The sequence below is a fragment of the Oncorhynchus masou genome, unplaced genomic scaffold (assembly GCF_036934945.1).
Source record: "Oncorhynchus masou masou isolate Uvic2021 unplaced genomic scaffold, UVic_Omas_1.1 unplaced_scaffold_2340, whole genome shotgun sequence".
In the NCBI taxonomy this organism is placed as follows: Eukaryota; Metazoa; Chordata; class Actinopteri; order Salmoniformes; family Salmonidae; genus Oncorhynchus; species Oncorhynchus masou.
The window spans coordinates 7,791-71,700 of record NW_027008802.1 but is presented as its reverse complement, the minus strand read 5'-3'; the positions used below and the strand labels follow the sequence as shown (position 1 = coordinate 71,700).

Below are 63,910 nucleotides of genomic sequence, written 5' to 3'. Positions count from 1 at the left end.
CCAGTAGGAGGCACTTTTTCCTCTGGTGTAAAAGAACATCCCAATACCCCAGGGCAGTGATTGGGGACATTGCCCTGTGTAGGGTGCTGTCTTTCAGATAGGATGTTAAGTGGGTGTCCTGACTCTCTGTGGTCACTAAAGATCCCATGACACTTATCATAAGAGTAGGGGTGTTAACCCTGGTGTCCTGGCTAAATTCCCAGTCTGGTCCTCATACCATCACGGTCACCTAATCATCCTCATCTTACAATTGGCTCATTCACCCCCTCTCCCCTGTAACTATTCCCCAGGTCGTTGCTGTAAATGAGAACGTGTTCTCAGTCAACTTACCTGGTAAAATAAAATATTTTTTTAGTACAGAGTTATCAGAATCACCGTTATTCGTCAACACACTTGCATGTACCAGGAAATTAACCTGGTGTGTAATGGTGCTGACAACGCGTTACAATAAACAGTGTGTCTCTCTCTCTCTCATTTTCCTTTACCCTTCTGCAGCTTCTCCAAGGGCAAGCGCAGCATCCTGCGTCGCTCCTCCGTGTCCACTCCTTCCAGCCCCCATGTTTCACATCCCGTCGCCCCCCTCCGACCCAAAGCCACATAACTAAAGCCGTAGTTAAGATCTCAGCCGCCGAGCGACAGTCTGCAGAGCTCCAGATGAACCGCAACGCAGAGCGCTCTCCAGGCCGCGCCGCCGTTAAGATAGTCATTGCTGCTGCCACGCACTTCGGCCCCAGACTGAGCTCCGTGAGACACTCCCTGACTGTGCGGCTCTCCCGGGCTGAGAAACAGCATGACCCAGGAGTCTGTCCGTAGGGCCTCCAGGAGATCCTTCCAGAAGAAGAAGGCTCGGCTGGGCAGCTCCACCTGCAGCAGTAACGTCAGTGGGCTTGGTGAGTGATGAAATATGACCTGACGTTGTGAGGGACTCGTAGATCTCCGAAAGGAGAATGAGTGACTCGTAGATCTCCGAAAGGAGAATGAGGGACTCGTAGACCTCCGAAAGGAGAATGAGGGACTCGTAGACCTCCGAAAGGAGAATGAGGGACTCGTAGACCTCCGAAAGGAGAATGAGGGACTCGTAGACCTCCGAAAGGAGAATGAGGGACTCGTAGACCTCCGAAAGGAGAATGAGGGACTCGCAGATCTCCGAAAGGAGAATGAGGGACTCGTAGACCTCCGAAAGGAGAATTAGTGACTCGTAGACCTCCGAAAGGAGAGGAAAGGAGAGTACTCGTAGACATCTGGTCACTTGATGTGTTAAGCTGTTTCTGCAACAAAGCTTCATTGTAAAGCCTGGTCCCAAGCTAATCTCAAATCGGTGTACAACATAACACACATTATAACAGTACATGTTTAAAGTAACAACTACATTTCTATTGAAAAAAAAATGATTCCGTGGTTGCCAGACCACGCTGCAACATATCGCAACCAAGCAAAAACCCGTAACCCAATTATTTTGTAAGATCACATATTAAATGAATATCTCCCCACTTTCTCTTGTAAGAGAGTTGCCATGGTGATTAGTAACTCTAACCTTATTTGGGACCCGGAGAGTTGTGTTGGGCTTTGGCTTAGCGGGCTAACGGACTCTACGACTGATATGGGTTTGAGTCTTGGCCGTCATACAAACACAAACACTTATTTTGTTCTATCATTTGCCACGAGACGACACCATTCTGTCTACTTCTGGCCCTTCTTTGGACACTGTGTTAACAACCCTCCAGACAAACTTCAATGCCATACAACTCTCCTTCCGTGGCCTCCAATTGCTCTTTAATACAAGTAAAACTAAATGCATGCTCTTCAACCGATCACTACCCGCTCCTACCCGCCTGTCCAACATCACTACTCTGGACGGCTCTGACTTAGAATACGTGGACAACTACAAATACTTAGGTGTCTGGTTAGACTGTAAACTCTCCTTCCAGACCCATATCAAACATCTCCAATCCAAAGTTAAATCTAGAATTGGCTTCCTATTTTGCAACAAAGCATCCTTCACTCATGCTGCCAAACATACCCTTGTAAAACTGACCATCCTACCAATCCTCGACTTTGGCAATGTCATTTACAAAATAGCCTCCAATACCCTACTCAACAAATTGGATGCAGTCAATCACAGTGCAATCCGTTTTGTCACCAAAGCCCCATATACTACCCACCATTGCGACCTGTACACTCTCGTTGGCTGGCCCTCGCTTCATACTCGTCGCCAAACCCACTGGCTCCATGTCATCTACAAGACCCTGCTAGGTAAAGTCCCCCCTTATCTCAGCTCGCTGGTCACCATAGCATCTCCCACCTGTAGCACACGCTCCAGCAGGTATATCTCTCTCGTCACCCCCAAAACCAATTATTTCTTTGGCCGCCTCTCCTTCCAGTTCTCTGCTGCCAATGACTGGAACGAACTACAAAAATCTCTGAAACTGGAAACACTTATCTCCCTCACTAGCTTTAAGCACCAACTGTCACAGCAGCTCACAGATTACTGCACCTGTACATAGCCCACCTATAATTTAGCCCAAACAACTACCTCTTTCCCTACTGTATTTAATTTATTTATTTTGCTCCTTTACACCCCATTAATTTTATTTCTACTTTGCACATTCTTCCATTGCAAATCTACCATTCCAGTGTTTTACTTGCTATATTGTATTTACTTTGCCACCATGGCCTTTTTTTGCCTTTACCTCCCTTATCTCACCTCATTTGCTCACATCGTATATAGACTTGTTTATACGGTATTATTGACTGTATGTTTGTTTTACTCCATGTGTAACTCTGTGTCGTTGTATGTGTCGAACTGCTTTGCTTTATCTTGGCCAGGGCGCAATTGTAAATGAGAACTTGTTCTCAACTTGCCTACCTGGTTAAATAAAGGCGAAATAAAATGAATAAATAAATAAATAAAACGTGTGTGTCCTTCAATCTATTCTGAAAGGAAAAGGGTCTATTCTATCCTTGTGACCAGAGGAGCTATCAGAATGGTGGGCTGAGTTCTTCAACAAGTATAGCTACATGTATTTATTTTACTAGGCAAGCCAGTTAAGACTGAGATGCAGTGCCTTAGACCACTGTGCCACTCGGGAGCCCCATGCTAACCATCGATAACTTAAATAGTTGAAACTAATGAATTTATACACTTTCTATACAGCAGTATGTGGACACCTTCAAATGAGTGGATTTGGCTATTTCAGCGAAATGGCAGGCCACACAAGCTCACAGAATGGGACCGCCGAGTGTTGAAGCGGGTAGCGTGTACAAATCATCTGTCCTCGGTTGCAACACTCAGTACCTAGTTCCAAACTGTCTCTGGAATCAACGTCAGCACAAGAACTGCTCGCCGGGAGCTTCATGAAATGGGTTTCCATGACCGAGCAGCCGCACACAAGCCTTAGATCACCATGCACAATGCCAAGCGTCGGCTGCAGTGGTGTAAAGCTCGGCTGGAGTGATCTAGGTTTGGCGGATGTCAGAAGAACGCTACCTGCCCCAATGCATAGTGCCAACTGTAAAGTTTGTTGGAGGAGGAATAATGGTCTGGGGCTGTTTGTCATGGTTTGGGCTAGTGCCCTTAGTTCCAGTGAAGGGAAATCTTAATGTTACAGCATAAAATGACACTCTAGACAATTCTGTGCTTCCAACTTTGTGGCAACAGGCAGCAGTTTGGGGAAGACCCTTTCCTGTTTCAGCATGACAATGCCCCCCCCCCTCCGTGCACAAAGTGGGATCCATACAGAAATGGTTTGTCAAGATCGGTGTGGAAGAACTTGACTGGCCTGCACAGAGTCCTGACCTCAACCCCATCGAACGCCTTTGGGATGAACTGGAATGGCGACTGCGTGCCTAATCGCCCGATTTCATTGCCCGATTTCACTAACGCTCTTGTGGCTGAATGGAAGCAAGTCCCCACAGCAATGTTCCCACATCTAGTGGAAAGCCTTCCCAGAATAGTGGAGGCTGTTATAGCAGCAATGTTCCCACATCTAGTGGAAAGCCTTCCTAGAAGAGTGGAGGCTGTTATAGCAGCAATGTTCCCACATCTAGTGGAAAGCCTTCCCAGAATAGTGGAGGCTGTTATAGCAGCAAAGGAGGGAGACCAACTCCATATTTAATGCCCATGATTTTGGAATGAGATGTTGACGAGCAGGTGTCCACATACTTTTGGTCGTGTAGTGTAATTGTGATTCAAACCGCTCCATCGCCACCTGGGGGTAGCAATGCGCATTGCAGGTCAGCAGGAGGCGTGAGGCGTTTGTAATATTAACCGGTTCACTGTGGATGAAGAGAACAATGACACAAACTGTACAGGAGGGTGAACTTCGAACTGTGCTGTTTTTTTTCTGTCCACTGCAACTTTCGGTCGAATGACATAACATGTTACTAAGATTAAGAACATTTTGTACAGTATTTTGTACAGTATTTTGCCATTAATTGATTACCAAGTTTGGACAATACATGGTGAGTTGCTTCTTCTACCTTCTGCATTCCATTGTCAAAAGTTTGCCGAGCAGTCCATATACTCTGTATAGCCAGTCAATCTGTAAACTTGTCTGGATAAATAACCCATCCTAAACGAATAGGCTTACATGACATAAAAGCGCAATTTGATAAGTATGCCCATTGTTTAGCGGGAATATTTATATTTATATGAAAGAAAATAACACAGTTTCATTTGGCCAGGAGAGGGGCGAGTTGAAGTCTCCTGTGGGAGTGGAGTTTCATTTGGCCAGGAGAGAGGCGAGTTGAAGTCCCCGGTGGGAGTGGAGTTTCATTTGGCCAGGAGAGGGGCGAGTTGAAGTCCCCGGCAGGAGTGGAGTGAACTGGTCAGTTGATTAAAATTAGGCCTAGGACCTCATTGATTCTGTAATTTGAATGTCCACCAAAGTATTTTCTATTCAATTCAATTATAATAATTATATTCTAATCTATTATCATTTATTCTATTAATGTTACATATCTTTTTTATGTTTTCCCAGGTAGGCATCAGGTAAACAAATTGTGGAACCAAGGAAAGTGTGTTTCAGACTACTCAAGTGAGGGGTCCTCCTACAACACCAGACACAAGAGATAGAGTAAAAGATAGAAGAAGGTGGAAGAACTCTTCCCTTAATCACGATTTCACAGAAGCCACAACCTTCACAGTAACTGAAGTGACCGGTTAAACTGCAGTTGGATTAGTGACTCTGCCTGGAAAACATGGATGCGTTTGAGGGTCTCCACAGTGTCCGGCTGTCCTCCTCTCCACCCCTTGCCTCTGTCACCAATCCGGGGTATGAGGTTCTGGTGTCAGTCAGATCTGGTATCCAGGTATACTCCAACACCACGTTCTATGGTAAACCCAGTGTTCTAGAGCAGGCTCAGAAGAGAGGGAGAGCCAAATATCACTCCCACCGAGAGGAGACTAAAGAAGAGAGGTGTGAGGTTGGAAGGTAAAAGACACCATTATGGGTTTGATTTGTTATTGTCCTTCACAGCTGTAGGTTGGTTCCAAGCCTGTAGTTTTTAGGATTGTCTTCATATAACCATATAACGAATCTTAATTTTGTACCACATAAAAGTCATATTTCAGATATACGGTGAACGCGAATATTCTGTTTGACAATAATGTGTTCTAACAACACCCTGGGGAAATATTTGGTCATGTTTCTTTTTAAACTGGAAACGGGTTGGGACGGGAGGATGCCTGTCATCATGTGACTTGCGGCAGATTGACTGCACATCTCGTCCCTTTTCACAATCGGAATGAGCAGGAATGACAATAGACTATTTTACAACGCATCGCGAACAACGTCGTATACAGCGACTCAAAACTTGAGGAACAAAATAACATTCGACTAACTTTTCCCAGTTTGATATCTCGATGAAACATTGTAGCCCACGGCGTTTCGTCAGCATTATTTAATAGTAGCATTGTTTTTGAAACGATTGCATCCTTCTAAATGGAATAATATCGTCAGCAAGTAAACGGTTACTGTAACAATTTATGGAGTTCATGGAAACATAAACTGATGCCATCGAGGTCACGGCGACGGTACGAGGGGAATCTTCTAGCCGGGTGGTGAGAGGGTAAGGGCGGAGAGCTGGAATGGGAAACCCGGTGAATGTGTGCTGTTCCGATTGACATAATGGCATTAGGACAAATTCAGCCTCGCATGTTGTTGCGATTCTTAAACGACGATGTGATGTTTTATAATGTTATTGTTGTCAATTATATTTTCAGCATAATCATTGATAACGATGTTGTGTACTTCTAGACAAACGTGATCAGCACAAATATGCAGACGTTGGATTCATGTTATGAATCACATTATGATACGACCAGGATATACAACGGCTGTCAGCCAATTCACGGCTCGAACCACCCAGTTTATAATAGAGATATATTGTATATCATATGTTCTGATTCCGAGTCACCTTACCCCTATACATATCTATCTAGCTCTATGGATCCAATATCCTTGGAAATATGCTACTGGAACTGACCCTGTTTACTTAAGTGTGTTCTTCTTATTTGTATATCTTGTGTGTTTTTGTTATACCTTGTTTCTTCTTCCTAGTATTACATTGTTATCGATTACTGCATGTTAGGGGTTAAAGTTAGCAAGAACAGCATTTCCCTGTTACTTGTGCACGTGACATTAAAATTTGAGATTAACACGATGTACAAAACATTAACACCTTCCTAATACTTTAGTCAAATAGTATATCTGTTTGGGCTTCTTGCGGTCAGTTTGCAGTCTACAAAGTATTTGTAATTAGGTCCAGGCACCCTGACCGTCGCTCAAAAAATCAAAACCAAACAAACAAATCGTCCAGGGCCTGAATCGAGTTGTTGATCGTGGACACAGACTCTCTGAATCGAGTTGTTGATCGTGGACACAGACTATCTGAATCGAGTTGTTGATCGTGGACACAGACTCTCTGAATCGAGTTGTTGATCGTGGACACAGACTCTCTGAATCGAGTTGTTGATCGTGGACACAGACTCTCTGAATCGAGTTGTTGATCGTGGACACAGACTCTCTGAATCGAGTTGTTGATCGTGGACACAGACTCTCTGAATCGAGTTGTTGATCGTGGACACAGACTCTCTGAATCGAGTTGTTGATCGTGGACACAGACTCTCTGAATCGAGTTGTTGATCGTGGACACAGACTCTCTGAATCGAGTTGTTGATCGTGGACACAGACTCTCTGAATCGAGTTGTTGATCGTGGACACAGACTCTCTGAATCGAGTTGTTGATCGTGGACACAGACTCTCTGAATCGAGTTGTTGATCGTGGACACAGACTCTCTGAATCGAGTTGTTGATCGTGGACACAGACTATCTGAATTGCTCTTGCACTGATTCTATTCACAACAACACGTCTATATAAACGCACACGACACTGATACCCTACACCCCCCCCCCGCCCCCCATTGCACACGCATATCGAGACAACACACGTGCACGCACACACACTTTCACATTCATCATTTGCTGCTGCTACTATGATCTTTATTTTTTTCTGTTATTATTGTTATTATACATCCTGATGTCACTTTACCCTGCCTTCATGTACATATCTACCTCTAATACCTTATTATTATCTATCCTGATGTCACTTTACCCTGCCTTCATGTACATATCTACCTCTAATACCTTATTATTATCTATCCTGATGTCACTTTACCCTGCCTTCATGTACATATCTACCTCTAATACCTTATTATTATCTATCCTGATGTCACTTTACCCTGCCTTCATGTACATATCTACCTCTAATACCTTATTATTATCTATCCTGATGTCACTTTACCCTGCCTTCATGTACATATCTACCTCTAATACCTTATTATTATCTATCCTGATGCCTAGTCACTTTACCCTGCCTTCATGTACATATCTACCTCAAATACCTTATTATTATCTATCCTGATGTCACTTTACCCTGCCTTCATGTACATATCTACCTCAAATACCTTATTATAATCTATCCTGATGCCTAGTCACTTTACCCTGCCTTCATGTACATATCTACCTCAAATAGCTTATTATTATCTATCCTGATGTCTAGTCACTTTACCCTGCCTTCATGTACATATCTACCTCAAATACCTTATTATTATCTATCCTGATGCCTAGTCACTTTACCCTGCCTTCATGTACATATCTACCTCAAATACCTTATTATTATCTATCCTGATGTCTAGTCACTTTACCCTGCCTTCATGTACATATCTCCCTCAAATACCGTATCTATCTGATGCCTAGTCACTTTACCCTGCCTTCATGTACATATCTACCTCAAATACCTTATTATTATCTATCCTGATGTCACTTTACCCTGCCTTCATGTACATATCTACCTCAAATACCTTATTATTATCTATCCTGATGTCTAGTCACTTTACCCTGCCTTCATGTACATATCTACCTCAAATACCTTATTATTATCTATCCTGATGCCTAGTCACTTTACCCTGCCTTCATGTACATATCTACCTCAAATACCTTATTATTATCTATCCTGATGTCTAGTCACTTTACCCTGCCTTCATGTATACATCTACCTCAAATACCTTATTATTATCTATCCTGATGCCTAGTCACTTTACCCTGCCTTCATGTACATATCTACCTCAAATACCTTATTATTATCTATCCTGATGTCTAGTCACTTTACCCTGCTTTCATGTACATATCTACCTCTAATACCTCATTATTATCTATCCTGATGTCTAGTCACTTTACCCTGCTTTCATGTACATATCTACCTCTAATACCTCATTATTATCTATCCTGATGTCTAGTCACTTTACCTTCATGTACATATCTACCTCAAATACCTTATTATTATCTATCCTGATGCCTAGTCACTTTACCCTGCCTTCATGTACATATCTACCTCAAATACCTTATTATTATCTATCCTGATGCCTAGTCACTTTACCCTGCCTTCATGTACATATCTACCTCAAATACCTTATTATTATCTATCCTGATGCCTAGTCACTTTACCCTGCCTTCATGTACATATCTTCCTCAAATACCTTATTATTATCTATCCTGATGTCTAGTCACTTTACCCTGCCTTCATGTACATATCTCCCTCAAATACCGTATCTATCTGATGCCTAGTCACTTTACCCTGCCTTCATGTACATATCTACCTCAAATACCTTATTATTATCTATCCTGATGTCACTTTACCCTGCCTTCATGTACATATCTACCTCAAATACCTTATTATTATCTATCCTGATGTCTAGTCACTTTACCCTGCCTTCATGTACATATCTACCTCAAATACCTTATTATTATCTATCCTGATGCCTAGTCACTTTACCCTGCCTTCATGTACATATCTACCTCAAATACCTTATTATTATCTATCCTGATGTCTAGTCACTTTACCCTGCTTTCATGTACATATCTACCTCTAATACCTCATTATTATCTATCCTGATGTCTAGTCACTTTACCCTGCTTTCATGTACATATCTACCTCTAATACCTCATTATTATCTATCCTGATGTCTAGTCACTTTACCCTGCTTTCATGTACATATCTACCTCAAATACCTTATTATAATCTATCCTGATGTCTAGTCACTTTACCCTGCCTTCATGTACATATCTACCTCTAATACCTTATTATAATCTATCCTGATGTCTAGTCACTTTACCCTGCCTTCATGTACATATCTACCTCAAATACCTTATTATCTATTCTGATGTCTAGTCACTTTACCCTGCCTTCATGTACATATCTTCCTCAAATACCTTATTATTATCTATCCTGATGCCTAGTCACTTTACCCTGCCTTCATGTACATATCTACCTCAAATACCTTATTATTATCTATCCTGATGCCTAGTCACTTTACCCTGCCTTCATGTACATATCTACCTCTAATACCTCATTATTATCTATCCTGATGCCTTCATGTACATGTCTACCTCAAATACCTTATTATTATCTATCCTGATGTCACTTTACCTTCATGTACATATCTACCTCTAATACCTTATTATCTATCCTGATGACTAGTCACTTTACCCTGCCTTCATGTATACATCTACCTCAAATACCTTATTATTATCTATCCTGATGTCTAGTCACTTTACTCTGCCTTCATGTACATATCTACCTCAAATACCTTATTATTATCTATCCTGATGTCTAGTCACTTTACCCTGCCTTCATGTATACATCTACCTCTAATACCTCATTATTATCTATCCTGATGCCTTCATGTACATGTCTACGGTGCATTTTGAAAGTATTCAGACCCTTTGACTTTTTCTACATTTTTGTTACCATTACAGCCTTATTCTACACGCAATACCCAATAATGACAAAGCAAAAACACAGGAAATATCACATTTACATAAGTATTCAGACCGTTTACTCAGCACTTTGTTGAAGCACCTTTGGCAGTGACTACCGCCTGGAGTCTTCTTGGGTGTGATGTTACAAGCTTGGCACACCTGTATTTGGGGTTTCTCTCATTCTTCCCTGCAGATCCTCTCAAGCTCTGTCAGGTTGGATGGGGAGCGTCGCTGCACAGCTATTTTCAGGTTTCTCCAGAGATGTTCGATCAGGTTCAAGTCCGTGCTCTGCCTGGGCCAGTCAAGGACATTCAGAGACTTGTCCCGAAGCCACTCCTTTTCTTGGCTGTGTGTTTTAGGGTCGTTGTCCTGTTGGAAGGTGAACCTTCGCCCCAGTCTGAGGTCCTGATCGCTCTGGAGCAGGTTTTCATCAAGGATCTCGCTGTACTTTGCTCTGTTCATCTTTCCCCCGATCCTGACTAGTCTCCCAGTCCCTGCCACTGAAAAACGTCCCACAACATGATGCTGCCACCACCATGCTTCACTGTAGAGATGGTGCCAGGTTTCATCCAGACGTGACGCTTGGCATTCAGGCCAAAGACTTCAATCTTGGTTTCATCAGACCAGAGAATCTTGTTTCTTACGGTCACAGGTTCCTTTAGGTGCCTTTTTGGCAAACTCCAAGCGGGCTGTCACGTGCCTTTTACTGAGGAGTTGCATCTGTCTGGCCACACTACCAAAAAGGCCTGATTGGTGGAGTGCTGCAGAGATGGTTGTCCTTCTGGAAGGTTCTCCCATCGCCACAGAGGAACTCTGGGTCTGAATACTTTCCCGAATCTCAAATAACTACCTCTGCACATTGATCTGGTACTGGTACTCCCTGTATATAGCCCCACATTGATCTGGTACACCCTGTATATAGCCCCACATTGATCTGGTACTGGTACTCCCTGTATATAGCTCCACATTGATCTGGTACTGGTACACCCTGTATATAGCTCCACATTGATCTGGTACTGGTACTCCCTGTATATAGCCCCACATTGATCTGGTACTGGTACTTCCTGTCTATAGCTCCACATTGATCTGGTACCACCTGTATATAGCTCCACATTGATTTGGTACTCCCTGTATATAGCCCCACATTGATCTGGTACTGGTACTCCCTGTATATAGCTCCACATTGATATGGTTCTCCATGTATAGAGCTCCACATTGATCTGGTACTCCCTGTATATAGCTCCACATTGATCTGGTACTCCCTGTATATAGCCCCACATTGATCTGGTACTCCCTGTATATAGCTCCACATTGATCTGGTACTCCCTGTATATAGCTCCACAATGATCTGGTACTCCCTATATATAGCTCCACATTGATCTGGTACTCCCTGTATATAGCTCCACAATGATCTGGTACTCCCTGTATATAGCCCCACATTGATATGGTACTCCCTGTATATAGCTCCACATTGATCTGGTACTGGTACTCCCTGTATAGAGCTCCACATTGATCTGGTACTCCCTGTATATAGCCCCACATTGATCTTGTACTCCCTGTATATAGCTCCACATTGATTTGGTACTCCCTGTATATAGCCCCACATTGATCTGGTACTGGTACTCCCTGTATATAGCTCCACATTGATATGGTTCTCCATGTATAGAGCTCCACATTGATCTGGTACTCCCTGTATAGAGCTCCACATTGATCTGGTACTCCCTGTATATAGCCCCACATTGATCTGGTACTCCCTGTATATAGCTCCACATTGATCTGGTACTCCCTGTATATAGCTCCACAATGATCTGGTACTCCCTATATATAGCTCCACATTGATCTGGTACTCCCTGTATATAGCTCCACAATGATCTGGTACTCCCTGTATATAGCCCCACATTGATATGGTACTCCCTGTATATAGCTCCACATTGATCTGGTACTGGTACTCCCTGTATAGAGCTCCACATTGATCTGGTACTCCCTGTATATAGCCCCACATTGATCTTGTACTCCCTGTATATAGCTCCACATTGATCTGGTACTCCCTGTATATAGCTCCACATTGATCTGGTACTCCCTGTATATAGCTCCACATTGATCTGGTACTGGTACTCCCTGTATATAGCTCCACATTGATCTGGTACTGGTACTCCCTGTATATAGCTCCACATTGATCTGGTACTCCCTGTATATAGCTCCACATTGATCTGGTACTGGTACTCCCTGTATATAGCTCCACAATGATCTGGTACTCCCTGTATATAGCTCCACAATGATCTGGTACTCCCTGTATATAGCTCCACATTGATCTGGTACTCCCTGTATATAGCTCCACATTGATCTGGTACTCCCTGTATATAGCTCCACATTGATCTGGTACTCCCTGTATATAGCTCCACATTGATCTGGTACTCCCTGTATTTAGCTTCATTCAGTCTACACCCGTTGTATTCCATGTCACAAACAACATTCAATTTGACAACCAAGTCCTTATTATATTCCTTTTTTTAAACTACTTATCTAAGTCAGTTAAAAATAAAATCTTATTTATAATGACGGCCAAACCCTAACCACGCTGGGTCAATTGTGTTTTAAAAATTTATTTAACTAGGCAAGTCAGTTAAGAACAAATTCTTATTTTCAATGACGGCCTAGGAACAGTGGGTCAATTGCCTTGTTCAGGGGCAGAACGACAGATTTGTACCTTGTCAGCTCGGGGATTTGTTCTTGCTCGTCCAACGCTCTAACCACTAGGCTAGATGAGATGCAGTGTCTTAGACTGCTGCGCCACTCGGGAGCCCCCCCATTTCACTACCTAATTTTCTCTATCTCAAGCAAGCAGCTGAAGGGGCTCGTTAGCTTACATGTTCATGTAGCCATTGCACTTAACAGACACGTTTTTAAATCTCATCTTTTGATGTTTTCTAAAGGTTGGTAGACCTGGAGCCAGGTCCAATCCCCAGGGTGGAGGGTGACCCCAGGCCCACCAGGCCCCAGGAGCAGGGTACCCAGGCCAGGGGCAGAGAGGGCAGCAGACTGGAGCGTGCTGCCCAGCTGGAGGGTGACCCCAGGCCCACCAGGCCCCAGGAGCAGGGTACCCAGGCCAGGGGCAGAGAGGGCAGCAGACTGGAGCGTGCTGCCCAGCTGGAGGGTGACCCCAGGCCCACCAGGCCCCAGGAGCAGGGTACCCAGGCCAGGGGCAGAGAGGGCAGCAGACTGGAGCGTGCTGCCCAGCTGGAGGGTGACCCCAGGCCCACCAGGCCCCAGGAGCAGGGTACCCAGGCCAGGGGCAGAGAGGGCAGCAGACTGGAGCGTGCTGCCCAGCTGGAGGGTGCCCGGGGCGGGGAGCATGAAGACAATGTGTCCCGCCTCCGGAGCTCTTCCCTGGAGATCAGAGAGAAGGGATCAGAGATCCTCAGAGAGCAGCTAGATGCTGCACAGAAGGTGTCTGAGGCCCATCTTGTTATTCAGTACACCTCTTCTATTCTGACCCAGTTCTCCTCTACACCTCTTCTATTCTGACCCAGTTCTCCTCTACACCTCTTCTATTCTGACCCAGTTCTCCTCTACACCTCTTCTATTCTGACCCAGTTCTACCCTACAACTCTTCTATTCTGACCCAGTTCTCCTCTACACCTCTTCTATTCTGACCCAGTTCTCCTCTACACCTCTTCTATTCTGACCCAGTTCTCCTCTACACCTCTTCTATTCTGACCCAGTTCTCCTCTACACCTCTTCTATTCTGACCCAGTTCTCCTCTACACCTCTTCTATTCTGACCCAGTTCTACCCTACAACTCTTCTATTCTGACCCAGTTCTACCCTACAACTCTTCTATCCTGACCCAGTTCTACTCTACACCTCTTCTATTCTGACCCAGTTCTACCCTACACCTCTTCTATCCTGACCCAGTTCTACCCTACAACTCTTCTATCCTGACCCAGTTCTACCCTACAACTCCTCTATCCCCTCCCAGGAGCTGAAGCTGAAGGATAAGGAGTGCGAGCGCCTGTCACAGATCCGGGATCAACTAGAGCAGGAGCTGGAGGAGCTAACTGCCAGTCTGTTTGAGGTAGGAAGGAATGACTACGAGGCCTGGTACAACCTACAGCTAGCTGAACTAGTGAAGGACTGACTACGAGGCCTGCTACAACCTACAGCTAGCTGAACTAGTGAAGGACTGACTACGAGGCCTGCTACAACTTACAGCTAGCTGAACTAGTGAAGGACTGACTACGAGGCCTGCTACAACCTACAGCTAGCTGAACTGGTGAAGGACTGACTACGAGGCCTGCTACAACCTACAGCTAGCTGAACTAGTGAAGGACTGACTACGAGGCCTGCTACAACTTACAGCTAGCTGAACTAGTGAAGGACTGACTACAAGGCCCGCTACAACCTACAGCTAGCTGAACTGGAGAAGGACTGACTACGAGGCCTGCTACAACTTACAGCTAGCTGAACTGGTGAAGGACTGACTACGAGGCCTGCTACAACCTACAGCTAGCTGAACTAGTGAAGGACTGATTTTGAGGCCTGCTTCAACTTACAGCTAGCTGAACTAGTGAAGGACTGACTACGAGGCCTGCTACAACTTACAGCTAGCTGAACTAGTGAAGGACTGACTACGAGGCCTGCTACAACCTACAGCAAGCTGAACTGAAGGACTGACTACGAGGCCTGCTATAACCTACAGCTAGCTGAACTAGTGAAGGACTGACTACGAGGCCTGCTACAACTTACAGCTAGCTGAACTGGCGATGGTGTAAGTACACCTGGACTTAGAAAGGTGTGAACATTGCATGTTAACTATGTCCTTTTTTTTTGCTGTTTCCCAAGGAAGCTCACAGGATGGTGCGTGAAGCCAACGTGAAACAAGCAACAGCAGAGAAACAGCTGAAGGAGGCTCAGGGAAAGGTCTGTTTATGTCTCCTGTTTAAACTAAAGACTTTATCCTTCAGGGTCAGAGAGGTGTGTGTGTGTGTGTGTGTGTGTGTGTCGGGATGGGTACAATCCATAACTACTGTCAATAACTTGTGTTCTTGTATCTCCCCAGAGTGATGTTCTGCAGGCGGAGGTGTCAGCCTTGAAGACCATGGTCCTGACCTCCACCCCGTCTTCCCCTAACCGCCGGGCCCACCCTCAGCTCCTCTCCCCGGGCACTAGGTCCAGGGGTGCCAGCCCCCACCATGGAGGGGGACACGCACGCAACAAGAGTGCCAGTGGTGCCCTCCCATTGGCCCCTGGTGGGCACTCAGACCTGCCCTCTGACCTGCAACCAGTCAGAGAGGACAAAGAGGTAGGGCCAGCTGCCTTCAGAGTACAGACCAGCTGTGTCTGAATACCCATAATGCTGTTCTAAGTAGTAGGCTTTTTGTGTTTTTGCAAAAAAGACATTTTATAGCATGTGCGTTTTTATTATTGTCTGCTTTAAATGCCAGGATGTCATACTCATTTCGGCTTTTCATCTAGTAGAATTCACTGGACACTATTGATGAAAATAATGGTCTTGGGAACCAACTCTACTACTGCTTCCTACTATAACTCTGCTTCCTACTATAACTCTGCTTCCTACTATAACTCTGCTTCCTACTATAACTCTGCTTCCTACTATAACTCTGCTACTGCTTCCTACTATAACTCTGCTTCCTACTATAACTCTGCTTCCTACTATAACTCTGCTACTGCTTCCTACTATAACTCTGCTACTGCTTCCTACTATAACTCTGCTTCCTACTATAACTCTGCTTCCTACTATAACTCTGCTTCCTACTATAACTCTGCTACTGCTTCCTACTATAACTCTGCTACTGCTTCCTACTATAACTCTGCTTCCTACTATAACTCTGCTTCCTACTATAACTCTGCTACTGCTTCCTACTATAACTATGCTTCCTACTATAACCATGCTTCCTACTATAACTCTGCTACTGCTTCCTACTATAACTCTGCTACTGCTTCCTACTAAAACTCTACTACAACTTCCTACTAAAACTCTGCTACTGCTTCCTACTATAACTATGCTTCCTACTATAACTCTACTACTGGTTCCTACTATAACTATGCTTCCTACTATAACTCTGCTACTGCTTCCTACTATAACTCTGCTACTGCTTATAACTCTGCTACTGCTTCCTACTATAACTCTGCTACTGCTTCCTACTAAAACTCTGCTACTGCTTCCTACTAAAACTCTGCTACCGCTTCCTACTATAACTCTGCTACTGCTTCCTACTAAAACTCTGCTTCCTACTAAAACTCTACTACTGGTTCCTACTATAACTATGCTTCCTACTATAACTCTGCTACTGCTTATAACTCTGCTACTGCTTCCTACTAAAACTCTGCTTCCTACTAAAACTCTACTACTGGTTCCTACTATAACTATGCTTCCTACTATAACTCTACTACTGGTTCCTACTATAACTATGCTTCCTACTAAAACTCTGCTACCGCTTCCTACTATAACTCTGCTACTGCTTCCTACTATAACTCTGCTTCCTACTAAAACTCTGCTACCGCTTCCTACTATAACTCTGATTCCTACTATAACTCTGCTACTGCTTCCTACTAAAACTCTACTACTGGTTCCTACTATAACTATGCTTCCTACTATAACTCTGCTACTGCTTCCTACTAAAACTCTGCTACCGCTTCCTACTAAAACTCTACTACTGCTTCCTACTAAAACTCTACTACTGCTTCCTACTAAAACTCTACTACTGCTTCCTACTAAAACTCTGCTTCCTACTATAACTCTGCTTCCTACTATAACTCTGCTACTGCTTCCTACTATAACTCTGCTACTGCTTCCTACTAAAACTCTGCTACTGCTTCCTACTATAACTCTGCTACTGCTTCCTACTATAACTCTGATTCCTACTATAACTCTACTACTGATTCCTACTATAACTCTGCTACTGCTTCCTACTATAACTCTGATTCCTACTATAACTCTACTACTGATTCCTACTATAACTCTGCTATTGCTTCCTACTATAACTCTGCTTCCTACTATAACTCTGCTACTGCTTCCTACTATAACTCTGCTTCCTACTATAACTCTGCTTCCTACTATAACTCTGCTTCCTACTATAACTCTGATTCCTACTATAACTCTGCTACTGATTCCTACTATAACTCTGCTATTGCTTCCTACTATAACTCTGCTTCCTACTATAACTCTGCTTCCTACTATAACTCTGCTACTGCTTCCTACTATAACTCTGCTTCCTACTATAACTCTGCTACTGCTTCCTACTATAACTCTGCTTCCTACTATAACTCTGCTTCCTACTATAACTCTGCTTCCTACTATAACTCTGCTTCCTACTATAACTCTGCTTCCTACTATAACTCTGCTTCCTACTATAACTCTGCTACTGCTTCCTACTATAACACTGCTTCCTACTATAACTCTGCTACTGCTTCCTACTATAACTCTGCTTCCTACTATAACTCTGCTTCCTACTATAACTCTGCTTCCTACTATAACTCTGCTACTGCTTCCTACTATAACTCTGATTCCTACTATAACTCTGCTACTGCTTCCTACTATAACTCTGATTCCTACTATAACTCTACTACTGATTCCTACTATAACTCTGCTACTGCTTCCTACTATAACTCTGCTTCCTACTATAACTCTGCTTCCTACTATAACTCTGATTCCTACTATAACTCTACTACTGATTCCTACTATAACTCTGCTATTGCTTCCTACTATAACTCTGCTTCCTACTATAACTATACTGCTGCTTCCTACTATAACTCTGCTTCCTACTACAACTCTGCTACTGCTTCCTACTATAACTCTGATTCCTACTATAACTCTGCTACTGCTTCTTACTATAACTCTGCTACTGCTTCCTACTATAACTCTGATTCCTACAATAACTCTGCTACTGCTTCCTACTATAACTCTGCTTCCTACTATAACTCTGCTACTGCTTCCTACTATAACTCTGATTCCTACTATAACTCTGCTACTGCTTCCTACTATAACTCTGCTACTGCTTCCTACTATAACTCTGCTTCCTACTTTAACTATACTGCTGCTTCCTACTATAACTCTGCTTCCTACTATAACTCTGATTCCTACTATAACTCTACTACTGATTCCTACTATAACTCTACTACTGATTCCTACTATAACTCTGCTATTGCTTCCTACTATAACTCTGCTTCCTACTATAACTCTACTACTGATTCCTACTATAACTCTGCTATTGCTTCCTACTATAACTCTGCTTCCTACTATAACTCTACTACTGATTCCTACTATAACTCTGCTTCCTACTATAACTCTGCTTCCTACTATAACTCTACTACTGATTCCTACTAACTCTGCTATTGCTTCCTACTATAACTCTACTACTGATTCCTACTATAACTCTACTACTGATTCCTACTATAACTCTTGTCAATGTATTTCTCTCCTCTCTTCCCTTTCTATTTTCATCTTCCTCTTCCTTACATCATGTGATCCTCTTCCTTCTTCCTGTTTTCTCTTGATCGTCATCTTACCCTGCCATCTTCTTCTTTCTCTTTCAATCTCTCCCTCCCTCCATCGCTCTCTCTCCCATCCTTCATTTCTTTCTCTCTCTCCCTCTATTTCTCCCTCCCTCCCTCTCTCCCTCTCATCTCTCTTTTTCTCTCTCCCTTCCTCCCTCCATCTCACCTTCTCTCCATCTCACCTTCTCTCCATTCCTCCCTCCCTCCATCTCACCTTCTCTCCTTCCCTCCATCTCACCTTCTCTCTCTTCCTCCCTCCCTCCATCTCACCTTCTCTCCCTCCCTCCATCTCACCTTCTCTCCCTTCCTCCCTCCCTCCCTCCATCTCACCTTCTCTCCCTCCCTCCATCTCACCTTCTCTCCCTCCCTCCATCTCACCTTCTCTCCATTCCTCCATCTCACCTTCTCTCCATTCCTCCCTCCCTCCATCTCACCTTCTTTCCCTCCCTCCATCTCACCTTCTCTCCCTTCCTCCCTCCCTCTCTCCATCTCTCTTTCTCTCTCTCTCCCTCTCTCCTTTCTCAGCCTACTGTTCCTGCGCTCCTCTTGCTGATTCTATGTCTGGTTCCGGGTCACTCTGTCTCTGTGACCTCTGGGCAGAGCAGGGGGAGAGGCCACGGTCTCTCAGCCGCCAGGTAACCACAAACCTCTGGTTCCTCAAGGTTTCCTTCTTGTTGTTTCTTTGCCACTGTGATTCTGCTTGGTCTTTGCGCCTTGGATGGGGTGACCGTAAAACGCTTTGGGACAACTGAAATCATAAAATACTTTATAACGGCGCCTATACACTGAGTATATTGAGTATACAAAACATTATGAACACCGTCCTAATATTGAGTTGCACCTCTCCTCCCCTTTTACCCTGTGAACAGCCTCCATTAGTCAGGGCATGGACTCTACAAGGTGTCGAAAGCATTCCACAGAGATGCTGGCCCATATTGACGCCAATGCTTCTTCCCACAGTTGTGTCAAGTTGGCTGGATGTCCTTTGGGTGGTGAACCATGGGTGGTGGGTGGTGAAACTGTGAAGTATGGAAAAACCCAGCAGCGTTGAAGTTTTTGACACAAACCGGTGCACCTCCATCTTTTGTCTTGCCCGTTCACCCTCTGAATGGCACACACACACAATCCATGTCTCAATTGTCTCAAGGCTTAAAAATCCCTTCTTGAACCTGTCTCCTCCACTTCATCTACACTGATTTGAAGTGGATACAGCAAGTGACATCAAATCAAGGGATCATAGCTTTAACCTGGATACTCGATATCATGGGAAGCTTTGTATATGGAGACATTTCTGTAGTCATTATTATGATGTATGATCAGGATGTAAATTATGGTTCATGGGGTCAGTTTTATTTTATTTTATTTATTTATTCGGCCGACTAGAGTAGATCAACTTTGTTTTCCTACCAGGGGGAAATGAATTTGTTCATGTGCTTAAAAAAGACAAAGTACAGTAATGTTACACAACAAAAAACCCACAGAATAATACACAATAAAATGTACATGTGAGTGAATGTCTACGGAGTAATGTTATCTAGATAATTTTTATATGGACCTAAGTGACTAAGGGACTGACTCTTTGTCCTCTCTATGGAGTAATGTTATCTAGATAATATTTATATGGACCTAAGTGAATGTCTCTGTCCTCTCTATGGAGTAATGTTATCTAGATAATATTTATATGGACCTAAGTGACTAAGGGAATGTCTCTTTGTCCTCTCTATGGAGTAATGTTATCTAGATAATATTTATATGGACCTAAGTGAATGTCTCTGTCCTCTCTATGGAGTAATGTTATCTAGATAATATTTATATGGACCTAAGTGACTAAGGGACTGACTCTTTGTCCTCTCTGGAGTAATGTTATCTAGATAATATTTATATGGACCTAAGTGACTAAGGGAATGTCTCTTTGTCCTCTCTGGAGTAATGTTATCTAGATAATATTTATATGGACCTAAGTGACTAAGGGAATGTCTCTTTGTCCTCTCTGGAGTAATGTTATCTGGATAATATTTATATGGACCTAAGTGACTAAGGGAATGTCTCTTTGTTCTCTCTGGAGTAATGTTATCTGGATAATATTTATATGGACCTAAGTGACTAAGGGAATGTCTCTTTGTCCTCTCTGGAGTAATGTTATCTAGATAATATTTATATGGACCTAAGTGACTAAGGGAATGTCTCTTTGTTCTCTCTGGAGTAATGTTATCTAGATAATATTTATATGGACCTAAGTGACTAAGGGAATGTCTCTTTGTTCTCTCTAGAGTTATCTGGGTCATTTTTAAATGGACATAAGTGACTATGTAAGGGACTGAGTGTAACGAGTTCAGGGTGAAGAAAAGGTGAACAGTAGACTGTAAAGCCAACAACATCAATCCGGTCATTACAAGGATTCAGGGAGAACATCTCCAGAGCAGAAGCAAAGAAAATGTCTATCTTTTCTGAGAAGGCCCTTTTTTATACAGGTAAATACCAAAATACAGGAAACCCTTGGGTAAATGAGGGAATCAAATGTATATTGAAAGCGATTGCTTCCACACAGTTGTGGTTTCTGAGTTTAATGAAGCAATTAACGTCCCATCATGCTCAGGGTCATGTTAACGTCCCATCATGCTTAGTCATGTATAAAAATGCCCAGTTGCCCATTATGGCTAGAAGAAGAGATCTCAGTGACTGACAGAGGGCTCTCAGAGGAACATAGAGGATGTATCAGTCACCAGATCTCAGTGACTGACAGAGGGCTCTCAGAGGAACATAGAGGATGTATCAGTCACCAGATCTCAGTGACTGACAGAGGGCTCTCAGAGGAACATAGAGGATGTGTCTCAGTCACCAGATCTCAGTGACTGACAGAGGGCTCTCAGAGGAACATAGAGGGTGTGTCTCAGTCACCAGATCTCAGTGACTGACTCAGAGGAACATAGAGGATGTGTCACACAGATCTCAGTGACTGAAAGAGGGCACTCAGAGGAACATAGAGGGTGTGTCTCAGTCACCAGATCTCAGTGACTGACAGAGGGCTCTCAAAGGAACATAGAGGATGTGTCTCAGTCACCAGATCTCAGTGACTGACAGAGGGCACTCAAAGGAACATAGAGGATGTGTCTCAGTCACCAGATCTCAGTGACTGACAGAAGGCTCTCAAAGGAACATAGAGGATGTGTCTCAGTCACCAGATCTCAGTGACTGACAGAGGGCTCTCAGAGGAACATAGAGGATGTGTCTCAGTCATCAGATCTCAGTGACTGACAGAGGGCTCTCAGAGGAACATAGAGGATGTGTCTCAGTCATCAGATCTCAGTGACTGACAGAGGGCTCTCAAAGGAACATAGAGGATGTGTCTCAGTCACCAGATCAACACAATTGAACATTGTATGTGGTATTTCCTTTATTTTGGTAGTTACCTCTATATTAAAACACCAGCCCGAAGAGTCTTATAGGAAGTGACATCATCAGATTCTACAGAATCACACACAGTGTCAGATTCATTATCAGCGTGTCCTTGAATTCAGTCCAGTGTCAAACTTTAACCATAACATTCAACCCTGGTACTGACAGTTAAACCGGTTTAAACCGGTTAAAAGTAATGACATCGGTACCTAATTACACAACAGATAATTATAGACTAACAAGTAACAACTACATTAAATATGGTACTTAAACAAATGTTTCCCTTTCCCCCAAGGGAAGGCATCTGTCTTGCGTCTTCCCGCACCTAGTTGTTACCAAACCGATAACTAACCTGCTAATATTGTTGTACTTATATTGTTGCACTGCTAAGTCTTAGGCCCAGTTAACTAGTCTTCAAACTGATTTTAAGATGTGCGTCTACTGTCAGTGTGAAATCAGCGAATGTGCCTAGATGTTAAATGTATGGACCCAGGAGACAGATACCTTACCTTTTAAGTCCAGGGTCAGCTCCCTCTTGACCTCTTGGATCGACCAGTCCAAGCAAATTGTTATTTGTTGAGATGGTGACATAACATAAATATGTACTAAACGCCATGCCCAAACTCGAAAACAAACGGAAAGGCTCGTGGCCACGAAACGAACCAGCAGCCTCACGGCTCTGCCAACTGGGACACTGACCGACCATCACCTGATGCGCTTATCAAGCAGGCTCAGCATCTGGACAAGGTTGCTGCTGCCCCCTGGGGGTAGAATGTGGAAGTGGTAGTGAGCTGTCGTGTGCTGTCAACATGAAACTATTTACAGTGCTGTGAAAAAGTATTTGCCCCCCTTTGCATATTTTTGATACTGAATGTTATCAAATATTCAACCAAAACCTACTATTAGATAAAGGGAAACTGAGTTTACAAAAAAATTTAATGGATAATTTCATTTAGTTAACAAAGTTATGTCACACCCTGATCTGTTTCACCTGTCTGTGATTGTCTCCACCCTCCTCCAGGTGTCTTCCCTGTGTAAATCCCTTGTGTATTTATACCTGTGTTCTCTGTTTGTCTGGTGCTAGTTCGTCTTGTTTGTTCAAGTCTACCAGCGTTTTGTGTCTCAGCTCTTGCTTTTTCCAGTCTCTTTTCTCGTCCTCCTGGTTTTGACCCCTATCCGTCCTGACTCCGAGCCCGCCTGCCTGACCACTTTGCCTGCGCCTGACCCTGAGCCTGCAACTGAGCAGGGCTGGGCTGTCGCCAGCAGAACGGCAACATCGGATCAGCACAAGGAGCTGTCTGTATTGGGGGACTTTTGGTCATTTTGTGTCCTCGTGCCTGGTAAAAACCAGGCTCACTGGTAGGAGCGAGTACTCTAGTGGGCCATATGGGGAACTTTTCTGCTTCCCTTACTCAAACCCATTTTCATGTCATTATGCTGTGGGGAAACCAGTCCAAATCTCTCCTGGTCCTCATTGACTCTGGGTCCGATGAAAGCTTTTTGGACACCACACTGGCTTCCGAGCTGAACATCCCCACTCAGCCCCTCTCCATTCCCGTGGATGTTAGAGCGCTGGACGGGCGCTCTATAGATCGGGTTACCTATAACACCACTCCCATCTACCTACGTGTGTCAGGGAATCACAGCGAGACCATTCAGTTCCTGCTCATCAAGTCCCCCCAGATCCCCATGGTGTTGGGATTCTCCTGGCTCCAGCCACACAACCTACTCATCAACTGGTCTACAGGTGCCATCATGGGCTGGAGTCCGTTCTGCCACGCCCATTGTCTGAAGTCTGCGCAACCTGTTGTTGGGACCTCGGTGGTTCCGGATCTCTCCGCCATCCCCACGTAGTACCAGGTGTTCAGCAAGGACTCCCTAGCTACTGGATTTATCCATCCCTCTTCCTCTCCCGCTGGTGCAGGATTCTTCTTCGTGGAGAAGAAGGACAAGACCCTGCACCCGTGCATTGACTACCGGGGACTCCATGACATCACTGTAAAGAACTGTTCTCCACTACCAGTCATTTCCTCTGCCTTCAAGCCACTCCAGTCGGAGCAAATCAACCAGGACCTCGAGACCACTCTGCGCTGCCTGGTCTCCGCCAGCCCCACTGCCACGGGCCTATCACCATTTGAGTGTTCCCTGGGGTATCAGTCCCCGCTCTTCCCTGAGCAGGAAGAGGAGGTTGGCATACCCTTCTGCCAGGATGTTTGTCCGCTGCTGTCGTCATATCTGGAGGAGAATGCCCGGGATCTGCCCCACCAAGACCACCTTCAGGTATCTGCCCCACAAGGGCAGAAGGCCTTCAGACCCTGGCTCCCCAGTATCGTCTCGGGCAGAAGGTATGGCTATCCACCCGGGATCTGCCCCACCTACCCGGGCAGAAAGAATGGCTATCCACCCGGGATCTGCCCCACCTACCCGGGCAGAAAGAATGGCTACCCACCCGGGATCTGCCCCACCTACCCGGGCAGAAGGTATGGCTATCCCCCGGGATCTGCCCCACCTACTCGGGCAGAAAGAATGGCTGTCCACCCGGGATCTGCCCCTTCGGGTGGAATCCCGCAAACTCTCCCCCCGGTTTATCGGCCCGTTTCCCATCTCCAAGATCATTAGACCCTCTGCTTCTGATGCCCCGTACCCTTCGCATACATCCCACCTTTCATGTGTCCAGGGTCAAACCCATGTCTCTCAGCCCTTTATCTCCCGTTTCCAGGTTACTGACCCCTGCCTGCCTTGACCTGTCTATTGCCTGCCCCTGTTGGAATATTAAACTGTTGTTTATTCGACAGAACTCAGATTCAGACCACATCTTCATACCTGATAAGTTATGCAACACCCAATGCCCCTGTGTGAAAAGAAATAGCCACCTTTTTAGCTGTATTAAATCCAACCAAACTCTTCCTGGAGTTGTTGATCAGTCTCTCACATCGCTCGGGACGAATTATGGCCCACTCTTCCGTGTAGAACTTCTTTAACTCAGCAACATTTGTGGGTTTTCAAGCATATGAACTGCTCATTTCAAGTCCTGCCACAACATCTCAATTGGGATTAAGTCTGAACTTTTAAATAGGCCAATTCAACACTTTTAAATGTGTTGTTTTTTTTAGCCATTTTCATGCAGACTTGATTGTGTGTTTCGGATCATTGTTTCATTGCATGACCCAGCTGCTCTTCAGCATCAGCTCACAGACAGCAGTTCTGCATGCAAGACTGGGCCAAAATTCCTCCTGAGCGATGTAAGAGACGGACCAACAACTACAGGAAGTGTTTGGTTGGAGTCACTGCAACCAAAGGTGGCACAACCAGTTATTGAGTGTTTGGTTTTGCATAACTTTGTTAATTAAATAAGTATCCATTTTTTTTTGTAAACTCAGGTTCCCTTTATCTAATAGTAGGTTTTGGTTGAAGATCTGATAACATTCAGTATCAAAAATATACAAAAATAGAGAAAATCAGAAAGGAGTCAAATACTTTTTCACAGGACTGTAAGCTATTGGGGCGGCAGATAGCCTAGTGGTTAGAATGGAGGGGCGGCAGGGTAGCCTAGTGGTTAGAATGGAGGGGCGGCAGGGTAGCCTAGTGGTTAGAGTGGAGGGGCGGCAGGGTAGCCTAGTGGTTAGAGTGGAGGGGCGGCAGGGTAGCCTAGTGGTTAGAGTGGTGGGGCGGCAGGGTAGCCTAGTGGTTAGAGTGGAGGGGCGGCAGGGTAGCCTAGTGGTTAGAGTGGAGGGGCGGCAGGGTAGCCTAGTGGTTAGAGTGGAGGGGCGGCAGGGTAGCCTAGTGGTTAGAGTGGAGGGGCGGCGGCAGGGTAGCCTAGTGGTTAGAGTGGAGGGGCGGCAGGGTAGCCTAGTGGTTAGAGTGGAGGGGCGGCAGGGTAGCCTAGTGGTTAGAGTGGAGGGGCGGCAGGGTAGCCTAGTGGTTAGAGTGGAGGGGCGGCAGGGTAGCCTAGTGGTTAGAGTGGAGGGCGGCAGGGTAGCCTAGTGGTTAGAGTGGAGGGGCGGCAGGGTAGCCTAGTGGTTAGAGTGGAGGGGCGGCAGGGTAGCCTAGTGGTTAGAGTGGAGGGGCGGCAGGGTAGCCTAGTGGTTAGAGCGTTGGTCTAGTAACCGAAAGGTTGCAAGATCGAATCCCTGAGCTGACAAGGTAAAAATCTGTTGTTCTGCCCCTGAACAAGACAGTTAACCCACTGTTCCTAGGCCGTCATTGTAAATAAGAATTTGTTCTAAACTGACTTGCCTAGTTGATATTACATATCAAACCATATCCACAGTAAATCAAATACAGGAAAATAACTAAGCAATTATATCTCCTCTCAGATGGACAGCATTCTGTATGCAGAGTTCCTGACCTGGAGAAACAGACCGAGTCTGGACAGAACGTCAGCCTTCCTGGTGCGGATATACAGGGAGGACATCGGCCCCTGCCTCTCCTTCACACGGTCTGAGGTACATAGAATACCAGAACTATTCTAATAGCATAGGAGAATAGAATACCTTAACTATTCTAATAGAATAGAATACCAGAACTATTCTAATAGCATAGTAGAATAGAATACCTTAACTATTCTAATAGCATAGGAGAATAGAATACCTTAACTATTCTAATAGAATAGAATACCAGAACTATTCTAATAGAATAGAATACCATAACTATTCTAATAGCATAATAGAATAGAATACCAGAACTATTCTAATAGAATAGAATACATAACTATTCTAATAGAATAGAATACCATAACTATTCTAATAGCATAATAGAATAGAATACCATAACTATTCTAATAGCATAATAGAAAATAATACCATAACTATTCTAATAGAATAGAATACCATAACTATTCTAATAGAATAGAATACCAGAACTATTCTAATATAATAGAATACCAGAACTATTCTAATAGCATAGGAGAATAGAATACCATAACTATTCTAATAGAATAGAATACCATAACTATTCTAATAGCATAATATTCTAATAGAATAGAATACCATAACTATTCTAATAGCATAGTAGAATAGAATACCAGAACTATTCTAATAGCATAGTAGAATAGAATACCAGAACTATTCTAATAGCATAGGAGAATAGAATACCAGAACTATTCTAATATTCTAATAGAATAGAATACCAGAACTATTCTAATAGATATAGAATACCTTAACTATTCTAATAGAATAGAATACCATAACTATTCTAATAGAATAGAATACCATAACTATTCTAATAGAATAGAATACCATAACTATTCTAATAGAATAGAATACCATAACTATTCTAATAGAATACCATAACTATTCTAATAGAATACCATAACTATTCTAATAGAATACCATAACTATTCTAATAGAATACCATAACTATTCTAATAGCATAATAGAATACCATAACTATTCTAATAGCATAATAGAATACCATAACTATTCTAATAGCATAATAGAAAACCATAACTATTCTAATAGCATAATAGAAAATAATACCATAACTATTCTAATAGCATAATAGAAAATAATACCATAACTATTCTAATAGAATAGAATACCATAACTATTCTAATAGCATAATAGAAAATAATACCATAACTATTCTAATAGCATAGTAGAATACCATAACTATTCTAATAGCATAATATAATAGAATACCAGAACTATTCTAATAGATATAGAATACCATAACTATTCTAATAGCATAGTAGAATAGAATACCAGAACTATTCTAATAGCATAATAGAATACCATAACTATTCTAATAGCATAATAGAATAGAATACCATAACTATTCTAATAGAATAGAATACCATAACTATTCTAATAGCATAATAGAAAATAATACCATAACTATTCTAATAGAATAGAATACCATAACTATTCTAATAGCATAATATAATAGAATACCATAACTATTCTAATAGAATAGAATACCATAACTATTCTAATAGCATAATAGAATAGAATACCATAACTATTCTAATAGAATAGAATACCATAACTATTCTAATAGCATAATAGAATAGAATACCAGAACTATTCTAATAGAATAGAATACATAACTATTCTAATAGAATAGAATACCATAACTATTCTAATAGCATAATAGAATAGAATACCGTAACTATTCTAATAGCATAATAGAATAGAATACCATAACTATTCTAATAGAATAGAATACCATAACTATTCTAATAGAATAGAATACCATAACTATTCTAATAGCATAATAGAATAGAATACCATAACTATTCTAATAGCATAATAGAATAGAATACCATAACTATTCTAATAGCATAATAGAAAATAATACCATAACTATTCTAATAGAATAGAATACCATAACTATTCTAATAGCATAATATAATAGAATACCATAACTATTCTAATAGAATAGAATACCATAACTATTCTAATAGCATAATAACTATAACTATTATATTAGCATAATAGGATACCATAACTATCACATTAGCATAATAGGATACCATAACTATTATATTAGCATAATAGGATACCATAACTATTATATTAGCATAATATAATAGGATATCTTAACATAATATAATAGGATACCATAACTATTATAGTATAATAGGATACCATAACTATTACATTAGCATAATAGGATACCATAACTATTATATTAGCATAATAGGATACCATAACTATTATATTAGCATAATAGGATACCATAACTATTATATTAGCATAATAGGATACCATAACCATTATATTAGCATAATAGGATAATATAATAGGATATCCATAACTAGGATACCATATATTAGCATACTAGGATACCATAACCATTATATTAGCATAATAGGATACCATAACTATTATATTAGCATAATAGAATACCATAACTATTATATTAGCATAATAGGATACCATAACCATTATATTAGCATAATAGGATACCATAACTATTATATAATATAATAGCAACATAATAGGAATACCATAACTATAATATAATAGGATATCTTAACAGAATATAATAGGATACCATGACTATTCTATTAGCATAATAGGATACCATAACTATTCTATTAGCACAATAGGATACCATAACTATTCTATTAGCATAATAGGATACCATAACTATTATATTAGCACAATAGGATACCATAACTATTATATTAGCATAATAGGATACCATAACTATTATATTAGCATAATAGGATACCATAACCATTATATTAGCATAATAGGATACCATAACTATTATATTAGCATAATAGGATACCATAACTATTATATTAGCACAATAGGATACCATAACCATTATATTAGCATAATATGTTAATACATGTACATGTGTCAGGAGGCGAAAGGCTTTTGTGTGCATGTATAGTTTGTTGTTGTATTAATGCAATGTGACTCCTTGTTCTGGGTACAGTTGTCTCAGTCAGTACAGAGTGCAGTGGAGAACAACTCTCTAACCATCGAGCCGGTGGCCATGTCAGCTTTACCTATGGTCAATGCCAACGCCATAGTGTGTGGCGGGCCCAAGTGAGTCATCCCTCAATGTTATTAAAACGTTATCACAACTTTATTATAATGTTTTAAGGTTGTTTTTATTTCAAACACCGGGGACTGTTTTCCTCAGAAAATGTAGTCCGCTTCATGTTTTGTTTCCTTGCTGTGATACGTCAGAGAGTATCGTGATATTGGTCATGACAACAGTAATCACAACTGAACCACACCCATCTGTCTCCAGTCATCATTCAATAACTATTCATGCTCAAATAAACTCTCTCTCTCTCCTTCCTCTTGGTGATTTTTTTTCACAATTGCACCTGCCATCTATAATGAATATCATTATTCATGACTCCATGACAAATTATGCGAACTTGATTGGTCTGACTTTGTATGGATTAGTTTAGTTTTTCTCTTCAAATCTGTTATGGGTTTTGGGGGGTTTCCTCTTGAGTCCTAATGAGCTGAATCAATGGGCTACACTGAGAATGTGGCACTGCTTCCTAATCAAATGTTGATTGAATTATTTTCCCCAGTGGCTTGAAGGCAGCAGTAGAGATGTAAGTAACTTTAGGAGCGAATCATTTCGTTACCTTTTTCTTTTCCACTAAACAAAAAACTGTTCTGTGCTCTGTGTTGTTCACTGTCCTGTATGCTAAACCCTTCCTCTCTCATCAAAATGCCCTCCAGCACTCTGTCCAGCCATGCATGTCTTGTTGTTGGTCACTGCCATCTTGTCTGTCCTCCCGGTGTGTCTAGTCTTAACTTACACTGGTCTTGTAAGGCATCTTGTCTGTCCTCCCGGTGTGTCTAGTCTTAACATACACTGGTCTTGTAAGGCATCTTGTCTGTCCTCCCGGTGTGTCTGTTGTCTAACATACACAGGTTTTGTAAGGCATCTTGTGTGTCTGTTGTCTAACATACACAGGTCTTGTAAGGCATCTTGTCTGTCCTCCCGGTGTGTCTGTAGTCTAATATACCTAACATTTCTCAGATGTATCTAACTCCATCCGTGTGGAGGAAGCGACTCCATATCTGTCCAGTGTTCAGCTTTTTAAGGCCATTTTATTTTGTTCCTTTTCTGATGTTAAACAACTATCATGTTGTCATGTCTTCTACACGCATTAACCGGTTACCCAGGCCCTGGATGAAAGAACTTGCTCAGTAGAGAATCTCTCCTTGAAAGAGCTTTGAAGTATATGTTTAGGCTTAATTTGTGTCCGTGAAACCCAACGGCGTAGAATTCCATAAATGAGTGAGTTAGTTGGTGTGTTTTTTTCTTTTCTTTTTTTCTCTCTGCCTCCTATAACAGGAAGTGTGCGTTGAGCGGCATATCCCGGTCCTGTAAGCACCAAATCAAACTGGGTGACGAAGAGAGTTACTACTATATCTCTCCCTCCAGCAGGGCACGGGTACCTATAGCAACCGTTTTTGTTTTTTTGAAAAATTTATTTCAAAATAAAAATATGTATTCACTTATCCTCCTCAACATCTACAAACATATGAATATGACTACTTGTTAATGTTTATAAATATTTTTATCACTTAAGCCTGTGTGAGAGAACTTTTGTTTGAAATTGTGTGTGAGCCATTCCTCAATTCCGCCCCCTCTAGATCACAGCCGTGTGTAACTTCTTCACCTATATCCGCTATATTCAGCAGGGCCTGGTCAGACATGATGGTAAGTCAGATGTCCCCCCTTCTAAAAGATAGACACAGAGAGAGATCAACAATAGACCCATTTTAACAGTGAAAAATTACAATAAGTGGCAATAAGTTATATTTGTTCATGCAGACATTAAATCTGTCTGGCGTTCTGAATCTTGACTGAAACCAATTCAACCCTCATGTCTTTTGTCTCTTTCTGTCTTTGTCTCTGCCTGCCACCAGCGGAACAGATGTTCTGGGAGGTGACACGTCTACGGAGGGAGATGACTGTGGCCAAGCTGGGCTTCTACCTCACAGACCAGGAATAGGAGGACAGATGGGAGGAGATGTCACCGTAGACCTAGGTCGTGTTTATTAGGGCACACCGGAGCAAAACGTTTAAAAATGTTGTGCAACGGACGATGAAAATGAGCTAATTTCTTCCTCTACGTGCCCAGTGAACACGGCCCAGGGCTAAAAGACAGGAGTCACCAATCAACTGTACGATTTGAGAGGCAGATCACCTGTACCGGTTTCACACTGTCGGAACAACCCGAACTGAACTGGGCTGGTTTGGCTCAGTAGTGTGAGAAGCCCTCAGAAGGACATGCGGGACGCAGGAACCGGATGGAGGCTTCAGGAGAACTATGCTGCTCACTTTTCATTCACACAGTGCCATATACCCTCCAGTACTGCGGCATTACCCCTAGGTGTTGTCTCCTCTCTCCTTAGAACCACCGTGGTCTCCTCTCTCCTTAGAACCACCGTTGTCTCCTCTCTCCTTAGAACCACCGTTGTATCCTCTCTCCTTAGAACCACCGTTGTCTCCTCTCTCCTTAGAACCACCGTGGTCTCCTCTCTTCTTAGAACCACCGTTGTCTCCTCTCTCCTTAGAACCACCGTTGTCTCCTCTCTCCTTAGAACCACCGTGGTCTCCTCTCTCCTTAGAACCACCGTGTCTCCTCTCTCCTTAGAACCACCGTTGTCTCCTCTCTCCTTAGAACCACCGTGGTCTCCTCTCTCCTTAGAACCACCGTGGTCTCCTCTCTCCTTAGAACCACCGTGGTCTCCTCTCTCCTTAGAACCACCGTGGTCTCCTCTTCTTAGAACCACCGTTGTCTCCTCTCTCCTTAGAACCACCGTTGTCTCCTCTCTCCTTAGAACCACCGTGGTCTCCTCTCTCCTTAGAACCACCGTGGTCTCCTCTCTCCTTAGAACCACCGTGGTCTCCTCTCTCCTTAGAACCACCGTGGTCTCCTCTCTTCTTAGAACCACCGTGGTCTCCTCTCTTCTTAGAACCACCGTGGTCTCCTCTCTTCTTAGAACCACCGTTCTCTCTCCTTAGAACCACCGTGGTCTCCTCTCTTCTTAGAACCACCGTTGTCTCCTCTCTCCTTAGAACCACCGTTCTCCTCTCTCTTAGAACCACCGTGGTCTCCTCTCCACCGTCCTTAGAACCACCGTGGTCTCCTCTCTCCTTAGAACCACCGTGGTCTCCTCTCTCCTTAGAACCACCGTGGTCTCCTCTCTCCTTAGAACCACCGTGGTCTCCTCTCTCCTTAGAACCACCGTGGTCTCCTCTCTCCTTAGAACCACCGAGGTCTCCTCTCTTCTTAGAACCACCGTGGTCTCCTTAGAACCACCGTTGTCTCCTCTCCACCGTTCTCTCCTAGAACCACCGTTCTCCTCTCTCCTTAGAACCACCGTGGTCTCCCTCTCCTTAGAACCACCGTCTCCTCTCTCCTTAGAACCACCGTGGTCTCCTCTCTCCTTAGAACCACCGTGGTCTCCTCTCCTTAGAACCCCCACCGTCTCTCTCTCCTTAGAACCACCGTGGTCTCCTCTCTCCTTAGAACCACCGTGGTCTCCTCTCAGCTTAGAACCACTGCAGCAAACCAGACCACCTCTTACTTTGCCTTAACCTTGATAGATTCTTGCAGTACATTGTAAATGCCTTGCCATGGCTTATACTGAACATATGTCTGTAGTTAGAATGGGTTATAGAAGGGCAGGGATTTACTCTGCAAATAGCTGCATTTAGGCTGTTTAGTACTAACCAGTTCAGAAATAGTGTGTGCACATCCCGTTACATTCAGGTACTTCAGTTAAATAAAAAATAAATAAAAGAGTCACTTTATTTGCCAAGAACATTTACACATACCCAGATGAATAGGAGCTGCGACTTGCAGTTACACGGTACCAGAAATACAAGTTCCTGAACTAAATGCCTATTCAGTCTTCTCAAATATCCTCGTCTTCATTCTGGATGCTGTGCCAGTTTTAGCATTGACTATCATAGAAATAGGGGTTACAGTCATTTGTTATTTAACGTAATGGAATAATAAAACAACCATGGATGATTAAGCAATATGTTGTTTCTCTCTCTCCCTAACACTCCCAATGTATTCAGTTTTTAAAAAACTATCTAGTTGGGAAATATAATCGCTTTAAATTGACAGTTATATTTGCACTCCTGTAACATGTAATTTAAAATTCTCTACTATTTTGCATAATATTAATATATAAGCCATACATGACCAGATAATGTGCAGCTTTGCATGGATACATCACCATATACTGTACTGTTTAGCCATATCTGGCATGAAAAGCCTTATCAAACTAAATTAACACTATTCACGTCTGAACGTGCAATAGTAACTGCTTTCCTCTTAGGCTGCGTTTACACAGGCAGCTCGATTCTGGCCTTTTGTCCACTAATTGGTCCTGGTATTTATTAGGGGATCCTCATTAGCCGCTGCAAAAGCATCAGCTACTCTTCCTGGGGTCCACAGGAAGCAATACATAGTACGGAAAGATCGTTTTTAGTCAAGGACTGAAATACATTCATTTAAAACTTCACACATAGCCTTCATATGAGTACATGCAGTAGGCACACTGGACCTGGGGACAGTGAAGAGACCTCTGGTGGCATGTATCTAGGTCTAATGCATAGTACAGCGCAGGTTACAATACAAAGATGTATCAAAATGTCTGTCTCTTCACAGTTCTCCATAAGGTGTTCTTATATATGTTTTTAATGCTAGCTTGAGTTACCTGGGGTGGCAGAGAGTTCGATGTAGTCATGGCTCTATTTAATATTTTGCGTTTCCCAGCCTCTGTTCTGGACCTGGGGACTGTGAAGAGACCTCTGGTGGCATGTGTTGTGTTGAACCAACAAGTGTCCGAACTGTGTGCCTACTGCTTGAACAGACAGTTTGGTATCTTCAACACCTCGCACAAAGACCGATAGGGATGCAGTCACTCTCCTCAACTTTGAGTCAGGAGAGACTGACACTTTGATAGAGCAACCCCCTTTTGTTGCCAGACCTCTTCCCAGTTTAACAACCATTGAGTCTGTTTTGACCATGAAAGCTTGCTATCTAGGGTTACACCCAGCAGCTTAGTCTCCTCAACTTGCTCAATAGAATACCTAAACAACGTTAAAACTTGAGTGGGTAATTTGTCTGAAAAATATCTCAATAACTAAAAGCATAATTCAGCACCAGCCTATTGCTAGTTACCCATTCTAAAACTGACTGGAGTTCTATGTTCGGTGTCTGTTATTTAGTTTACTGTTGCAGCCGACGTGTATACTGTTGAATTGTCAACGTACATAGAAACAATGATTTTATTCAAGGTCAGTGGAGGGTCATTTGTAAAAACAGAAATCAATAATGACCTTAACCGGCTGCCCTGCGGTACACCACAGTCAACTGAATTTGCATGAGAGAGGCTTCCATTAATGAAAACCCTCTGTGTTCTATTAGATATTTAACTCTCAATCCATAATAGGTCAGAAGATGGAAATCCATAACACAAGTTTTTTCAGCAAAAGGTTATGATCAATGACATCAAAAGCTGCACTGAAGTCTAACAAAACAACTCCCACAATCTTCTTTATTATCAATTTATTTCAGCCAGTCAGTCATTTGTGTCAGTGTAGAACATGCTAAAAGTTCAGAAAAATATCTGATATGAAAAGATCTGATGTGATCAAAATACCAATTAGTGGAAAACATCAGAATTGGGCTGCCTGTATAAACGTGGCCTTAGGGCCCGGTTCAAATCAAATCCCCTTAAGCCGACATCCACATAGCTGATATTTTGACGCTGTCGGAGGTGTAACAACTGCGTTAAAAGCTGTGAAATCAACAAGCAGCTCCCCGAGCATTATACCTAAAGTGGACATTGTCGTCTGTATGGCCTATACTTTCTCGTTCTGAACTTGGGGGTGGGTGTGGCTTCATGAGCAACTGCTCACCGATTTGACAGCTCTAAACGCAGTTCCATCTCCGCCAAAACAGCAGCATTGCGGGCGTCAGCTAAGCACTTGATCAAAAAACCCAATTAAAATGTTGATTTGTGCCACAAACACGTGTTTAGCAGATGTTATTGCGGGTCTATCGAAAGGCTCGATCTGATTGGTTGAGAGAGTCATGTATATGAGCTCGGAATCTTTGCCTTGTTACGGCAATATAACAACCAGTATGATCGTATTCTCCAAGAGTCACACAGTTACGCTGTAGATTGATAGTAAATATATAGTGACCAGTGAGTTGTCTGGTCTAGTCTGCTGTCTCTGTTATAGTCTCTTGAATCTGCAATGATTAGTCTTGGCAAATTATATCTGCTCAAATCATGTTTTAAAATTTAAAAAAGTAATGTAGATGTATCATAAAAATGAAGGGCTCTATTCAATCCGCATTGCTGACGTTCAGCGTTACAGCGTGATTTAAATGTAAAGGCAAAGTTCCCGCGATAGTGGAGACTGCTGTTATGTTTACATTTCTATCAATCGATCTGGAACGCTCCAGGGATCTGGAACGCTCCAGGGATCTGGAACGCTCCAGGGACGCTCCAGGGATCTGGAACGCTCCAGGGATCTGGAACGCTCCAGGGATGCTCCAGGGATCTGGAATGCTCCAGGGATCTGGAACGCCGCTTCAGCGATCGAGGCCGGAGTTCTATTTGCATGTGAAAATACCATGTGATGCATTTGCTTGCATTGCCTGCATTTTTTTTAGGGTGCCTTGTTTGGCCACTTTGCGCAAATTAAAAAGTGTAGTGCTGAGCGATTAGTGCTTTTTGAGGTCGGTTTGGTGTCTGTTCGATTATAAAAAATTAAAAAAGAATCACTGATTTTGATATATATATTTTCTACATTAAATGCACTATGCATTATGTGGGTTGAATGCTGTAACACAATTACATTTACATTTAAGTCATTTAGCAGACGCTCTTATCCAGAGCGACTTACAAATTATTACTTAACCTTGATAAAATATTTCAGTTAGTGTATATTATTTAATATTACATTTGATGACTTATTTAATTCCAAGTCATCTCATCTCAATATCCCCTCATGATCATGCATTCTTTTGTCTCTTTCTATGGCAGGCATAAAATATACACAGAATGGACAAGTAGGTGTGCAATGGATTATGGTCATTGTAGTTAATTACCACGTTTTCTGCGATAAACTATGAAGAATATTGGCCTGCTGGAAACTACAACTCCCTACTACATTGCACAGTTCAGCCTGGATCTGTTTTTAATCTCTAGAGAAACTTCTTCACAGTGTGCATTGAGGTCACAGGAAAATAAATCATTGAACCAACATCTGTCAATTAGTTGTTAATAAAATGAAAAATAACCGAAATGCCAGTTAATCCCTCAGCATTAGTGTGGCTTTAACCCACAGAAGCCCTGCCTGAAGTAGCCTACAAATCATGTACTGTGGAATCCTTCCAATAAAGAGACATATTTGAGCTCAGGGCCCAGGCAGGTCACTAGATTTAGGTTGTTACCAAGAAGTGGATGGCCTCCAGTCGACTCCCTCCCACGCCCACAGTTGTTGTTAAACAGGTTTGAAGGGAGGGGAATATGGCACAGAGATCCAAGAACACACTGGTAATCATAAATGTGGCTGAAGGCATTCCAGACTGACTACATTGCAGTTGCCTGACTAATCATATGATATAGCAATTTGACACGCAAACCATTAAATGCTGCCTATAGTCAGCCTGGAACGCAACCTGACTGAGTGGCAGTTACCGGTCAGGAAAGCTGTCATAGGTACTGAACCGGGACATGCGTTCCAAGAATACTAATACTAAGAAGAATACTGAAAATACTAATACTAAGAAGAATACTAATACTGAGAAGAATACTGAGAATACTACTACTGAGAAGAATACTGGGAATACTAATACTGAGAAGAATACTGGGAATACTACTACTGAGAAGAATACTGGGAATACTAATACTGAGAAGAATACTGAGAATACTAATACTAAGAAGAATACTGGGAATACTAATACTAAGAAGAATACTACTACTGAGAAGAATACTGGGAATACTAATACTGAGAAGAATACTGAGAATACTACTACTGAGAAGAATACTGGGAATACTAATACTAAGAAGAATACTAATACTGAGAATACTAATACTAAGAAGAATACTGGGAATACTAATACTGAGAAGAATACTGAGAATACTAATACTAAGAAGAATACTGGGAATACTAATACTGAGAAGAATACTGAGAATACTAATACTGAGAAGAATACTGGGAATACTACTACTGAGAAGAATACTACTACTGAGAAGAATACTGGGAATACTAATACTGAGAAGAATACTGAGAATACTACTACTGAGAAGAATACTAATACTAAGAAGAATACTAATACTGAGAATACTAATACTAAGAAGAATACTACTACTGAGAAGAATACTGGGAATACTAATACTGAGAAGAATACTGAGAATACTACTACTGAGAAGAATACTGGGAATACTAATACTGAGAAGAATACTGAGAATACTACTACTGAGAAGAATACTGGGAATACTAATACTGAGAAGAATACTGGGAATACTACTACTGAGAAGAATACTACTACTGAGAAGAATACTGGGAATACTAATACTGAGAAGAATACTGAGAATACTACTACTGAGAAGAATACTGGGAATACTACTACTGAGAAGAATACTGGGAATACTACTACTGAGAAGAATACTACTACTAAGAAGAATACTGAGAATACTACTACTGAGAAGAATACTGGGAATACTAATACTAAGAAGAATACTAATACTGAGAAGAATACTGAGAATACTAATACTAAGAAGAATACTACTACTGAGAAGAATACTGGGAATACTAATACTGAGAAGAATACTGAGAATACTACTACTGAGAAGAATACTGGGAATACTACTACTGAGAAGAATACTACTACTAAGAAGAATACTGAGAATACTACTACTGAGAAGAATACTGGGAATACTAATACTAAGAAGAATACTAATACTGAGAAGAATACTGAGAATACTAATACTAAGAAGAATACTACTACTGAGAAGAATACTGAGAATACTACTACTGAGAAGAATACTAATACTGAGAAGAATACTGAGAATACTACTACTAAGAAGAATACTGAGAATACTACTACTAAGAAGAATACTGAGAATACTAATACTGAGAAGAATACTAATACTGAGAAGAATACTGAGAATACTACTACTGAGAAGAATACTAATACTGAGAATACTAATACTGAGAAGAATACTAATACTGAGAAGAATACTGGGAATACTACTACTGAGAAGAATACTGAGAATACTACTACTGAGAAGAATACTAATACTGAGAATACTAATACTGAGAAGAATACTAATACTGAGAAGAATACTGGGAATACTACTACTGAGAAGAATACTGAGAATACTACTACTGAGAAGAATACTAATACTAAGAAGAATACTGAGAATACTAATACTGAGAAGAATACTAATACTGAGAAGAATACTGAGAATACTACTACTGAGAAGAATACTGAGAATACTACTACTGAGAAGAATACTAATACTAAGAAGAATACTGAGAATACTAATACTGAGAAGAATACTAATACTGAGAAGAATACTGGGAATACTACTACTGAGAAGAATACTGAGAATACTAATACTGAGAAGAATACTGAGAATACTACTACTGAGAAGAATACTAATACTAAGAAGAATACTGAGAATACTAATACTGAGAAGAATACTAATACTGAGAAGAATACTGGGAATACTACTACTGAGAAGAATACTGAGAATACTACTACTGAGAAGAATACTAATACTGAGAAGAATACTGAGAATACTACTACTGAGAAGAATACTGAGAATACTACTACTGAGAAGAATACTAATACCGAGAAGAATACTGAGAATACTACTACTGAGAAGAATAGAGAAGAATACTAATACTGAGAAGAATACTGAGAATACTACTACTGAGAAGAATACTAATACTGAGAAGAATAATGAGAATACTACTACTGAGAAGAATACTAATACTGAGAAGAATACTGAGAATACTACTACTGAGAAGAATACTAATACTGAGAAGAATACTAATACTGAGAAGAATACTGAGAATACTACTACTGAGAAGAATACTACTACTGAGAAGAATACTAATACTGAGAAGAATACTGAGAATACTACTACTGAGAAGAATACTAATACTGAGAAGAATACTGAGAATACTACTACTGAGAAGAATACTAATACTGAGAAGAATACTAATACTGAGAAGAATACTGAGAATACTACTACTGAGAAGAATACTGAGAATACTACTACTGAGAAGAATACTGAAAATACTAATACTAAGAAGAATACTAATACTGAGAAGAATACTAATACTGAGAAGAATACTGAGAATACTACTACTGAGAAGAATACTAATACTGAGAAGAATACTAATACTGAGAAGAATACTGAGAATACTACTACTGAGAAGAATACTAATACTAAGAAGAATACTGAGAATACTAATACTGAGAAGAATACTGAGAATACTAATACTGAGAAGAATACTGAAAATACTAATACTAAGAAGAATACTGAGAATACTAATACTGAGAAGAATACTGAAAATACTAATACTAAGAAGAATACTGAGAATGCTACTACTGAGAAGAATACTACTACTGAGAAGAATACTGAGAATACTAATACTGAGAAGAATACTGAAAATACTAATACTAAGAAGAATACTGAGAATACTAATACTAAGAAGAATACTGAGAATACTACTACTGAGAAGAATACTAATACTGAGAAGAATACTGAGAATACTACTACTGAGAAGAATACTAATACTGAGAAGAATACTAATACTGAGAAGAATACTGAGAATACTACTACTGAGAAGAATACTGAGAATACTACTACTGAGAAGAATACTGAGAATACTACTACTGAGAAGAATACTAATACTGAGAAGAATACTGAGAATACTACTACTGAGAAGAATATTAATACTGAGAAGAATACTACTACTGAGAAGAATACTGAGAATACTAATACTGAGAAGAATACTAATACTGAGAGGAATACTGAGAATACTAATACTAAGAAGAATACTGAGAATACTACTACTGAGAAGAATACTGAGAATACTACTACTGAGAAGAATACTGAGAATACTAATACTGAGAAGAATACTGAGAATACTACTACTGAGAAGAATACTACTACTGAGAAGAATACTACTACTGAGAATACTACTACTGAGAAGAATACTAATACGAATACTGAGAATAGTAATACTAAGAAGAATACTAATATTGAGAAGAATACTAAGAATACTAATACTAAGAATACTGAAAATACTAATACTAAGAAGAATACTAATACTGAGAAGAATACTAATACTGAGACGAATACTGAGAATAGTAATACTAAGAAGAATACTAATACTGAGAAGAATACTAAGAATACTAATACTAAGAATACTGAAAATACTAATACTAAGAAGAATACTAATACTGAGAAGAATACTAATACTGAGAAGAATACTGAGAATAGTAATACTAAGACGAATACTAATACTGAGAAGAATACTAAGAATACTAATACTAAGAATACTGAAAATACTAATACTAAGAAGAATACTAATACTGAGAAGAATACTAATACTGAGAAGAATACTAATACTGAGAAGAATACTGAGAATAGTAATACTAAGAAGAATACTAATACTGAGAAGAATACTAAGAATACTAATACTAAGAATACTGAAAATACTAATACTAAGAAGAATACTAATACTGAGAAGAATACTGAGAATACTAATACTAAGAATACTGAAAATACTAATACTAAGAAGAATACTAATACTAAGAAGAATACTGAGAATACTAATACTGAGAAGAATACTGAGAATACTACTACTAAGAAGAATACTGAGAATACTAAGAAGAATACTGAAAATACTAATACTAAGAAGAATACTAATAAGAAGAAGAATACTGAGAATACTACTACTGAGAAGAATACTGAGAATACTACTACTAAGAACAATACTAATACTGAGAAGAATACTGAGAATACTAATACTAAGAAGAATATTAATACTGAGAAGAATACTGAGAATTCTAATACTAAGAAGAATACTGAGAATACTACTACTAAGAAGAATACTAATACTGAGAAGAATACTGGGAATACTAATACTGAGAAGAATACTGAGAATAGTAATACTAAGAAGAATACTAATACTGAGAAGAATACTGAAAATACTAATAATAAGAAGAATACTGAGAATACTACTACTAAGAAGAATACTAATACTAAGAAGACTACTAATACTAAGAAGAATACTAATACTAAGACGAATACTAATACTGAGAAGAATACTGAGAATACTAATACTAAGAAGAATACTAATACTGAGAAGAATACTAATACTAAGAAGAATACTAATACTAAGAAGAATACTAATACTAAGAAGAATACTACTACTAAGAAGAATACTAATACTGAGAAGAATACTAATACTAAGAAGAATACTAATACTGAGAAGAATACTAATACTGAGAAGAATACTAATACTGAGAATACTAATACTAAGAAGAATACTAATACTGAGAAGAATACTAATACTAAGAAGAATACTAATACTAAGAAGAATACTAATACTGAGAAGAATACTGAGAATACTAATACTAAGAAGAATACTAATACTAAGAAGAATACTAATACTAAGAAGAATACTAATACTGAGAAGAATACTGAGAATACTAATACTAAGAAGAATACTAATACTAAGAAGAATACTAATACTAAGAAGAATACTAAGAAGAATACTAATACTGAGAAGAATACTGAGAATACTAATACTAAGAAGAATACTAATACTAAGAAGAATACTAATACTAAGAAGAATACTAAGAAGAATACTAATACTGAGAAGAATACTGAGAATACTAATACTAAGAAGAATACTAATACTAAGAAGAATACTAATACTAAGAAGAATACTAAGAAGAATACTAATACTGAGAAGAATACTGGGAATACTAATACTGAGAAGAATACTGAGAATACTAATACTAAGAAGAATACTGAGAATACTAATACTAAGAAGAATACTAATACTGAGAAGAATACTGAGAATACTAATACTAAGAAGAATACTGGGAATACTAATACTGAGAATACTAATACTGAGAAGAATACTGAGAATACTAATACTAAGAAGAATACTGAGAATACTAATACTAAGAAGAATACTAATACTGAGAAGAATACTGAGAATACTAATACTAAGAAGAATACTAATACTAAGAAGAATACAGAATACTACTACTAAGAAGAATACTGGGAATACTAATACTAAGAAGAATACTGAGAATACTAATACTAAGAAGAATACTGAGAATACTAATAAGAATACTAATACTGAGAAGAATACTGGGAATACTACTACTAAGAAGAATACTGAGAATACTAATACTAATAAGAATACTAATACTGAGAAGAATACTGAGAATACTAATACTGAGAATAATACTGGGAATACTACTACTAAGAAGAATACTGAGAATACTAATACTAAGAAGAATACCAATACTGAGAAGAATACTGAGAATACTACTACTAAGAAGAATACTGAGAATACTAATACTAATAAGAATACTGAGAATACTAATACTAATAAGAATACTAATACTGAGAAGAATACTGAGAATACTAATACTAAGAAGAATACTGAGAATTCTAATACTAAGAAGAATACCAATACTGAGAAGAATACTGAGAATACTACTACTAAGAAGAATACTAATACTAATAAGAATACTAATACTGAGAAGAATGCTGAGAATACTAATACTAAGAAGAATACTGAGAATACTAATACTAAGAAGAATACCAATACTGAGAAGAATACTGAGAATACTACTACTAAGAAGAATACTGAGAATACTACTACTAATAAGAATACTAATACTGAGAAGAATACTGAGAATACTAATACTAAGAAGAATACTGAGAATACTAATACTAAGAAGAATACCAATACTGAGAAGAATACTGAGAATACTACTACTAAGAAGAATACTGAGAATACTAATAAGAATACTAATACTGAGAAGAATACTGAGAATACTAATACTAAGAAGAATACTGAGAATACTAATACTAAGAAGAATACCAATACTGAGAAGAATACTGAGAATACTACTACTAAGAAGAATACTAATACTAAGAAGAATAATAATACTGAGAAGAATACGGAGAATACTAATACTAAGAAGAATACTAATACTGAGAAGAATACTGAGAATACTACTACTAGGAAGAATACTGAGAATAGTAATACTAAGAAGAATACTAATACTGAGAAGAATACTGAGAATACTAATACTAAGAAGAATACTGAGAATACTAATACTAAGAAGAATACTAATACTGAGAAGAATACTGAGAATACTAATACTAAGAAGAATACTAATACTGAGAAGAATACTGAGAATACTAATACTAAGAAGAATACTGAGAATACTAATACTGAGAATACTACTACTAAGAAGAATACTGAGAATACTAATACTAAGAATACTGAGAATACTAATACTAAGAAGAATACTAATACTGAGAAGAATACTACTACTAAGAAGAATACTAATACTAAGAAGAATACTAATACTGAGAAGAATACTGAGAATACTCATACTAAGAATACTAATACTGAGAAGAATACTGAGAATACTAATACTGAGAAGAATAGTACTACTAAGAAGAATACTGAGAATACTAATACTAAGAAGAATACTAATACTAAGAAGAATACTGAGAATACTACTACTAAGAATACTAATACTAAGAAGAATACTGAGAATACTACTACTAAGAATACTGCGAATACTACTACTAAGAAGAATACTAATACTAAGAAGAATACTGAGAATACTAATACTAAGAAGAATACTGAGAATACTACTACTAAGAAGAATACTGAGAATACTACTACTAAAAAGAATACTACTACTGAGAAGAATACTAATACTGAGAAGAATACTGAGAATACTACTAAGAAGAATACTAATACCAAGAAGGATACTGAGAATACTACTACTAAGAAGAATACTAATACTGAGAAGAATACCGAGAATACTACTACTTAGAAGAATACTGAGGATACTACTAAGAAGAATACTAATACCAAGAAGGATACTGAGAATACTACTACTAAGAAGAATACTAATACTGAGAAGAATACTGAGGATACTAATACTAAGAAGAATACTGAGAATACTACTACTAAGAAGAATACTGAGAATACTACTACTAAGAAGAATACTAATACTAAGAAGACTACTACTAAGAAGAATACTGAGAATACTACTACTAAGAAGAATACTGAGAATACTAATACTAAGAAGAATACTAATACTAAGAAGAATACTGAGAATACTAATACTGAGAAGAATACTAATACTAAGAAGAATACTGAGAATACTAATACTGAGAAGAATACTAATACTAAGAAGAATACTGAGAATACTACGACTAAGAAGAATACTAATACTAAGAAGTATACTGAGAATACTAATACTAAGAAGAATACTAATACTAAGAAGAATACTGAGAATACTACGACTAAGAATACTAATACTAAGAAGTATACTGAGAATACTAATACTAAGAAGAATACTAATACTGAGAAGAATACTGAAAATACTACTACTAAGAAGAATACTGAGAATACTACTACTAAGAAAAATACTACTACTAAGAAGAATACTGAGAATACTACTACTAAGAAGAATACTACTACTAAGAAGAATACTGAAAATACTAATACTAAGAAGAATACTGAGAATACTACTACTAAGAAGAATACTGAGAATACTACTACTAAAAAGAATACTACTACTGAGAAGAATACTAATACTGAGAAGAATACTGAGAATACTACTAAGAAGAATACTAATACCAAGAAGGATACTGAGAATACTACTACTAAGAAGAATACTAATACTGAGAAGAATACCGAGAATACTACTACTAAGAAGAATACTGAGGATACTACTAAGAAGAATACTAATACCAAGAAGGATACTGAGAATACTACTACTAAGAAGAATACTAATACTGAGAAGAATACTGAGGATACTAATACTAAGAAGAATACTGAGAATACTACTACTAAGAAGAATACTGAGAATACTACTACTAAGAAGAATACTAATACTAAGAAGAATACTGAGAATACTACTACTAAGAAGAATACTGAGAATACTAATACTAAGAAGAATACTAATACTAAGAAGAATACTGAGAATACTACGACTAAGAGGAATACTGAGAATACTAATACTAAGAAGAATACTAATACTAAGAAGAATACTGAGAATACTAATACTGAGAAGAATACTAATACTAAGAAGAATACTGAGAATACTACGACTAAGAAGAATACTGAGAATACTAATACTAAGAAGAATACTAATACTAAGAAGAATACTGAGAATACTAATACTGAGAAGAATACTAATACTAAGAAGAATACTGAGAATACTACGACTAAGAAGAATACTAATACTAAGAAGTATACTGAGAATACTAATACTAAGAAGAATACTAATACTAAGAAGAATACTGAGAATACTACGACTAAGAATACTAATACTAAGAAGTATACTGAGAATACTAATACTAAGAAGAATACTAATACTGAGAAGAATACTGAGAATACTACTACTAAGAAGAATACTACTACTAAGAAGAATACTGAGAATACTACTACTAAGAAGAATACTACTACTAAGAAGAATACTGAAAATACTAATACTAAGAAGAATACTGGGAATACTAATACTAAGAAGAATACTGGGAATACTACTACTAAGAAGAATACTACTACTAAGAAGAATACTGAAAATACTAATACTAAGAAGAATACTAATACTGAGAAGAATACTGAGAATACTAATACTAAGAAGAATACTGATACTGAGAAGAATACTGAGAATACTAATACTAAGAAGAATACTGAGAATACTAATACTAAGAAGAATACTAATACTAAGAAGAATACTGAGAATACTACTACTAAGAAGAATACTAATACTGAGAAGAATACTAATACTAAGAAGAATACTGAGAATACTACGACTAAGAATACTAATACTAAGAAGTATACTGAGAATACTAATACTAAGAAGTATACTGAGAATACTAATACTAAGAAGAATACTGAGAATACTACGACTAAGAATACTAATACTAAGAAGTATACTGAGAATACTAATACTAAGAAGAATACTAATACTGAGAAGAATACTGAGAATACTACGACTAAGAAGAATACTAATACTAAGAAGTATACTGAGAATACTAATACTAAGAAGTATACTGAGAATACTAATACTAAGAAGAATACTGAGAATACTACGACTAAGAATACTAATACTAAGAAGTATACTGAGAATACTAATACTAAGAAGAATACTAATACTGAGAAGAATACTGAGAATACTACTACTAAGAATACTGAGAATACTACTACTAAGAAGAATACTACTACTAAGAAGAATACTGAGAATACTACTACTAAGAAGAATACTACTAAGAAGAATACTGAAAATACTAATACTAAGAAGAATACTAATACTGAGAAGAATACTGAGAATACTACTACTAAGAAGAATACTAATACTGAGAAGAATACCGAGAATACTAATACTAAGAAGAATACTAATACTAAGAAGAATGCTGAGAATACTACGACTAAGAATACTAATACTAAGAAGTATACTGAGAATACTAATACTAAGAAGAATACTAATACTGAGAAGAATACTGAGAATACTAATACTAAGAAGAATACTGAGAATACTAATACTAAGAAGAATACTAATACTGAGAAGAATACTGAGCATACTAATACTAAGAAGAATACTGAGAATACTAATACTAAGAAGAATACTGAGAATACTAATACTGAGAAGAATACTGAGAATACTAATACTGAGAAGAATACTGAGAATACTAATACTGAGAAGAATACTGGGAATACTACTACTAAGAAGAATACTGAGCATACTAATACTAAGAAGAATACTGAGAATACTAATACTAAGAAGAATACTGAGAATACTAATACTAAGAAGAATACTGAGAATACTAATACTGAGAAGAATACTGAGAATACTAATACTGAGAAGAATACTAATACTAAGAAGAATACTGAGAATACTAATACTAAGAAGAATACTAATACTAAGAAGAATACTGAGAATACTAATACTAAGAAGAATACTAATACTAAGAAGAATACTGAGAATACTAATACTAAGAAGAATACTAATACTAAGAAGAATACTGAGAATACTAATACTAAGAAGAATACTGAGAATACTAATACTAAGAAGAATACTAATACTAAGAAGAATACTGAGAATACTAATACTAAGAAGAATACTAATACTAAGAAGAATACTGAGAATACTAATACTAAGAAGAATACTGAGAATACTAATACTAAGAAGAATACTAATACTAAGAAGAATACTGAGAATACTACTACTAAGAAGAATACTAATACTAAGAAGAATACTGAGAATACTACTACCTAGAAGAATACTAATACTAAGAAGAATACTGAGAATACTAATACTAAGAAGAATACTGAGAATACTACTCCTGAAAAGAATACATTTTTTAACAAATCAATTTTATTTGTCACATACACATGGTTAGCAGATGTTAATGCGAGTGTAGCGAAATGCACAAGTGTTCCGGACAAGTGTTCCTTCCCGAATATTATCTGGTTTAAATACCTGAGCCGACAAGGTGAAGAATCTGCCGACGTGTCCTTGAGCAAGACACTTAACCCTAATTTGCTCCAGGGGTGCCGTACTACTATGGCTGACGCTGTAAAACAACACATTTAACTGCACCTTTCCAGGGTATGTGATGACAAAACATATATGTGTTGTTTTTAAATCTGTAACACCCTTAAATGCTGTTAGCTTGTTCAGGTTTATGAGCTTCAAACACGTGGACTAGAACAGACAAATACACTGATATCCAAGTATTTGGACAGTGACACATGGTGTTTTGTTTTGGCTCTGTACTCCAGCACTTTGGATTTCAGTGCCGACTGCCAGCTTTAATTCAGGTAAACCGTTTAGAAATTACAGCACTTTTTGTACATTTGAACTTTTAGGCAACCAAAAGTATTTAGACAAATTAACTTATATGTATTAAAGTAGTGGAAAGTTTCGTATAATATTTCTATCACACAATAACAACGACAAGCTTGTAAATTAAACTTGTTGCTGTTTGTTTTGGTTTCAGATTTTCTGTTGTTGTGGCCAATAGAAATTAAAATGATTAATAATGTATTGCGTCATTTTTGTGTCACTTAAAAGAACTACAACAACAACAAAAACTGGTCAAATACTGTATGGTGGGACATATGCACCAAATACAGCGAAGTACTTTGTGTACTTTGAGTCAGATCTTTTGAGGTTATATATATAAAATGTGACTGTGGTCTAAAACAGGGTTTTACAATTCAGTTATTTCTTATTTTCAGGTTATTATCTAACAAATAATCTGAAGTTACGTTTTGACAATCAACACATTCAAGCGTTTACTTTTAGGATATATGTCACATTTTTAAAAACAAAATACTACAATATGTATTACAAAAAAAAATACTACATTTCCAGAGGTGTCTCTTGGTTATCTGTCCCTCTTACAGCAACCACTGTTTATCAGTTCCGTTTATCGGTTCCGTTTATTGATTCTGGCTTCTTTGGAAAATACCTGCGAGAACATAAAAATAAAAAAAACAGAAATACTGTTTATGAAATGTTACATAACATTTGTTAAGCAACATCTACCAGGGTTGGGGTTAATTTAATTTCAATAAAACATTTTTAATTAAGTTATACTTTTAAATGAATTAAATAAGACATCGTATTTCAGTTTACTTCCTGAATTGACAAGGACATTATGAAATTGACCCCCAACCCTGATACATTACAATGACCGTTATCACCTGAACATCATAATAATGACGTACCTTCTACAACAGGTCAGTATCACAAACAAGATGGCCACACCACCAACCACAGCTATTACTGCAGAGATTACTGAGACTGTAGACAGGGAGGACAGGTCCAGGTCTGGAACACACCACGAACAAACAAAACAAACACTTGTTCATGTGTTTATTAAGGACTCTATTCAATCTGTTGTACTAAAGTGTTGCCAAATATAAAAAAGTTATTTCTGATGGCCAGACACATTAGTATTGACTAACATCTGATGGCCAGACACATTAGTATTGACTAACATCTGATGGCCAGACACATTAGTATTGACTAACATCTGATGGCCAGACATCTGATGGCCAGACACATTAGTATTGACTAACATCTGATGGCCAGACATCTGATGGCCAGACACATTAGTATTGACTAACATCTGATGGCCAGACACCTGATGGCCAGACACATTAGTATTGACTAACATCTGATGGCCAGACACATTAGTATTGACTAACATCTGATGGCCAGACACATTAGTATTGACTAACATCTGATGGCCAGACATCTGATGGCCATACACATTAGTATTGACTAACATCTGATGGCCAGACACATTAGTATTGACTAACATCTGATGGCCAGACACATTAGTATTGACTAACATCTGATGGCCAGACACATTAGTATTGACTAACATCTGATGGCCAGACATCTGATGGCCAGACACATTAGTATTGACTAACATCTGATGGCCAGACACCTGATGGCCAGACACATTAGTATTGACTAACATCTGATGGCCAGACACATTAGTATTGACTAACATCTGATGGCCAGACATCTGATGGCCATACACATTAGTATTGACTAACATCTGATGGCCAGACACATTAGTATTGACTAACATCTGATGGCCAGACACATTAGTATTGACTAACATCTGATGGCCAGACACATTAGTATTGACTAACATCTGATGGCCAGACACATTAGTATTGACTAACATCTGATGGCCAGACACATTAGTATTGACTAACATCTGATGGCCAGACACATTAGTATTGACTAACATCTGATGGCCAGACATCTGATGGCCAGACACATTAGTATTGACTAACATCTGATGGCCAGACATTAGTATTGACTAACATCTGATGGCCAGACACATTAGTATTGACTAACATCTGATGGCCAGACATCTGATGGCCAGACACATTAGTATTGACTAACATCTGATGGCCAGACACATTAGTATTGACTAACATCTGATGGCCAGACACATTAGTATTGACTAACATCTGATGGCCAGACATCTGATGGCCAGACACATTAGTATTGACTAACATCTGATGGCCACATTAGACACATCTGATGGCCAGACACATTAGTATTGACTAACATCTGATGGCCAGACACATTAGTATTGACTAACATCTGATGGCCAGACACATTAGTATTGACTAACATCTGATGGCCAGACATCTGATGGCCAGACACATTAGTATTGACTAACATCTGATGGCCAGACACATTAGTATTGACTAAAATCTGATGGCCAGACACATTAGTATTGACTAACATCTGATGGCCAGACACATTAGTATTGACTAACATCTGATGGCCAGACATCTGATGGCCAGACACATTAGTATTGACTAACATCTGATGGCCAGACATCTGATGGCCAGACACATTAGTATTGACTAACATCTGATGGCCAGACATCTGATGGCCAGACACATTAGTATTGACTAACATCTGATGGCCAGACACATTAGTATTGACTAACATCTGATGGCCAGACACATTAGTATTGACTAACATCTGATGGTCAGGCACATCTGATGGCCAGACACATTAGTATTGACTAAAATCTGATGGCCAGACACATTAGTATTGACTAACATCTGATGGCCAGACACATTAGTATTGACTAACATCTGATGGCCAGACACATTAGTATTGACTAACATCTGATGGCCAGACATCTGATGGCCAGACACATTAGTATTGACTAACATCTGATGGCCAGACATCTGATGGTCAGGTACATTAGTATTGACTAACATCTGATGGCCAGACACATTAGTATTGACTAACATCTGATGGCCAGACACATTAGTATTGACTAACATCTGATGGCCAGCCACATTAGTATTGACTAACATCTGATGGTCAGGTACATTAGTATTGACTAACATCTGATGGCCAGACACATTAGTATTGACTAACATCTGATGGCCAGACACATTAGTATTGACTAACATCTGATGGCCAGACACATTAGTATTGACTAACATCTGATGGCCAGACACATTAGTATTGACTAACATCTGATGGCCAGACACATTAGTATTGACTAACATCTGATGGCCAGACACATTAGTATTGACTAACATCTGATGGCCAGACACATTAGTATTGACTAACATCTGATGGCCAGACACCTAAGACATATAATTTATAGAAGATGTGTAGAACGTAAATAAGATGTATAGAGTATAGAATGTATATATGTATAGGATGCATAGATGTATAGAAGAAGTATACAATGTATAGATGTATATAGATACATAGAATATATATATGTATAGGATGCATAGATGTATATAGAATGTTTATATGTATAGAATACATAGATGTATAGAATATGTATACAATGTTTAGATGTATATAGATACATAGAATGTATATATGTATAGGATGCATAGATGTCTATATGTATAGAATACATAGATGTATAGAAGAATTATACAATGTATAGATGTGTATAGATACATATAATGTATATATGTATAGGATGCATAGATGTATACGATGTATAGAATGTATAGAGTATATAGATGCATAGGTGCATAGAATGCATAGAATGTATAGAATGTGTATAGAATGTATAGAATGTGCATAGAATGTATATAAGGTGTATAGAATGCATAGAAGATGTATACAATGTATAGATGTATAGAGTATATAGATGCATAGATGCAGAATGTATATATGTATAGAAATTATAGATGTATTGAATGTATAGAGGTATAGAATGTATAGATGGTACAGATGTATATAATGTGTAGAATGTATAGACGTATATAATGTATAGATGTATAGAATGTTTTGATTATATAGACGTATAGAATGTATAGACATTTAGAATGTATAGATGTTTAGAATGTATATATGTTTAGAATGTATAGATTATATAAATGTTTAGAATGTATAGATTATATAAATGTATAGTATGAATAGATTGTATAGACATTTAGAATGTATATATGTTTAGAATGTATAGATTATATTAATGTATAGTATGACTAGATTATATAGATGTATAGTATGAATAGATTATATAGAATGTATAGATTATATAAATGTATAGTATGAATAGATTATATAAATGTATAGTATGAATAGATTGTATAGACATTTAGAATGTATGTATGTTTAGAATGTATAGATTATATTAATGTATAGTATGACTAGATTATATAGATGTATAGTATGAATATATTATATAGAATGTATAGATTATATTAATGTATAGTATGAATATAGTAGTATATAGTATATATAGATTATATAGATTATAGATTATATAGATTATATAGACGATTATATAGACGATTATATAGACGTATAGAATGTATAGATTATATAGATGTATAGTATGAATAGATGTATAGAATGTATAGATTATATAGATGTATAGTATGAATAGATTATATAGATGTATGAATTATATAGATGTATAGATTATATAGATGTGTAGATTATATAGATGTATAGTATGAATGGATTATATAGATGTATAGTATGAATAGATGTATAGAATGTATAGATTATATAGATGTATAGTATGAATAGATTATGTAGATGTATAGTATGAATAGATTATATAGATGTGTAGATTATATAGATGTATATATGTATAGATTATATAGATGTATAGTATGAATGGATTATATAGATGTATAGAATGGATAGATTATATAAATGTATAGTATGAATAGATTATATAAATGTATAGTATGAATAGATTATATGTATAGAATGTATAGATTATATAAATGTATAGTATGAATAGATTATATAGATGTATAGAATGTATAGATTATATAGATGTATAGTACGAATAGATTATGTATAGAATGTATAGATTATATGTATAGAATGTATAGATTATATAAATGTATAGTATGAATGGATTATATAGATGTATAGTATGAATAGATTATATAGATGTATAGAATGTATAGATTATATAGATGTATAGATTGTATAGATTATATAGATGTATAGAATGTATAGATTACATAGATGTATAGTATGAATAGATTATATAGATGTGTAGTATGAATGGATTATATAGATGTATAGAATGAATAGATTATATAGATGTATAGAATGTATAGATTATATAGATGTATAGTATGAATAGATGTATAGGATGTATAGATTATATAGATGTATAGAATGAATAGATTATATAAATGTATAGTATGAATAGATTATATAGATGTATAGAATGAATAGATTATATAAATGTATAGAATGTATAGATTATATAGATGTATAGTATGAATAGATTATATAGATGTATAGATTATATAGATGTATAGTATGAATAGATTATATAGATGTATAGTATGAATATATGTATAGAATGTATAGATTATATAGATGTATAGTATGAATAGATTAGATAGATGTATAGAATGAATAGATGTATAGTATGAATAGATTATATTGATGTATAGTATGAATAGATGTATAGAATGTATAGATTATATAGATGTATAGTATGAATAGATTATGTAGATGTATAGTATGAATAGATTATATAGATGTGTAGATTATATAGATGTATATATGTATAGATTATATAGATGTATAGTATGAATGGATTATATAGATGTATAGAATGGATAGATTATATAAATGTATAGTATGAATAGATTATATAAATGTATAGTATGAATAGATTGTATAGATGTATAGTACGAATAGATTATGTATAGAATGTATAGATTATATGTATAGAATGTATAGATTATATAAATGTATAGTATGAATGGATTATATAGATGTATAGTATGAATAGATTATATAGATGTATAGAATGTATAGATTATATAAATGTATAGTATGAATAGATTATATAGATGTATAGAATGTATAGATTGTATAGATGTATAGTACGAATAGATTATGTATAGAATGTATAGATTATATGTATAGAATGTATAGATTATATAAATGTATAGTATGAATGGATTATATAGATGTATAGTATGAATAGATTATATAGATGTATAGAATGTATAGATTATATAGATGTATAGATTGTATAGATTATATAGATGTATAGAATGTATAGATTACATAGATGTATAGTATGAATAGATTATATAGATGTGTAGTATGAATGGATTATATAGATGTATAGAATGAATAGATTATATAGATGTATAGAATGTATAGATTATATAGATGTATAGTATGAATAGATGTATAGGATGTATAGATTATATAGATGTATAGAATGAATAGATTATATAAATGTATAGTATGAATAGATTATATAGATGTATAGAATGAATAGATTATATAAATGTATAGAATGTATAGATTATATAGATGTATAGTATGAATAGATTATATAGATGTATAGATTATATAGATGTATAGTATGAATAGATTATATAGATGTATAGTATGAATAGATGTATAGAATGTATAGATTATATAGATGTATAGTATGAATAGATTAGATAGATGTATAGAATGAATAGATGTATAGTATGAATAGATTATATTGATGTATAGTATGAATAGATGTATAGAATGTATAGATTATATAGATGTATAGAATGAATAGATTATATAGATGTATAGTATGAATAGATTATATAGATGTATAGATTATATAGATGTATAGTATGAATAGATTAGATAGATGTATAGTATGAATAGATGTATAGAATGTATAGATTATATTGATGTATAGTATGAATAGATTATATAGATGTATAGTATGAATAGATTATATAGATGTATAGTATGAATAGATTATATAGATGTATAGATTATATAGATGTATAGTATGAATAGATTAGATAGATGTATAGTATGAATAGATTATATGTGTAGTATGTATAAATTATATAAATGTATAGTATGAATAGATTCTATGTATAGAATGTATAGATTATATAGATGTATATATGTATAGATTATATAGATGTATAGTATGAATAGATGTATAGAATGAATAGATTATATAGATGTATAGTATGAATAGATTATATAGATGTATAGTATGAATAGATTATATAGATGTATAGATTATATAGATGTATAGTATGAATAGATTAGATAGATGTATAGTATGAATAGATTATATGTGTAGTATGTATAAATTATATAGATGTATAGTATGAATAGATTATATGTGTAGTATGTATAAATTATATAGATGTATAGTATGAATAGATTCTATAGATGTATAGAATTTTCTACCTGTGCACATATATGACCCAGGTGTGTTGAAGCAGTCCGTGTTTTGGGGGCACGGGGTTGGCTGATCGGCACACTCATCGACATCTACAGCAAATCAGTCAGAATACAAAAGTAAAGACATGCATGTCGACTGTAGTGCCTTAATTAAAATCTCTCTCTCACACACACACACACACACACACACACACACACACACACACACACACACACACACACACACACACACACACACACACACACACACACACACCCCTCCAGCCCACTCCCTACCGTGGCAGATTGGGGGAGCAGGACTCCATTGATAGCTGTTGGGGTCACAGGTCACAGAGGATGGACCAATCAGCTGATAGCCTGGACCACACTGGTAGTAGATGACGGAGTCACAGAGCAGAGAGAAGCCTGACTGTAACCTGGGGATTGGACCACAACTGGGATCTAGGAGGGAGGAAGGGGGAGGAGGGAGGAGGAGGAAAGGGGAGGAGGTAGGAGGAGGAAGGGAGGGAGGGGGAGGAGGGGGGAGTAAGTACAGTGATAACCTAATGATGATGAGGTCACAGTAGAGAGAAGCCTGTCTGTAACCTGGGGACTGAACCACACCTGAGGAGGTCAGATGAAAGTCAACAGCCTGTTGGAGAGGAGCGGACTGAGCAAGGCTCTGCACAGAATCACTGATCTACTAAATACATGTATCTTGCATACCATGTAGTTGCTAGATTCCTTTACTGACTCCCATGTCCAATCTCTATCCTTTCCCTCCCTCTTTCTCTACCTGTGTCTGGTTCCATCCAATCAGAGAGGTTAGGGTGAGGGATGAGGGTTAGGAGAATAGTACCTGTGTCAGGCTCCTTCCAGGCAGAGAGGTTAAGGTGAGGGATGAGGGTTAGGAGAATAGTACCTGTGTCAGGCTCCTTCCAGGCAGAGAGGTTAAGGTGAGGGATGAGGGTTAGGAGAATAGTACCTGTGTCAGGCTCCTTCCAGACAGAGAGGTTAAGGTGAGGGATGAGGGTTAGGAGAATAGTACCTGTGTCAGGCTCCTTCCAGGCAGAGAGGTTAAGGTGAGGGATGAGGGTTAGGAGAATAGTACCTGTGTCAGGCTCCTTCCAGGCAGAGAGGTTAAGGTGAGGGATGAGGGTTAGGAGAATAGTACCTGTGTCAGGCTCCTTCCAGGCAGAGAGGTTAAGGTGAGGGATGAGGGTTAGGAGAATAGTACCTGTGTCAGGCTCCTTCCAGGCAGAGAGGTTAAGGTGAGGGATGAGGGTTAGGAGAATAGTACCTGTGTCAGGCTCCTTCCAGGCAGAGGTTAAGGTGAGGGATGAGGGTTAGGAGAATAGTACCTGTGTCAGGCTCCTTCCAGGCAGAGAGGTTAAGGTGAGGGATGAGGGTTAGGAGAATAGTACCTGTGTCAGGCTCCTTCCAGGCAGAGAGGTTAAGGTGAGGGATGAGGGTTAGGAGAATAGTACCTGTGTCAGGCTCCTTCCAGGCAGAGAGGTTAAGGTGAGGGATGAGGGTTAGGAGAATAGTACCTGTGTCAGGCTCCTTCCAGGCAGAGAGGTTAAGGTGAGGGATGAGGGTTAGGAGAATAGTACCTGTGTCAGGCTCCTTCCAGGCAGAGAGGTTAAGGTGAGGGATGAGGGTTAGGAGAATAGTACCTGTGTCAGGCTCCTTCCAGGCAGAGAGGTTAAGGTGAGGGATGAGGGTTAGGAGAATAGTACCTGTGTCAGGCTCCTTCCAGGCAGAGAGGTTAAGGTGAGGGATGAGGGTTAGGAGAATAGTACCTGTGTCAGGCTCCTTCCAGGCAGAGAGGTTAAGGTGAGGGATGAGGGTTAGGAGAATAGTACCTGTGTCAGGCTCCTTCCAGGCAGAGAGGTTAAGGTGAGGGATGAGGGTTAGGAGAATAGTACCTGTGTCAGGCTCCTTCCAGGCAGAGAGGTTAAGGTGAGGGATGAGGGTTAGGAGAATAGTACCTGTGTCAGGCTCCTTCCAGGCAGAGGTTAAGGTGAGGGATGAGGGTTAGGAGAATAGTACCTGTGTCAGGCTCCTTCCAGGCAGAGAGGTTAAGGTGAGGGATGAGGGTTAGGAGAATAGTACCTGTGTCAGGCTCCTTCCAGGCAGAGAGGTTAAGGTGAGGGATGAGGGTTAGGAGAATAGTACCTGTGTCAGGCTCCTTCCAGGCAGAGAGGTTAAGGTGAGGGATGAGGGTTAGGAGAATAGTACCTGTGTCAGGCTCCTTCCAGGCAGAGGTTAAGGTGAGGGATGAGGGTTAGGAGAATAGTACCTGTGTCAGGCTCCTTCCAGGCAGAGAGGTTAAGGTGAGGGATGAGGGTTAGGAGAATAGTACCTGTGTCAGGCTCCTTCCAGGCAGAGAGGTTAAGGTGAGGGATGAGGGGGTGGCTGCAGGCCAGCATGTCTTCTGGGCTGACCGTACGGCTGAATGGGTCGGAGGGAACTCGTGTGATGTGCGTGTTGTCACAGATGATACGTGACAGGGACACGGTGTGAAGCTGAGCTCTCTGGGTGCTGGTGAACACAGCCTCTCTCTCCCACCAGAACCTGACAGAGGGGGAGAGGTTACTGGGTAGACAGACATACTGTAGGGCCGATTCAAAACAGACACATTGGCTGGGCAGCATCTCAGACATACACTGAGTGTACAAAACATTAGGAACACCTTCCTAATATTGAGTTGCACCCCCTTTTGCCCTCAGAACAGCCTCAGTTTGCTGTGGAAAGCGTTCTACAGGGATGCTGGTCCATGTTGACTCCAATGCTTCCCACAGTTGTGTCAAGTTGGCTTGGTGGACCATTCTTGATACACATGGGTAACTGTTGAGCGTGAAAAACCCAGCAGTGTTGAAGTTCTTGACACTGAAACCGATGCGCCTGGCACCTACTACCATACCCGGTTCAAAGGCACTTAAATATTTTGTCTTGCCCATTCACCCTCTGAATGGCACACATACACAATCCATGTCTCAATTGTCTCAAGGTTTAACAATCCTTTAACCTGTCTCTTCCCTTCATCTACATTGATTGAAGTGGATTTAACAGGTGACATCAATAAGGGATCATAGTTTTCACCTGGATTCACCTGGTCAGTCTGTCATGGAAAGAGCAGGTGTTCATAATGTTTTTCCCACTAAGTGTAGATGGTCATGAGATTCATGTATTTTGGGAAATTATCAATATACAATGTATTCATTCAAACAATTTATATTGCAAACCCTCGTCTTAAGGCCAGGACTCAATCCGGTCTGCGGACGATCCGCGTTGCAGCGCGGGTCACATTTAAAGGTAATTTCCGATTGACCCGGCATTTGCAGCATTTACTTCGACTGTGATCTCTATGACAGCGGTAACAATGACTTTAAATGGAGCCTTAAAGGGCCGATCGGAGTTACAACCTTGTAACACCTCGTTGTGAGAGTGTTGCTGTGTGCAGAGGGTCCCAGGTTGGAGCCCAGCTTGGGGTAGAACAGCGATGGAAGCCTTACTGTTACACAATAAGAGTCAAACCACCGTCTCATCTCACCTGTCTCCGTCTCTCAGTGCTCTGAACTGCTTGGCCAGTAGACAGGCCAGGAGGGGTCCCACCCGGCCCCCAGGTAGAGGAGGCTCTGAGATGGCCCCCACCCATACGTCGATGTTCTGGGACGTCCCGTACAACAACAGGAACTTCTCAGCCAGACCAGGGTTACCCAGGATACCTGCCAGGTCAGAGGTCAGACGAACGTGATGGAAATACGTTGGAACACATTTCCCCCCCCCCCCCCCCTATATTATCCTTTGTGGTTTTAAATGTAGTAGGGTGCATTGTATACACGTATGTGTTAGGAATTATGAGGACCACGAGGAAAACAACAGCTGTGTATACAAATATGAAAACAAGTTCTCAATGAGATTGGCTAGAATGTATTTTTTAATTTTTTATATAATGATCAAATATTCTGTTTCTCTATCTACCTGCAAGGTCAGAGGTGGTGTTGGGAACAGAGAGGCCACAGAACCCACGCCACGAGCTGTAACCTGGCAGAGCAGGAAGTAGGGGAAGGAGAGATTGATGGAGGGATAGATAGAAGAAGAGGGGTAGAAGAATGAAGAAAATAAATGGATAATAAAAGAACAACAAGGATACTTCTAGATGGGCCATCTTCTAACATGTGAGTTTGAGAACAAGGATACTTCCAGATGGGCCGTCTTCTAACATGTGAGTTTGAGAACAAGGATACTTCCAGATGGGTCGTCTTCTAACATGTATGTTTGAGAACAAGGATACTTCCAGATGGCCATCTTCTAACATGTGAGTTTGAGAACAAGGATACTTCCAGATGGGCCGTCTTCTAACATGTGAGTTTGAGAACAAGGATACTTCCAGTTGGGCCGTCTTCTAACATGTGAGTTTGAGAACAAGGATACTTCCAGATGGGCCATCTTCTAACATGTGAGTTTGAGAGTATACTATAAGTACTGTATACTGTTTAATATAACCAGCCGGGACCAGGTAGGCCTGTACTAATATAGTATTGTAGTATAATATTATAGTACTAATATTACCAGGCAGGCCATGGTCTATATAATATAGTAATATAGTACTAATATTACCAGGCAGGCCGTGGTCTATATAATATAGTAATATAGTACTAATATTACCAGGCAGGCCGTGGTCTATATAATATAGTACTAATATTACCAGGCAGGCCATGATCTATATAATATAGTACTAATATTACCAGGCAGGCCGTGGTCTATATAATATAGTACTAATATTACCAGGCAGGCCATGGTTTATATAATATAGTACTAATATTACCAGGCAGGCCATGATCTATATAATATAGTACTAATATTACCAGGCAGGCCATGGTCTATATAATATAGTACTAATATTACCAGGCAGGCCATGGTCTATATAATATAGTAATATACATCAGGAGAAAAAAGGATACCCATGGGCCATCTTCTAACATATAGTACTAATATTACCAGGCAGGCCATGGTCTATATAATATAGTACTAATATTACCAGGCAGGCCATGATCTATATAATATAGTACTAATATTACCAGGCAGGCCATGGTCTATATAATATAGTAATATAGTACTAATATTACCAGGCAGGCCATGGTCTATATAATATAGTAATATAGTACTAATATTACCAGGCAGGCCGTGGTCTATATAATATAGTAATATAGTACTAATATTACCAGGCAGGCCATGATCTATATAATATAGTACTAATATTACCAGGCAGGCCATGGTCTATATAATATAGTACTAATATTACCAGGCAGGCCATGGTCTATATAATATAGTAATATAGTACTAATATTACCAGGCAGGCCATGGTCTATATAATATAGTAATATAGTACTAATATTACCAGGCAGGCCATGATCTATATAATATAGTACTAATATTACCAGGCAGGCCATGGTCTATATAATATAGTAATATAGTACTAATATTACCAGGCAGGCCATGGTCTATATAATATAGTAATATAGTACTAATATTACCAGGCAGGCCATGATCTATATAATATAGTACTAATATTACCAGGCAGGCCATGGTCTATATAATATAGTAATATGGTACTAATATTACCAGGCAGGCCGTGGTCTATATAATATAGTAATATAGTACTAATATTACCAGGCAGGCCATGATCTATATAATATAGTACTAATATTACCAGGCAGGCCATGGTCTATATAATATAGTACTAATATTACCAGGCAGGCCATGGTCTATATAATATAGTAATATAGTACTAATATTACCAGGCAGGCCATGGTCTATATAATATAGTAATATAGTACTAATATTACCAGGCAGGCCATGATCTATATAATATAGTACTAATATTACCAGGCAGGCCATGGTCTATATAATATAGTAATATAGTACTAATATTACCAGGCAGGCCATGGTCTATATAATATAGTAATATAGTACTAATATTACCAGGCAGGCCGTGGTCTCGACCCCGCTGCAGGTTGAGGGCACCCAGGTCTAGTGGCATCCCACCCTGGGCCTGGAACAGTCTCTCAGTTAGCTCCTCAACCATCATCTGGCCTGGCATCTGGAGCTTGGCTGGGGAAAGGAGGAGGCCACGCAGCACTGGGTCTATACCACCTGAGAGAGGTGGGATAGAGGTGGGAGAGAGAGAGGAGAGAGGTGAAAAGAGGTGAGGGAGAGAGAGAAGAGGTGGGGGAGAGAGAGAGGAGGATGAGAGGTGGAGAAGAGAGATGAGAGGGGGGACAGGGGTGGATGAGAGGTGGGAGAGAGGGAGGACAGCGGTAGATGAGAGGTGAGAGATGTGGGAGAGAGGCAGGGAGAGAGAGTTGGGGGAGAGAGAGGTGAGAGTTGGGGGAGAGGGAGTTGGGGGAGAGAGGAGAGAGAAGTGGGGGGATAGAGGTGGGGGAGAGAGATGAGAGGTTTAATAATGCAGACATATTTTGACTTCCGTCCATGTCATTGTCTGCATCATTTCCAATCCCCCATATATACAGTGTAGAATACACAGTGCATTCAACGTATTCAGATCCCTTAACTTCTTTCACATTTTGTTACATTACAGCCTTATTCTAAAATTCATTAAATATTATTTTTCCTCATCAATCTACACACAATACCCCATGATGACATCACAATACCCCATGATGACATCACAATACCCCATGATGACAAAGCAAAAAACAGGTTTTTAGACATTTTGGCAAATGTATAGAAAAAAAACAACATAAAAATACACACAGGTAGATACAGTTGAAGTCGGAAGTTTACATACACCTTGCCAACTAAATTTAAACTCAGTTTTTCACAATTCCTGACATTTAATGCTAGTAAAAATTCCCTGTTTTAGGTCAGTTAGGATCACCACTTTATTTTAAGAATGTGAAATGTCAGAATAATTGTAGAGAGAATGATTTATTTCAGCTTTTATTTCTTTTATCACATTCCCAGTGGGTCAGAAGTTTACATGCTACCAAATACTAATTGAGTGTATTGCCTTTAAATTGTTTAACATGGGTCAAACGTTTCGGGGAGCCTTCCACAAGCTTCCCACAATAGGTTTGGTGAATTTTGGCCCATTCCTCCTGACAGAGCTGGTGTAACTGAGTCAGGTTTGTAGGCCTCCTTGCTCGCACACGCTTTTTCAGTTCTGCCCACACATTTTTTATGGGATTGAGGTTAGGGCTTTGTGATGGCCATTCCAATACCTTGACTTTGTTGTCCTTAAGCCATTTTGCCACAGCTTTGGAAGTATGCTTGGGGTCATTTTCCATTTGGAAGACCCATTTGCGAGTTTTAACTTCCTGACTGATGTCTTAAGATGTTGCTTCAATATATCCACATAATTTTCCTTGCTCATGATGCCATTTATTTTGTGAAGCGCACCAGTCCCTCCTGCAGCAAAGCACCCCCACAACATGTTGCTGCCACCCCGTGCTTCATGGTTGGGATGGTGTTCTTCGGTTTGCAAGCCTCCCCCTTTTCCTCCAAACATAACGATGGTCAGTTGCAAACCGTAATCTGGCTTTTTTATGGCGGTTTTGGAGCAGTGGCTTCTTCCTTGCTGAGCGGCCTTTCAGGTTATGTTGATATAGGACTCGTTTTACTGTGGATATAGATACTTTTGTACCCGTTTCCTCCAGCATCTTCACAAGGTCCTTTGCTGTTGT

At 38.9% G+C, this 63,910-nt stretch overlaps 1 protein-coding gene and 1 pseudogene across 1 annotated transcript in view; one reads left to right on the top strand and one right to left on the bottom strand.

Annotated features, from left to right (window-relative positions):
• Positions 1 to 4,293: 4,293 nt before the first annotated feature.
• Positions 4,294 to 32,729, top strand: LOC135533364 (guanine nucleotide exchange factor for Rab-3A-like; annotated as a pseudogene).
• A 16,460-nt stretch (positions 32,730 to 49,189) lies between these two features.
• epx (eosinophil peroxidase) overlaps positions 49,190 to 63,910 on the bottom strand; it is a 22,494-nt gene continuing 7,773 nt past the window's right edge. Inside the window, exons 6-13 of the mRNA XM_064960713.1 lie at positions 62,190 to 62,360; positions 60,186 to 60,248; positions 59,755 to 59,929; positions 58,564 to 58,775; positions 56,496 to 56,660; positions 56,226 to 56,309; positions 49,742 to 49,844; positions 49,190 to 49,482 (exon numbers count right to left, since the gene is read on the bottom strand). Coding sequence (XP_064816785.1) covers positions 49,431 to 49,482; positions 49,742 to 49,844; positions 56,226 to 56,309; positions 56,496 to 56,660; positions 58,564 to 58,775; positions 59,755 to 59,929; positions 60,186 to 60,248; positions 62,190 to 62,360 — 1,025 coding nt within the window. The 3' untranslated portion in view covers positions 49,190 to 49,430. The remainder of the gene's footprint in view (positions 49,483 to 49,741; positions 49,845 to 56,225; positions 56,310 to 56,495; positions 56,661 to 58,563; positions 58,776 to 59,754; positions 59,930 to 60,185; positions 60,249 to 62,189; positions 62,361 to 63,910) is intronic.